Source organism: Parasteatoda tepidariorum, chromosome 8, assembly GCF_982258835.1.
Source record: "Parasteatoda tepidariorum strain Cologne lab strain chromosome 8, Ptep-v5.0, whole genome shotgun sequence".
NCBI classification, from domain to species: domain Eukaryota; kingdom Metazoa; phylum Arthropoda; class Arachnida; order Araneae; family Theridiidae; genus Parasteatoda; species Parasteatoda tepidariorum.
In genome coordinates, this window is record NC_141762.1 from 21,980,747 (window position 1) to 22,052,835 (window position 72,089).

A 72,089-nucleotide genomic window follows, 5' to 3' on the forward strand; every position below is an offset into this window, starting at 1 on the left:
TGTGATGAAAAGCAATGGAATTAACAAATTCAAGCAAAGACTGACATAATTATATTAAATTTGTTCGGTTTAATATGCCTGTCTAGTTTCTTGCTCGTTATTAATATTTGATTCAAACGTTCATAATTGAACATACTTGACATAATATCTGGAGAATTTTCATCTATATGATATTTCAAATGTGTATGATGATGATATAGGATTTTCTTGTGTATGCAGTATTTATTGCTAGATAATAATGGACAACAATGGAGAAGTTAATCAAATAGTATAAGTATCTATTTGAAGTATTGTTTTAGAAAATAAAAAAAAATGCTTTTTCGTCCGACTAATTTTCGAGTTTTTAAAAGGACGCTTCAGGTATAGTTAAGAAAGAAAATAAATCTGGAAAATTTTGATAAAGAGGTGTTCCGAGTAATTCCTTCGATTACATCATAAAAACTGCATCATAGTAAAGATTACATCATGATAACTATAATTTTATTTATTACCAATTTTTTTTCTACATTTGTTTGATTTCAGAATCCTATGAAATCCACCAATAGCTTTTAATAATTTAAGATTTTTGAGGTTAAAAATATCTCTTTTTTGAAACTATTCGCAACATAAAATGCATTCAAATAAAAGGAAGATTCTAACTCATCCGAATTCGAAACCTCCGTCTGATTCTTTAAACAAAAATAGTCTTATTCATTTTACACTATCTTTGATAGGCTATAATAAAAATTGTTTTAATCCCTCTAAGAAGAAAAGCTCCATTTTTTATTATCTTAGAAAACTTTTTACACCCTTTAGCCTATTTTTACATTTTTCATATTTTTACATAGTACACATCCTTATTGTGAGTCAGAAAAGCCAAAACTTAATGAAACTTAACATCATGGGTATAACTTGTGCTACACTTTCTGTTGTTATTTTTCACTCTGTACGTCTACAATCTGATAAGATTACAAGTTTTTTACAGAATTTATCAAGCTTCGAGGAATTCTATAACATAAAAGACACAAAGGTTGTAAAAGCTCTGCTTTTTATTGTTATATTAATACCGTTTTTCTTTGCGTTGCCAATGAATTTCACCTTTACTAAAAGCAAGAACAGAGAATATGTTGGATTCTGGTTTCTTCAAAATAGGAACATCATTTTTGATCCATTTATTGAAGACATTATCGTATTCTTTTGTATGATATATTATTTTTCAGGAAGGTATTTAATTTCTTCTCTTTCTATTTATAGTTTGTCTGTTATTAGTTATAATTTGAGTATAGTACTTCGAGTTCAAGGAAGTGCTGTAGAAGCACATTTTCTGCAACAAGATTTTGATCAAGAAATACAAAAGTATCACTCAATCATTCACTGCTGCAGAATGTTTGAAGATTTTGCAAAGTTCCCAATGTTTTTAGTCTTCGCCAATTTCTTCGGTAGTCTATACACTGGAATAGCGATGATATTTGATGCGTTGGTTGACATTCCAGGTAATGTTGCAACTATTGAGGCTCTACTGACTATTTTTATGTGCGTAAGTCTCTTAATTGTCATGATTGTATTTGCCTCTCGAATACCCCAGGAAATGAAGAGAACGAAAATGAAGTTTCAATTACTTTACCAGGGTTCTCTGATGCAAAATAAGCCAAATGTGCCTATAGATTCACGTCCTATGGTACTTTTAAAAGCATTGAGTGAGATGGAGCCATTTTATTTGTCAGTTTATGATATGCTGTTCATCGACCGAAGTCTAATACTTAGTTCCTTTGGATGTACGTTAAGCTACTGTATACTCTTACTGCAGTTGAAACAGGACGAGAAAAGAATTAATTTGTAGAAAATCTTAATGGCCAATGAAAATTCAATAAGAAGATGGTACGTCACTATTATAAAATTTGCACATGGCAGATAAAACATAATGTGACATTTAACTTAGTAAATAATCTGCACATTCATGCAAAGTCAGTGTCACCTGAAATGCACATGATGGCAAGGAGTTTACTATCATATACTCAATTATAATTTAAACGTTGTTTTAAGCCTATCATAAGCAGAAAGAACGCAAATAGTTAATTGACATCCATTGTTTAACTTTAATCAATGAAGAACTATAGTTTGCAATTCAGTTTGTTGTACTACATTATTAATGCATCAACATTAAATTTTATTGCATTAACATTAATTATATTACATCAACATTAATTAATTAAACTGTGCTAACATTAGTTAATCGGTAATAGTTATTTAAGCTTTATCTGCATTCTCTACACTGTTAGAAATGAAAGAAATGGTTAAATAACGATGTATTTAATTGTTACTTTACTATATTAAAAAATGGTTACATAACAATCTATTTAATTGTTGTTTTATCATATTCAAACAAAAAAGACAAATAACCATAAATAAGATGGTAATAAAATTGTTAAATGTGAGAAAACCGTTTATCAACTGTTTTTTTAAAAACCCTAAAACGGTTAAGTAACCAGAATTTTATCGCAACAACTATAACCAAGCCTACCTATTGAAGCAACTTAGTTCTTTGCAACTGCGTTTATATTATATCCGAGAGAGCAAATGTGTCAATCTCAATGCCCGCAGAACGTGAGTTCGAGTCTCAGTGTTCACACCGCAATATTTTCTCCATTCCCTTTAACAAATGAAGAAATTCCAGTGTCCTGCACTCTCCAATTTTCATTATGCTCAAGCCTAGCTCCTATATCCATAAAAAAAATTTTGCACTTTTGAAACCATGGCAGTTGTTAGTGGTTAGAAAATCGTATAGTTTTGCAGTCGTGGCTTTATAACCATACTAGTTGTTAACGGTTTCATAACCGTAAAATGAAAAATATTTTTTGCCGTAAAATTTACGGTAAACTTTCACCGGTTAGTTTATCATATGTTTAGAATGAAAATTCTAACAGTGTAACACAAAATATGTCAAAGATTTATCAATATAGTATACTTATGGAAGCATTGAGTGAAAAAGAATAATTTTATTGTAAATTTACTGCATGATTAGTTTCGATCGAAGCATAATGCTCGGTTCCTTTAGATAATATTACTATTGCGTACACTGGTTTTTCCACAATACGGCCTATCTTCGCTGTGTAATAACTCTCATGGAGAATTAATAAAACTGTAATAACTCTCACGATTTTTTTCGTTATAGATTTGTTAAAACTTAGAAATCCTCCAAATGTAAAAGGTAATCTTAAATTTTTTTAAAAATGGAAATAAACTGTTCTTCTCCTTTTTTCATCAATTGTGTTTGCTTTCGAAATATTTCAGAAAGAATAACGATTAAAATAAAAATTTCACTTTCCTTATTAGAATTATCTAATTCAAACTAAGTCTAATGATTTGTTGAATTTTTAGCCTCGGGAAATTGGCTGTATAATTAATAACACTATTCTAATGGCACGCATTATTCCAGAAACGCAAGTGGCCAATACACAATAGAGAGGGAAAATTCGAAACCTCTATTGTCCTCATAGTAATATCAGACATCTCTCTTGTCCCCATAGTAGTATCAGATATTTTTCTTGTCCTCATGTAATATCAAACAACCCTCTTCTCCTCATAATATACCAGACACCTCTCTTGGCCTCATAGTAATATCAGATACCTCTCTTACCCTCATAGTAATACCAGGCACCTCTCTTGTTCTCACATTAATACCATACATGCATGTAAAAGTATAAAACTGTACTTTTTATACATACAAGATTTAACATCTTTTGAATTATTTTTCCATCAGTTTCATTTTGATTTCTTTCTATTTAAAACGAACAAAAACATGGTACACAATACCCCACTTGTTTTAATAATAAAGTTAAAATTCCTTTTTTGAACCTCTCTCCATCTCATTAAGTACAATATGGCGGGACTTTGGAGGAAGGGCAAATTTCAGTTATCCTAATTGGGGCCCAAACCTAATTCATAGGTACTAAGCAATAGCAGGTACTAAACAAATTAAAAGACTTAAGAAAGATCCTGAAAAGCAAAACTAATGGAGAAATGGTAATAGTTCGTTAAAGAGAAATGTAAAAATTCGCCATACTATAATTAATGGCAATGATGCTTAATTAATTTAGGTAATGGGTACTACTGGAATAATGGTTATTGGTGCAGTTTTAACTGATAGAAAATATTCTAATATAGATATAAAGATACTCGTGTGTTAGTGCACTTGTTACCTATAAAAACTGAATCAATTTTGTACAGCTTCACAATAAATATTAAAGAAAGAGATTTTTTATGGCCTTTCGACTGTGATAAGTACCGGATAAAATCGGTTGCTCGCAGTAAGTTGACAGCACCAGCATCATGCGAAATGATACAGATAGTTGATATTTATTTTGATGGGATAAACTGACTTAAGGGGAGTTTTGCTCGATTTAATAGTGTAAAACCAAAGAGAAAGGCAACAAACAATATACATAAAAAAGAATTAATCTTTATTAATTGTGTTGATGTCTCTCTTCAGTTCTGTGTATGATGTTTAAATTATGTTAAGATGGCTTTTAATTACTGATTATTGATTAGTTACTTTTTTTCACACCGTACGAAGAGCAGGACTTTAGCTAGTACATTAAAAATGTAGAAATGCAGTTGGTAATTATGAAATCTAAATCAATCATTTGATATCTTTTTTTGCGTCTTTTCCTACAATATTTTTAAGACACTTTGAAATATTTAATACTATGATATGATTCGAAATATTTAATGATATTATAACATTGTTTGTTAAGTTTATTGGATTAAAAAAACAAGTATGTTTTTTGATTCAAAATAAAAAACTTTTCATAAATAATCTTCATATTAAAAGCCAGCCGCATTCTAAGGCCATTTGGTTTGAGTAATTTTCTGATTTTAAATAGGACTGTGTTACATATTTTATGTATAATGCTAACAACATACATAAAAAAACTTTTTTAAATCACAAATTATTTTATATTTTTAATTACATCAACACTTTAATGTATTCCTCAAAACGTTTATTTTCATTTCATATTTCGCATTACGCTTCTTAGTAGATTTTTAAAGTTTAAATTTTAATATAAATAGCCATTATAAAAGCAGTTGCATTTTCACAGAAAAATACTGGATTCTGTTTTAAATCTGAAAATAGAAAGCTTAAATTAGTTTTGAGAGTAAAAGTATTTATATTTAAAAATAAGCTTATTCTTCGTCTTTTATTTTATAAAACTTTATTAAATTTTATTTATAAAAGTATTGCACTTTTGAAAATGAAACTATTAATATTTTCTTTGAACCGAGAATGGAACGAATAGCGAAAATAAGTTTAGTAATTACGAGTTCTTAACTATTGTATTGCGTGCTCTTGAAACAATATAACATTTTGAAGTTTTGAAACTAGGAGAGATGATTATTTATCCACCATGTTTATTTAAATGTCTAAAGGATTTAGAAAATACAAAAACTTGTTACCAGAATTACTAAAGGATCCCATGTTTCAGAATATTTTCTCTAAAGTATTCGATTTCCTATATCTTCTTTTTCAAATTCTAATATATTTTCTTGTTTCTAATGTCTAAGAAAAATTTCAGAATTATATTAAAAAAGACTGTAATGACAGTAAATCTCTTTTTAATATTCCCTTTTTTAATTACTTTTTTTTCAGTTCCGTTCTAACAATTTAGCTTAGTTACTAAAGCTAGACAAATTAACTTCTTACTAACAAAGACTTGTCAAATTTATATTCGGTTAATAAAATATGCATCCATAAACAATAGACTATGACAGCATCACTCCTTTTATTTTTTAAAACTCGAGTAGTAAAGTGCCATTTTTATGCCCACTTTAAGATATTAAGTCTTAAAAATCATTGATTAATGTAATATGTATCGATAAACAACAACCCTTTTAGACTATGACAACATCACTCCTTTTAATTTTTAAAATTCGAGTAGTAAGGTGCCATTTTTATGTCCCACTTTACGATATTAAGTCTTAAAAATCATTGCGTTCAAAATATGTTTTAAATAACAATTTAGAGTCAGAATAATTAAAAGTAGCTTTTTTTTAATGATATAATTTGTATAGTTCATTACTTAAGTTCATACTTAAAACTTATTATGTTAGAAATTTTTAATCATTATTCTGTAGTATAATTTAACTGAAACGAAAAAATGCCTAATATCGGGATTATCAGCTTCAGAATTATTTTAAATTAGTAATTAGTTTTTGTTTTTTGAACTTATGATAAAGGATTTTTATCTTAAGGTATCAGACTAGTTTCGACAACTTTTTTATATAGATTAAAACAAAATTTCAAAAACTGGTTTATTTATTTTAATATGAGTAAAAACCTGTAGAATTAACAAAAAAAAACTATTATTGTTATTTTTTTAATAAATGGATATTAAGTTAAGGCATTGCTTTGCATACACGCTAAAGACTGTAAAAATATTTCTATTGCCTAAAACAAAAATTCTTATGAAGATTATATTTAGAATGCTATCAAATATATTTTGAACTATTAATTCAAAAGCAAAAGCATATACTACTGAGTTAGGGATTAATGCACTTAAAAATGCAAATTTTTAAAATTTTCAGCATTTCTTGTTGCGAAAAAGCATGCATAAGAAAATGAAATTCTACATTTTTCTCTTAGTTTGTAATTTAAGCTATGTGTGCTATAATCATAAACGCTCATGAAAAATTGTAGACAAATATTTTAAAAACAACATGAGATATCGTGGTTAAAATGTTATAAAACTTGAAAAAATCTGATTTTGAGATAAACGCAATTGAACACTTAAAATAATTAGTCTATCCACTGTTATCACCTTTTACTTCGTAAATAATTGGATTAATAATAGTTTATTTGGAAATAATTGTTTTATTAGTCATAGCTTGATTATCAGTAAATAAGTCAAAAATATAAGTTAAAAACTTTATATTTATTGCACTAAAGAAGTTTTGTTAAATTTTTTTTAATATGCATGACTCTAGGTCAAATGCATTGCTTTTTATTATAAACTTTGCATATATTTTATATTTATGTTTCGCTACTTTTCTGCTAGCTGGGAGCGAGCAAAAAGTTGCTTAAATATGTAGATCTCTATTAACTTTTCTTATTTAATTTTTTAAACAGATAGAAATGAAATGAAATAAAAAATAACTATTATAAAGATATTGAAAAAAAAATAGTTGAATTTTCTTGCTCCAGGCAAACCGAAAAGTATCTGTATTTTTTGTTTGTTAGTTTAATATTTATTGCCTGGTTTAATATCCTTTGATCTGAAATATTTGCATTGTATTAACTTAATTCTCTTTTAATGAACCGGGTTTTAAAAAATCCCACAAGTTAAAGACAGTGAAATATAAGGAAATGCCCGTACGAAATCTTTAGAAACAAATATAAAAATCTGTATTGATTAAAAAAATGACGAGTAAAAAAACAATGTACAGTATCTAAAAGATGTCGTGGTTTTATCCTGTGGTTAAATCATTTTTTGAGTTCTTCCATACGCCATCTCAGATCCTTCTAATCATTTATTTTTACGGCTTCGACTATTCAGCTAAAGTGATAAGTAGTATTGATCAAATGGATAAGATTAAGTTTTCACTGTTTTCCAAACTTCTTATCTTCCTTTGTTTCTTTTAGCTGGTGTATATATGGTTTCCATTTATTGATAAGAAATATTAGAACAGAGGTTTCTTTAACTTGTTTAAGGGAATGTATATTTAAGAAGATGAGTATCTTCCTAGAAAAAGTAATACTAATATACTTAGTGTAGTAGTTTATTATATTTCACTTTGTGTATAATCTGTTTTTATTTTTAACTTAATTACCATAGATTTTAAATTACTTAATTTTTTAAAACATTTTTCAGAAGAGCAATTTTAAACACAATAAACTTGTGATTTCAGAAAATTCTAGAAATACTAATTTGGTGACGTGATTCATGTATACTATCACGTTTACTTTACTTACATCCAAATTTCAGGACGAATGGTTTTGGTGTTACAAGAGGGACACACACACAAACTTTTTTTTAAAAATATCGATACATTTTTCAACTATTTATGTATTCATTTATTTAAGAAATTAGAGACTAAAGTTTTGCATAGAATCATTATAAAATTGATATACACTGCAAAAATTCCTGATGTACCGTAAAAAAACTGATATACCGTAAGTTTTACTGTAATAATTACCGTAAAGTCACCACAACCCTCGAACTAAATAAATATTACTGCAAAAAATGGAGTATAACATTTAAGGATGAAAACGGATTTTATTGAACTCAAAGAGCCTGTACTTTATACCGTAATTTGATCTAGAATGTTTCACAGTGTGATGTTAAATTATCAATTATTTTCCTAAAAATAGCTTTTATCGGAAATGATGGTATTAAAACACAGTCAAAACACAGAATATATAACAATTTTTAGATTTTAATTTCAAATAAAACACTAATCACTATAGCATTGTCTTCACAAAGAATTCCTAAATTACACATGTATTTTAACTAAGTAACTCTTCTTCTTTAATAAATCACGAAGTCAAGATTACACTAATTAGTGAACAAGATTCCGAGCTATGAACCATTAGTTATGAGAAGTAAGTAGATATTGAATTTGCGTTGATGACTCGGTGGCTTCAACAACCAAGTCATAAAAGCTTACCTCATTATCCTCACGAATCATTAACGTGCAGCACAGTATATAAATTAAAATATGATAAGATGGCTGGAAGCATGGAAATCAAGTTTAAAACATTACGGGATCGTGATAATCATATATTTCGCAGAATACTCGTTGGAATTATCGGAAAATGCATATCCTCTCACACCACATATTTTTCAACTAAAAAAAAATTTGTTATGTGAAGAGATTTTGTTGTTTCTTAAAATATACTTAGATTTTTAATTTTAGAATTTTTAATGGTGTAAATGTAATAAGCAAAATATACTATATTTAGTATTACAGTACTATCTTCTGGATTTTAATGAATTTATATAAAACACAAATCATCCGTCAAATTATTCACAGTGTAATTCGAAATGTACTTTGAGTAAGTAACTGTTTAGTAAATCGCAAAGTCTTGTTTTTACTGATTAATGATTAAAGTCACAAGCTTTGGACCATTTTTTTTTGAGAAGTACACTGTAAAAAAAATCCTGATCAACTTACGTATCTGCACTCAAATCGCTGGTACACTTTACCGTAAAATCCATTTTTATCGGAACATGTTACGGAATGTTACGTAACTAAAAATCTGATATATCGTAATCTTTACAGAAATAATTTTCGTAATATCACTGAATCACTCAAATGAAAGAAATATTATTGTAAAAATTACGGTAACATTTTTAATGTTAAAAATCGATTTTACGGTAAAACAGATTTTACGGATGTACCCGAAGAGCCGCCACTTTATACAGTAATTTGATCCTGAATTGTTTACAGTGTAAGTTAGATATTGGATTTGCTTTGATGAATCAGTGAATGTAAAACTAAGTCATAACACTCTACCTCATAATATTTAAAAATAAATTACACTCAGTACTGTAAGTAAATTATAATATAATACGATATCTAGAAATATGTTAATAGGGATTGAAACAATACGTGGCTTAAATAATTACTTTGGGAAAAAAGTACGGTCTAAAAGACCAGAATATGGTAAAATTTACCGTGTCTGACTTCATGGAAACAGCAAAAAGTTAGATAGTTTTTATCGAAGCTCTTTTGTAATGACTTTAGTAAGATTAACAATAAAATATGGTTTTATAGTCTGTAATAAAATTTAGTAAATGTGCTTGAATTTGGTTATTTTATCATGATACTTTGGAGCCTGGAACACAAACTATTTATTCGATTAAATTTGCATTTCAGTTTACTAAATGTGAGATAATAAGAACTAGAACTTTGAAAATCAGAATTTTTTGCAAACCGTTACCAAATGAATGGTTGTTTTCTAATATATACAGAGTTTGTAATTTAGAAAAGTAGGTAATTTAGTGCATGATATGGGTATTTAATGTATGCTATGCATTTCATCTTATAGCTTAAATTTTTGCACAATAAAGTTTATTGCATACTCATTGTTTTTGAAATTTAGTTAAATTTCGCATAAAAAATGAGCTAATTATCAAGTAAAAAAAAACAATTTAAATCATATCTAAAACTTTTCTTCTATAATTTCAGTAGAAAAGTAAGTAGTCCAATTTAACGTTTTTTGTTTTTCGTTTTTAAGTATAATGATGATAAAATCTCCAATAAATTACTTTCATATAATTTAATTAGCTGTTACAATAATATTCCATAATAATATTAGTTTAAAAATGCTATTTTTAGTTTAGGAAATTAACTAGTTTTCTAATAATCTTTGAATTTTTTTTTTAAATTTCTTAAAACCATATTATATATATATTTTAAATATTTTAAGTTTTCCTGCTATTTCGTGTGATTTTTTATATAATGATTTTTATACATTTTTGTGTTATTGTGAGCAATATAAACTACTTCATAAAAATTATATTGCGGTGCATTTTCTTTTCCACCAAATAAAATAATTTTTTTACCTACATTAAGAAAAACATGTAAGGTCGAAACTAACAGAATATGGTCTAACTTACAGAGTTTCTAGGTCTATGGGAACATCAAAAGACTGAGTAATTTTATCGAAGTGCTTTAGTAATGACTTTTGGGTAAAATAAACAATAAAATATGGCATTTATTGCTATACTGTTTGGTAGTTAAATAGTTAAAACTCGGTAATTTTAAGTGAAAGTCGGTCATTTTAAAAGTCCTAGTATAATTTGAGATGACGTAAAAATGTTCACTTTGAAAACATTTATTTTACCTAGAAAACACTTGTTAACTTTTTTCTGGTCAGCTATTTGTTTTTTTAATTTCCTATGCAAGCTGTAAGTTAACCAACCAATATTTAAATTTTTAAAAAAAATACGTATTTGTTAATGTACAAATGCCTGGACAATGCTGAACTAAATCAATAGTCTAACTGTTACTAAATAAATAATATATCATTATAAGTAAAATTACTACACAATGGCTGTCCCAACATCCTAAAATGTAAAATGTAAAGAAAGGTAGCGGGTTCAAAACTCACAATAACAGTGGATGCATCTTTTTTCACGTTCATCTCTAACTTGTGTTAACTGTTCTGCAATTTGACAAGGACTTATAAATAAATATTATTTTGTAATGAACACACATGCTTGCATATGTATGTGTAACAATAAATAAAAAAATTTAAAAAAATCTTGGAATAGTAATGACTTTTTTAAAAATTATTCCACCCTCGTGTTTTCACCAAATTATATTTAAAATAGAGGTAGTGAGTTCGAATCAAAGCGGATGTGTAAGAGTCAATAGATAAATTTGGTTCAGATACATTTACAGGGTAGTATGCATGATGCAAATAATTGCTTGTCTCTTGTCAAATATTAAAACAGATAGCATAAAAATGTGTAAAACTGAACAAAGGTAATGAATCCATTACCTCTACACTTCTGATTAGCAGAAGGACAATACCTTGCGCAATGGAGACCTTGACCTTATGGTTGTTTTATTTGAAACTCGTCGTGCAGTATTGCTATTTCGCCAGCATCTCTGAAAGCATATATGTAGTGGGTCGAATCCCGCTATAACATTCGATGAATATTCTTGCTGTCTTTCGTAAAATTATGTTATCTATTTTCCAAACTGAAAAAGGTTTTTAAGCCATTCCTATTATTTACAAAGAAACCCACATATGTGCGTAAATAAATAAATAAATCCCAAACTTCATAAAAGATGGATAAAACCTTCATCATAGTATGATATATCTGAGTTTATTTATCTTTGAAACACTATAACTTGAAGCTATTTTTTTTGTCCTTTTAATCATCGTTATAAATGAGAAATTATATCCGAATTTGAAATAATTAATAGTTATCTAACTTTTTTCAACAATTTAAATAAACTGCCAATTCAAATAAATCGTAGAATAAAACATATTACCACCCTTCCATTTGGTAAGAGGACATAAAGACATCAAATAGTTAAAATGACCAAATAAATGGTAAAATGATTGATAGTTTTGAAGATAATTGTGTTATTTTATTCTGATACTTTAACGCATGGCTTAAAAACAATTTCTTGGTAACATTTACTTTTGAGATTTTTATTTGTATTTAAATATATTGTGTACTTTTCAATATCGCCGGCGCAAGTGAATTCAGATAGTTTTATTTTATTTTTCTCAAAAAATAGCAGTTAAGAAAAACAGTAAAAGATACGTGTGCTCGGTGACTTAGTATTAGTGAGTCTATCCTCTGCCCGGCTAAATGCAAAAGTACCATACATTGTTTTGAAGATTTTAACTTTGAAAAGTAGAATTCTCGGTAAATCGCAACAATTGCGGAAGGTAAAATTACCATATGAATGGATTAAATGGCGTGAATTTTGGTTTAAATCTCGTTTTTTCCCACTAAACTTTTCAACAAGTATGGTGATTTTTCCCGCATTTTTTTTTCTCCGAATAGTACAAAAAAAGGTATTAGAAGAGAAACACTTATTTGTATTCATTTTTTCCTTTCTTAAAATATTTATACTTTTATCTACAATTATACTAGTTATGCTTGTTTGTACACTACATAATATAGGCTAGTTTTTGTCTGCAGAAATAAAAATCATCACGTTGTACTATAAGAATGACCTGACTTTCAAAACTAGTCCGGCGTTTCTTTCTCATTTGTCTTACATATGTACATTAAAAAAATATTTTTAAATGCGTCCTGATACACTTTTATTTCTAAAAAATAAAAAGCAAATCGCCTAGTAAACACAAAAAGAACATTAATTTTGTCTTAGTTTTTCTCTTTGTTTATTAAGATTTATTAAGATATATTTATTAGGAAGAAAAAACTTTGCTTTCTTCTCTATTTCAACGTTTTTCAAAGCTAGTTGAAATGTTTAAGAAAAGTAAAAGAAATATTTCTCTCCTAGCAGTTCTTTAACGTTCGAAGTCTGCTGTAAAAGAAGTAATCGAAGTAAAACAGAAAACTGTCCTCCAAAGGAAAGTAAATTTTCAGCTCAAAGAAAAGGAAAAAAGACAAACTGATTGAAATGACCCTTTAAGCGAGCGCCAAAACAGTGCTCCAAAAATCATTAGATCAACTACACACGTGGAGAAGTAATCTCATAAATTTTCTTTTGGCGCTTTTAACCGGTACCATTTTATTCCATTGATTATTTTCTGACCTCTTTAAAATATTTATGAAGACTTGGCAAGAGTTACCGATGGCGACACTTTTCTTGTAAAAAATGTGGTGAATGTAAATTATTTGTATTTTTTTCATTCTTGTTAGCTCTATATATTTTATAGAGGACTTAGTTAAATGTGAAAATGCGTTCTTGTTTGGAATAGCTTCATCACTATTTTGAATTGTTAAAACTGGCCTTATTTTTTAAAGAAATGTAGCCCTATATATTCTTTTGCTAAAAGTAGCCTTATTATTTATTTTTCGTTGAAATAAGAAATTCTTCCATTTCAGTTCCTTGCGCCGTGATGACTCAGGTTCGTCTTCCAATGAGGCGAACCGGGTTCGAATCCAAGTCGATACTAATTCCTCACGGCTTGCACCGACCACAGTGCTGACGTGAAATATCCTCAGTGGTTGACGGATCATGGGTAAGAGTTCCCTTGCCGTCAGGCTAACCGTGGGAGGTTCTCGTGGTCTTCCCCTCCATGTAACGCAAATGCGGATTAGCACCATTAAAAAGTCCTCCACGAAGGCAAATTTCTCCCAATACCCGATCCAGGAGTTCTCTTGTCTTCTGGGTTCAAAATTACAAGGCTATGAAGTTGAACATTAGTAGTCGTAAGCCCGTAAATTTAATTGTTGCGGCTGTTCAACGATGGTTATAAAATAAAATAAATTTTCACTTAATTTGTGGCTCAGGAGATAGAGAAGTAAATCGGGTTCGAATCACAGCGATGACTGGTCGATATGCACTCCGCACTTAGGTTGACTCGCACCGACCACAGTGCTGACGTAAAAATATCCTCAGTGGTAGACGGATCATGAGTTAGAGTCCTCTTGCCTTGTCAGGCTAACTCGTGGGAGGTTTTCCAGGTTTTCTCTCTCCATATAACACAAATGGGGGTTAGTTACACCACGAATTTCTCCATAAAGACAAATTTCTCCCAATACTTGATCCAGGAGTTTCCTTGTCTTCTGGGTTGGGTTCAAAATTGCAAGACTACGGAGTTAAACATTGGTAGTGGTAAACTTAAAATTGGATCGGCTGTTGAGCGACCGTTATAAAATAAACACAAAAAGCAATACCTTTGATGTTTTTCTGGGGTATGAGCATTCAACATGACTTTAGTTTCTGAAAGTTTATTTGAAGATCTACTCAAATAGTGGCAGCTGATTTATTATTACTATTTCTTCTAGTTCGTTAAGCTTCATTTCCTAGTGGTTCGCTAGACCAGCGGTTGCCAAATGCTGTTCCGCGGAAGGGTTAACGGGATCCAAGACTATTTTTAAATGGTTCTTTTTTAACCTTTTTGAAATCAGTAATTGTATTTAGATCCAATTAATAATTCATTATATTTCAATCACCTTTAAAAATTATTTTAAATAAAATGTCAATAAGAGAGAAATTGTATTTTTTTTTTAAAAATCCGTCTAAAAACTCGTTTTTGATCGCATAGAGCCTCACGTAAGCTAATATTACTGGTATCATTTTATTCATAAAAGAAGAAAAACAAAAACAGAATCCTCTGCAGTTTGATTTGCAACAACTCGTAATGCTTACCCCACGAGAAAGAATCATATCTCAAAAATTCCTACCGAATAAACGACTCAAAATTTTTAAGCCAAACCTATGGTTAAGATTTGAAATTGCTCTTTTTACTTCCGCTCTGAATTTCAGATCCATAACGATTCGCTGGCAAAACAGTTCTCGATTTCAAAGAGTTACAAACAGACACTGAAATTGTTCTTTTAAATATTGTATATTAATGTTAGATGTTGAACATTACTTCATAAAAGACATTGATTGTTACAACTATTTTTTCCCATTCGTTTTTGTGGCTGGAATCTTACAATCCTTAAGACCTCTTTCCAACAAACTAGAGTTCTCAAGTCTCCACTAAAACTCTCTGTTTGTGTTTAAGCTGTTTTCCGACTACTACAAGTATAATTTATGGCTATATTGTCTTCAAAGTGAGTTTATTGTCAACCATAATTTCGAAAATTTTTTGTGATTAAAAGTAACAAGCACAAATTTAAGAAGGAAAAAATAGTAATTGAAAATATAAATTCATTTTCTGTATGCCTGTTTAAAAAAACGTAGTTATTGGTTTTAATTTTTTAATAACAAACAATTTATAGTAATGTGCAATACAAATTCAAAATTTAAAGTCTGAAAAATTGCAGTCTGTCTAAACTTGAATAAAGGTTTTTAATTCCGTAAAATAATATTCAAAAAGCTATGTCTGTGACGTAAGGAAACAAATAAATCAATTTCTGGAAATGGAATATTTCGCAATTAGAATAACGGAGATAAACAAATAAACTAAGAATCTTATCCGTTAATGATGGTTATAGTACAATAATTCCTCATTATCTCCGCTGCAATTCCTAAGTCTCATTGAATGTAAGCTATAAATGAGATTATTAGCCATATTTCGAAATGCATTCCTGAATATTTACAATACAAATGGAAAATCATTGTAGTTAATGGCTTCGCTTCAATATAAGAATGGATAAGAAGTTAATTTTTTCCTCTTTCTGTACATTTTAAGTTTGAATTTCTATGTGCCTTATTTTAGTAGATTAGCGTCACTTTTTTTTAAATATTTTTAATTAAATAACAACATATTTTCGAAAATGTTAAACTATATTAACGGTAACTTCAACCATGATATCGTGCGCTTTTGTCACTACAATAACAAGGTATTGAACAATGTTTTGGTTCAAGTTTAACCGTTGTATAACGTAATCAAGCTGAAGAAGTTTGATAATATGGTAATCTTACACAGTTTAAATTTGTTATGATGTTTGGATCATAGGTTAATAGGTTGTTTTGGCTCAAGCCGAACCGTAGAATCACGTAATTAAGTTGTAAAAGTTTGGTAATATGTTCAATCAGGTACTTCATAAAAGTTTCAGGATAATTACACCATAGATTGATTGGTTATTTTGGTTCAAGTTGAACCGTAATATCACGTAATCATGCTGAAGAAGTTTGATTACGAGATAATCTTACACAATATAAAAATTTAACGATATTTGTATTAAAAATTAATTGGCTGTTTTGGTTCAAGCTGAACCGTATTATCACAGTTGAAGAAGCATGATAATATGTTCAACTTTGAACCTTATAAAAGTTTCAGGATACATTAATTATATTAATTGGATTTTTCGGCTCCAATTTAACCTATTTTCGATCAAATGAACACCCTATGAAAGTTGCATGATATTCTAGCCATAGTATGGCGGTTACCCATGCTACGAAATACTAAATATGTATCTATCCCGAAATAATAGTTAAATCAATAATTAAATCACAGCGTCTGTACAGAAATATAACTTGGAAGACTAAAACTATTGAAACTTTTTCATTTTGATTTTTATTGATTGATTGGTATTTTTCGTCGTTGAACAGCCGACCCAATTTTCGGTTTACAACTTGTAATGTTTAACTCCGTAGCCTTGTAATTTTGAACCCAATCTAGAAGACAAGGGAACTCCTGGATCAAGTATTGGGACAAATTTGCCTTTTTGATGGAACTAACCCGCATTTGCGTTGCATGGAAAGGAAGACCACAAGAACCTCCCATGGTTAGCCTGACGGCGAGGGGACTCTAGCCCATGATATGAGGATATTTCACGTCAGCACTGTGGTCGGTGCAAGCCGGGTGTAGAATTCATACCAGCCATCGCTGGGGTTTTAATCCGGTTCACCTCATTGGAGGGAGAACGCTCAATCCCCTGAGCCAACAATCCCCTGAGCCTATTCAAGCTTTTATCGAAATTTGAATCAAGAAAGCAATCACACACGCACTTGAAAACAATTATATATTATCAGGTTTGATAAATTACTGTACATTTTATTGTAAGCATTTTTTTTTTGAAAAAAAAAAACACTATTATGCTTTTTATAAGAGTAATAAGCCTATTACTATTTTAAATTCTCAACGATCAGCCATCGTTATTATTATATTTATAAAACACAGTTATTATGTTCTGCAGAATATGCAATGCATTCTTAATATTCTCTGTGAAGAGAATGGGTATCGTATAAAATACGTTCTAAAATTATTTACACAGTTTTGAAAGACATCGCAAGAGGTCGCTTTAAGCAGATTGTCTTTGTCTAGTAATGGACAGTTTAATGTCTCCGCGAAGTTTAATGCGCATTTAATGTATTTTCGCACTTAAGATGAGCATCTTCTGAGTTTAAATTTGATTAAGCATTTAAGACGTGTCGTCGCTTAGAAAGTTAAGTGGAGGAGGAGAGTTGAGGAAATCGAAACTGCTCCGGTTTCAGACCACAAGTTTTCAGGGAAAAAGGGAAGAATAAATCGATGCAACATCCACTTTCGATATTGTGAACTCTTTTTTATATGGTTTGCTCCAAGCTTGGAATTCCCGATAAAACAAGAATTTTTTTTCTTACTTAAGTGAAGCGAAAAAGGGAAAACTTAGTCGTAGTAGAAATAGAATCTACGAAGAAATATTGAATCAGAAAATATATTATTTTATGGAGAAAGTATTCTTTGGATTGCCATTTAAACATTTTTGGAAACAATGAAACGATGCGTAAAGAATATGTATTGATTTCTACTTAAATACGATACAAACATAAACATATCTAAATATTAAATATTTTTTATACTGGAATTCATGCAGAAAAGAAGCCTGAATGCAATTAAGGAACATGCATTTAATCAATTATTCGAAACGGAGAAAAAAAAAATCCAAAAATTATCATACTGTAAGGTTACATTTATTGTTAGAAAAACCATAATTATGGTTAAAATATACGATATTTAAGTCATGTATTTGGTGATTTTTCCTTTCATTTGATAACGATTTACCGGAAATTCTGATTTTCAAAATTATAGTTTTTGTTACCACCTATTTAGTAAAAAATACAAAACTTAAAACAAATTTAATGAAAGTAATGTTTTTTATGCCATGCTCCAGAGTAACTGAATGACTGTTCATATAGAAATCACAGGTATTCCTCTCATACAACAACGCCCCCTATAGTTCGTTGCGATCGCGATTTGTTTTTCAAGAAATATTTTAGCATTCTTAATTTAATGTTATTTTCCTGTACTACTATTGTTACGCTTTTAATTCAAGAGTTTAAAACTAGGAGAATTGTTTTTTCTTATTATTATAACATAGTTCTGAGCTACATTTTAAGAAAGTTTTTTAAAAGTTTAATCTTATTAATCATTTCACAATTATTATTTTTTTGTGCAAATAATATTAATATATTGTTATAAATTACCATTATAGAGTTTTGGTAATTAATTTAGAACTTAACGATCAGCTTCATGCATAAAGTGATGCAAGCAAAAATAGTATTTAATATATTCACTCGTTTGGTAAGCGAAAATATTAAATTAGTATTGTGAACTCGCCAATTTTTTTTAAAACAATATAATGTTATTATAACAATATGCATTTTATTTTAAAAAATGATTACTTAGATGATTACTTCCCCTCACCAATTGATCTAATTATTTATTATACTAATGGATAATACTATTTGGACGCAGGAAGTGGAGGCACAAGCGTAAGCAAATAGAATTCTTTTTAGTACATATATGGTAAGTAAATAAATTCAACTTTTGTAAAAAAAACTGTTTTCTGCCTAGAAACGACAATTGGGTACTTGCACTCCTAGGAGAAGAAGATCTTAAGGCCTGGTTTCTTAGGACAGGACGCCGTCAGCTGGAAATCAGCGCTAACCTCTGATTGGTCCATTTGTGAGTTTGATAGTATACGTCATCGAACGCTCATCTTGAACTACAATTGCCGTCCAACTCAACTGCAGTTGGATTACAACGTGACGTTAACTACAGAAGCAATGGCGGACAACATCCAACAGCACATTGAAATCAGCCAAGATTTTGATTTTGACATTAAACATAGCTTCTTCATTAAACATAGCACTCTTCATTTAGCTCAGCTACAATGTGTTTTCTCTTGGACAAAGTCATTATTTGTTCTCTAAAACACTGGTGGACAATAACAAAATCATTACAAATTCAAAATAAATATTTGTTTACGTTATTAACGCATGCGCAATGAGAGATAATGTCTGCGTTGGACCGACTGCTCACGCTGAGCTAGCAAAAAAGTATTTTTTTTGGCGTCAGCTCTACGTCAACTTTCCGCTGACGCCCAGATAAGGCGCTTGTCCTAAGAAACCAGACCTTTAGATACCCATGTATGCAACCTTTGACGTCAGCGTCAGCTGATCATTTCTTAGCAAAATGGCGTGTTTAAGTTGAGCTAGGATTCTCCACATAAGTTAGAATGTTAATTAACGTGAAGTTAATTGAATACAGAGCCGTCTCACGCAACGAAATTGTTGAAATATAATTATTTCTCGTCTACGTTTTTCTACTTAGATTTATTATTTGTTTATGTATTTTATTGTACCTGTGATATATTTTTGTTTTGTGTACCTGGCAACTTCGATGCATAATTAGTTTGTTTGTGTTCTGCATGGCTTCATGCCTGTTATTGTTAAGTAAGAGAATATATAGTGAAAGAACTGAAATCTTTGAATAGGAATACAGAATGCGTCACTTAAAAGAATTGATACTTGATGGGCTTGGCCCTCTCGAAACAGAATGGAAGGAAAGATTGCTAACGTAAGCAAATGCCACGTTTCAACAAATCAGGATCAGGATACGTCACTTGCAGGTATACATTTATTTCGTGTACCTTCGATTGTTTTGTGTACCTGGCAACTTGATGCATAATTAGTTTGTTTGTGTTCTGCATGGCTTCATGCCTGTTATTGTTAAGTAAGAGAATAAATAGTGAAAGAACTGAAATCTTTGAATAGGAATACAGAATGCGTCACTTAAAAGAATTGATACTTGATGGGCTTGGCCCTCTCGAAACAGAATGGAGAGAAAGATTGCTAACGTAAGCAAATGCCAAGTTTCAACAACCAATCAGGATCAGGATACGTCACTTGCAGGTATACAATTATTTCGAGGCAGTCAGCGGGGTTGGTGAGCGGTAGTGAGCAGGAGGTTTAGCCCCCTAGTTAATTCATTAAAAAAAACATGCGATGACATTAATTTTTGATTATTTTGAGCTTAAGCTATCAAATCAGTCATATTAAAAGGATTTATATTATAAGGATTACATTATTATTAAAAAGTTATTCTTATAAGATTTGATAAAATGTTTATAAAATCCTGTTGAGAACTCTTTCTTTGGGATGCAATGCAGAGGAACGCTGTTAGGTCCGCTCTGATTTCGAATGCATATGAATATATATACGAAATTCGGTTTAGATGCGGATAGGTTTAGAATTACGTATTAATATAAGGTGCAGGCATACATAATACACACCTGTATGCATGTATATAAACATTTTGCTTTATTTAGATAGATGATATCAAATCGGACTTGCATTGATTTTTAAACTTCTAATAAAATTAAATAAATTTTATATTGATAGTTTGTTTTGTTTAATTAAGTCAAGTTTGAAAGACACACATAATTTGTCAACTTAAGACCACCCCTCTTTGAATATTGCTGTATAAAACTTTCAATATTTCTTAAAAATATTTTGTCTCTTTTAGAAATTTACACTTCAATTATATTTCACTTTAATCTGAAATGTCCTCTTGTGCACTTTTAACTAGAACAGAATAACTCAAAGCACTTTTTTTGAAATAAAAGAAAAATGTTTTTAAGAGTCACAGAAAGTTTTAAAAGCTATCTAAAGATCATACAGAAATTATAAGCAACGGATAAGTAAAAGACTAAAATAAAAATTTATTTCCGTGATCATAAGAACGCAGCTATATTTTATACCGTATCGCTTTTTTTAATATTTTTAAAACATTAAAAAGCAGGCTTGACATTCTTTACGAAGCAAAATAAAGCTTCAACTAAAACTTGGAATGCCAGTTTTTAAAGCTTTTGAAATATTTTTAATCAGTAATAGAAACACTAAAACTAATGCAGTTGGTGATTCATATTTCTCAACTTAATTTTCAAAAACGTCATGCCTCTTTGCATTTTTTCGTTTGAGAATTCTAAAAGCATGCTTGAAGAATTTTATCAAACGAAAAAAAAAAAAAAAGTAAACGAAGAAAAAGTCAAGCAAAAACATACTTTTTGACATTTTACCTTTCCTTATTTTAATTTTAAATCCAATAAATGTGATTTAATTTTCCAGTCGAACTTACATTTCCTTCCAAGCTTTGACTCAAGATGCGTATTTTTAGAAGCAGAGTAAAGTAAATTGCAATTGATTTCTTTATCGAGTGAACATGAAAACATTCTTGTTTTTATTGTGCGAGCTACATTTTAGTATTCATAAAAAAAGCGAAGAAACCACGAAGGATTCAATCTGCTTTCAGCAAATAAATGTAACCGGCACCATCTCCATCCATTTATTTGATTGGTTGGGATTCTCAATAGAGCGGATTTCTTATTCTCTCAGCACTCATTTCAGCGATATATGCGAGACCAGCACTAGAGATTATTTTTCTTTCACTAGAAATTATTAAAAAAATTGAATTCATAGAATTTCGCAAGATATATTTGGAAGCTTTCCTTTGTTTTCATATTTCAGTGCATTTAATTTTTTTTACATTTTTGAAATTTCTATAGTTTATTAAGTTAGATAAAAATTTTATGAATGATGTTTTTTATATATTTTTGCTATGTATGATGCATGTTTCAATGCATTCATTTTATGATGCATTTTAAAATATGTTAAATTTATAATTTAATGTATTAATTTAATGAATAATGTTTCCACAATATATTCAACTTTTCATGATCCATATATAAATTAAAAGCAATTAAAAATAATGCTTCCAATGGAAAAACGAGGTAAGCAGCTGAGAATCCGAAAGGAATTAAAACAAAAGAAACAATGAAATATGAAAAAAAATTGGATAAATTTGACAACCGAAGCTGACGTCATCAGGGGGTACCAGCTCCGGAAGTCATAAAAGCAGAACCTTTTCTATCGAGAGAGCACGACAAATGTCTAAAATTGCTCTCTCTGAAATGTCTAAAATTGCTTGGACTTTGGCAAAACCTTTGGGGTACAGAGAGAGCAATTTTAGACATTTGTCGTGCTCTCTCGATAGAAAAGGTTCTGCTTTTATGACTTCCGGAGCTGGTACCCCCTGGAGATGTCAGCTTCGATTGTCAAATTTATCCAATTTTTTCATATTTCATTGTTTCTTTTATATACACATATTGTATCGCACACCATTCAATATATTTGCTATACGGATGCAGGCCGGGATAGCTTGGTTGGCAGGACGTTGGGCTCATGTTCGTGAGCACGTTTGTTCGAATCTCCCTATCCAAAGAATCCTCGTTTATTAAATAGTGACTTGTGCACGTTAAATCTGTCGGGGTTACAAAGTCCTCCAAGATCCAATAACAAATCGATACCTCTGGTGGTACTGAATTGGAAATTGATCGCTTCTTGGTTCAAGTCAAAATTACGAATGAATGGAATATGATTAGGTCCTCCTTGTAAGACTGTGACGTGTGTGCGTGAAGTCGTGTTCTCGGCCATATATGGCACAACTGAAAAAGTAAGAAACGCACCATCTGCCTTAAAAATTCGCTTGATTTCAAGCTGGGGCAGCTGGTCTTGGCATAAGTAAGAACAACAACTATATAGATGATGTATTTTAACACAGTTTTTAATCAAATCACTTAATGATTTAATTTCAATGTATTCCCTTTATGTGGGATGCATATTTGCATCATGTTCACTCTGTGCTTGATACATTTTCAAAATATTTACTTTATAGTGTATATTTCAATGAACTTAATGTACTACATTACTTTGAGCAAAAATATCCCAAAGTACTCGGCATAACTTTTGATATAATGATCGTATCTTCACGTACTAGATCTAAATCTTCATGTTTTGAGAGAGCGACCTCAAATATGCTAATATAGTGCAGACTATACTTAAAGTTACTATGGTGAGGGGAGATTGCTTCCCCGTCATTAGCCGTCAAGGGTTGTATAGTGGTTTTACATGAATGTTCATTTTAGGCCAATATTGAATGAATAAAGCAATAACAGTTGAGTTTCCAGGAAAAATGTGCAAATCATTGAATGTAAATTTAGATTTTATTCAGTATAATTTGAATCAGATAGTGGCCACATCTTGAAAATAAGAAATCCCTTAAAGGGATGAAATAATAATACTCTCTATTGAGAGATCATAAAGCCAGAACAACATTTCTGACCGTTATAAAATTAAGACTGGGAGGGCCAAAGGGCTGCCAGCCTCCACAAATTTGAAATTAAAAGTGAATATATTTATTCTCAACGGACAGAGAAAGTATGGGTAGGAGATCCAAAATTAGTGGCGATTTATCACCGTATATCATAGCCAAAAACAAAGCCAACTAGCATATACACATGGGTTTAAAAGAACACCTTGGCGATCACGAGTCGTCAACAAATTTATGTGAATTATTATAATCATGCAACCGAAACATTTAGCCGTTGGATTATTAGAATAAAAAGTTATAAATAGATTTTTGTTTTCGATTAGAGGCGACAGTGAATTTATATGTCTGCATAATAATGAAATAAAAAAAAAGTATCCGTTACATTGATCTGGAAGAGAAGAAATAAATATTTTATGTTCGCTTAAAAAGATTAAGTTTTTGATTTATTTTAAAAGTAATTCTTCCATTAATAAAAATAAGTTTAAGTAATGAAGGATATTTTTAAAAGATAGAAAATAAATATGTGTATGCCAATTCTGGCATCACATATATCCCCGCTGGACACAGAAAAAAATATATATACATATTTTTTTTTTTTTTTAAATTGGATCTCCCCCATGTTACAAAAAAATTTTATGCATTGAAACATAATATATTCAAGGAACAAAATATGAAATATACACTTACGTATAATTAAATATCAAAGTAAAATTATTATTCAAAAAAATTTTAGAACATACAGTTGTAGTTCTAAGATATACTTTTAACACTCAAGTTACTAAATATCATATGTAAATGTTCTGAGCTATACATGAAAAATTTGCTGAGTATTTAAAATGCTACATTTGCTGAGCATTGTCATGACCTGGCCAGGATATTTTTAATTTCTCTCAACTCAGAGAGAAGAGCAAACTTACAATATTATTATTTCTTCTTTTTTTTTTTTTTACAAGTCCTTTTCTTGAGAAAAATAATTTACTTCAGTTTTGTTTGCCTCCATTATTTCAAACTTATATATTTCAGCATGAAAAAAAATCTGAACATTTTATTATGTTCATCTAAAAATTTATACTCAGCATAAAATCTCTTATCTTTATTTTCAACCTTTATTAAATAGTATTAAAATAGCTCAGTTTAAAAAAATTCACAAAAAGTTGCATTAGTATTTCACAGTAAAAAGTATTTAAATCAAAAAGTAGTATTTTGGTGTGTATTACTTGTATTAAATAATCCATTTCTTATGCACAGGAAAGTATAAATATATTATCTTATTTCAATTCACATTTTAAAAAAAATTTAGGACTGAGTAACATGTCCAATATTGTTAATAAAAATTATTGTAGTTACATTATTACAACTTAGAATCCATGTAATCTTTACAGTTGTTCTCAATTTTAAAAAAATTATTACCATTGAATTAATTATTCATATGTTTATTTACATTGTAAGAAAAATTTTTTATCTCAATGTCACTTAATGAATTTAATTACCTGGGCCCTAGTAAAGAAAATCACCATAAATCATTCCGCACAGATGCCTCCATGCAAAACAACAGCAACAATGAGATAGTTTAATCAATATAGATATCAAACTTATTTATAATGTACTATAGTACCTGTTAAATGTGAGCATGTGGTTGAAATTTAATTAAATATATAAATACAAGTATTATTTATGAATTACATATCCTATAAAATACTTCAAAAAAATATTCATTATTTACCAACTAATCCTAGAATGCTTTTTGTTAGCATCCATTGTGCATAAGGGTTAAAGATTGAAATATAAAAATTTGATGAGTTCTTAGAGTAAACGATTTCTTTCATGTAAATATTTATATTGCTTGAATATTTAATCAATTATACAGTTCTTCATATTTAAACTGCACAAAATATCTTTACACCAAAATTTTACTGTGATTGCAACTTATCTAAGTCTTTGTTTTCATTATCACATATGAAAACTAAAAAAAATATATAACTTGAAATGCAAAAATAGTAAATATATAAATTGAAAATACACTTGAAATAAAAATATATTTATATGAATGGAAAAATGTTTTAGTTTATATTTGTAAACAGAATGTTACTGCCTTTACATCAGGAAAGACTCGAAAAAAAATCAGATATCTTTCATTCACAAAATCAAAAAAATTTCTAAACGATTCTATTCCTTAAATTGTAATGAGATCTATAATTATCATTATTCCTAGAGACACTTCCGTTATCATTTAAATGATCCTTTCTTTTATTCATTAATAATAATCTATCAATATGTATTTAAAAAATCCTACCATGATGATTATCTAACATTTGAATTGAATATGTTACATCAGTATGCTTTTTAATAACCTTGTAAGGACCAGAAAACTTTTTGTTATATTTATCCCTTGATTTAATATACACAGTATCATTAGGTTTTAAGCATCTGAGTTTTGATTTTTCATTATTACTTTTGTTTTGTTTACATTGGGCGTCTGCAATATTTTCATAAGTTTTATCATACATTTTATTTAAATCCGAAAGAATTTTATCCAAATAATGACCTTTATCTACTTGTTGTACTTGAATATCGGGATTATAAGTATCAAAGATTAATGACAAATTTCGACCGAAATGTATTACATTAGGTGAATATCCAGTTGTGCTATGCTTAGCACCATTATACAAGTTTTTATGAATTCTTGCTGCATTTTTAAAATTTATGCCATCGTTCATTAAAGAATTTATTGTTGATTTTATGCTGGTATTGATTCGTTCACTAACAGAATTAGCGGCAGGATGTGCATAAGTAGTGTGATTCATTTTAATTCCTAATGATTTTGAAAAATATTCAAATATTTCTGATGTAAATTGAGTACCTAAATCTGTTAAGATCATATCAGGTCTGCCATAAGTGCAAATATATGCAAAAAGACAATCAGTGACAGCTTCGGTAGTAATTTTTGTTAATGTAAAAAGTTCTAAATGTTTGCTGAAATGATCAATAAGAGTATGATCAATAATGATAAAAATTGGTAAGTTTTCTTAATTCCAAAATGTGGAAGATGAATTATTGCAAGAACTTTAGATATTAAGGATTTAGGAACAACAATGACAGGAAATTCTTTATCATTTTCCATGTGCACATACATTAATAATTTAGTGTCAGAATCAATAAAGTAATGTTGATTGGATTTAGTAAATTGTTTGTTTTCAATATTGCTATAAATTTTCTTGATATTTTTATCCAATTTTTGTTCAATTAAGAATGTATGATTTGAAATTTCCAAAAGGGGGTCTTTGTTTACATTGGTATTATTTATATAATTTTGTTCATCATCATTAGAGTTTTCAATAAATGGAAATATCTCATCATTTTCTTGAAGTAACTGAGGATTACTACATATGTCCTGTTGGGGAGATTCTTGTTCTAATCTACTAAAATAATCTGCCAAAACATTTTTAACTCCAGAAATGTGCTTAAAAGTAAAAGAATATTCGCTTAACTGAATTAACCATCTTGTTGTTAAGTCCATGGGAGAAGAAGTTTTCTTATAATGTTTAAGGGGTTTACTATCAGATAAAATAATAAAATGTCTATTATACAGATAATGTTTAAAAGCCAAAACTGATTTTACTATAGCCATTAATTCGATTTTGATGGCAGGGTACTTTCTTTCTGCATTTTTAAGTGTTTTGGAAAAATATGACACAGGAGACAGTTTACCATCAAATTCCTGTAAAAGTACACCAGAAATAGCAAAATTTGAACCATCTGTATTTAAAATAAAATCTTTATCCCATTGTGGGAGTCTAATGAATGGTTTATTGAAAAATATCTCTTGCAGAGAATTAAAAACATTTTGATGTTCTTGAGTCCATTTGAATTTAACTTTAGGGGAGGTCAAATCAATTAGCGGTTGAATTTGCTTAGCATAACATGGTATTAAATTTCTATAATATCCACAAACACCAATGAATTTCTTAAGTTGTCTTTTAGTTTTTGGAATAGGAAAAGATGTAATTTTAATGATGTTTGATTCAATTGGTAAAACTTTTTGTTCTGATATTTTAAATCCTAAATAATCAATTTCTTGAAGGTGAAATTTACATTTACTTGGTGAAAGAGTTATATTATATTTAGTTAAAACAGAAATAAGAACCTTTAGTTTTTCTACCGTTTCCTCAAAAAAATTACTTGCAATAACTATATCATCTTGATACGCGAAAATTCCCTCTAGTCGAGTTTCCTCAATTATTGAATCCATAAGGGCCTGAAAAGTTGCAGAAACTGTTTTTAAGCCAAAAACTAATCTTTTATTTTTAAAAGTTCCCCAAGGGGTTGTAAATGCTAGTTTATCTTGGTATTCTTCAGGGAGGTTCAATTGCCAAAAAGCACTAGGAATATCATATGATGAAAAGAATTTATAATTAGACAAATTTAGAATAATATTTTGAATCTTAGGAAGTGGGTAAGCCGAATGTTTAACAATGCTGTTAATTAATCGTAGGTCTAAAGCTAATCTAAATTTTTGTTTTTGTTTGGGGTCATTAGTATTCTTTTTCTTAACCAAAAGCATTGGGCAAGACCACTGTGTTGCACTCCTTTCGATCAATCCTGCTTCGACCATTTCATGCAATTGCTTAAGTGTCTCTTGTTGAAGAGCTTGAGGCACAGGAAATGGCAAAGTGCGAATAGGATAATCATGAATAAAAGAAATTTCAGGTATTACTTTATCTGTGTGCCCGAGTGTCTTTAAAGATTTTGAAAAGACTTGATAATTTTCTAACAACAAATGTTTTAATTGCTTTTGTTTTGCTTCATCAAGATGACCTAGCTGGAAATCATCTTCTTTCAATTCCCTTTTTCTTAAGTCCACAATATCTTTTGTTGGTACAATTAAATTTAAAAATTCCTGTCTTTTAGTTTGGTCTAGTTCTTGATTATTGGCAATAGAATCATTTAAATTTAATTTTGAATAGTCATAATCTTGGATAGTATCTATAGGATACATTTGACCGATAGCTTGTCCTTTATTTAAATGTAAAGTCTCTTCAGATTTATTTTTAAGAAAAATATTACAAGCATAGTATACTTATTTTTTTTGTTATAGAATCCATGAAAATTTTTAACTTGTTCTAAATTATGTATTGAAGAATAAATTTCAATATTTTTATAGTCTATACTTGGTTCAAAAATTACGTTAGTATTCAAAGGATTCTTAACTATTACTTTAGCATAAATATATTCTTCAGGATTCAACAAAATTTTATGATTTAGTACAGCTTGACCATTTTGTTTCGTGTCCAAATTTTGTTTGTTTACATTTTGTTTATTTACATTATGAATCTCTCCACAAATATCCGACACAATATCTCCATCAAAATCAATGTCTACATTATCCGTACATTGTTTTTGTCCTATTAATGATACTTTTTCGCCATTAATTGTTATAAAATTGCCCTTAGGTGACAATTGAATGTTATGCATTAGCATAAAATCATATCCCAATATCCCTTCAAAAACTGAATTATCTAAATGTGTAACAAAAAGTGTATGTTTGTATAGTTTGTTGTTAATTTTAAATGAGATTTGAATACAACTTAAAAATGAAACCTTAGAGTTTATAGTACTAATTGAAACTGAACGTGAAATATATTTATATTTAATGTTATGTTTAAGTTTATTAAATGTTTCATTAGAAATTATTGAAAGAGAAGAGCCTGAATCAATCAGAAATGGGACAGAATAATCTTTAAGTTGTACATTAATGAGGGGTAGTTTAGGTATTTCATTGTGTACATTTGCAATAATTTCATTAAATTCATTAGTTTGAGTAAAACATTCATTTTGCATTTTTATTTTATTAACTGTTTGGGTAAAATTATCTTTCTTTTCATTAATGCTTGACTTATTATTATTAACTGATGACAAAATATTAGGTGATAGCTCAAATGCATCAGCCTTATTTGAGCTAAAATTTAGTTTAAATTGGGGTTAAAAATGGTGGCATTAGGATTTGGATAAGTTTGTTGTCTATTATCATTATTATAATTAGGATTATTATACGAGTGATCTTTATTATTTTGGTAACTTCTATTGGGTTAAAATCTATTGCTTCTAAAGTTCCTTCGAGTTTGAAAATTTCTATTATGTTGATTAATCTGCACATCCGATTGAGAAATATTCAAAAATTCTCTACAAAATTTCATAATGTGACCATGCTTGCCACAGAAAACACAAAAATTCTGCCGAAAGGTATGTTGGTTATTATGATAAGGGGCTTTACGATAATTACTACTATTCGAATAAGTTTTCGATTTAAAATTTCTATTTTTGTTTTCAAATTGTCTCTTATTTCCATCAGATTTATTTTTATTATCATTATTATTTGAAACAATATTGTTTATCTGCTCTTTAAAAATTTGAAATTTCCGAATTTAGATTTAAGATCTCATCATTCCCTTTAAATTGGTTGTTAATAGCCGAGTCTATATTCTGAAGTTGTTGTGCTCTTTCAACAGCATTCTCATAACTTTTAATATTTTCTTTCAAAATTGTGACCTTAATATCATGAGGAAGAGCTCCCATTAGATGCGTGTACTTTAAAGTATCAATTGCATCTGAATCATTTAAGTTAGGATACACTTTATGGAAAGTTATGTTTATCCTATGAGCTAAGGATCTTATTGTTTCCTGAGGTTTCAACAAAATATTATTCAAAGCAAAAATAGATCAATTATCATCTTGTCTAAAAAAATCCAAAAATTTATGTTTTATTTCAGTTAGTGTTTTCATTTTAACCAATGAAGGTTCTTCGATATAAAATTTTAAAGCATTGCCTGAAATTAAAGATCTAAAAGTTGCAATAGCTTGTTCTTCATCTAAAGAATTAATCTTAACATAATCTTCTAATTGAAGAAAGAAAAACTTTAATGTGGTTGGATCACCAGCAAAGGGTTGAATATGCAAGTTTATATTATTCTTACGTTTAGACATATTTAATAAACAGATAACTTAAAATTATATATTGATATATATATATGAAAAATAGTTATACCAATTAAAATATCAAGTTAAGAAAAATAATAATCATTTAAAAAAAATGAACATATAACAGCAATAATAAATTGTAATCATTAAAATAAATAGAATATAAGATATTCATATCAAATGAAAATTAATTCCAAAAATATTTAATGAGAATAAGAAATAATTGCTTTAAAAAAATGTTATGCATTGAAAATATTAAGTACTGAATCTGTAAAATAATCAGTTAGAAATTGAAAAGCACTTAATAATGCAAGAATCTAATTGTGTTAATTTAAAAAAAAATTTTTACTGCAAAAAAAAAAAAGCACTGCAGTTTGTGTAAAAAAATTTCTCTCCGATTTTGTTGAAAGAGAGAGAGAAAAAATTTCACTGTTGAGAGAGACACACACACAGTTGACTTTCATCTTTTCAAAGTGAGAAACATTTTCTTGAATAACATACTGATGAAACAGGAATTCACACTTTTGAAGAGGTTAAAGAACACCACTGGAATACTTTTTTTTTTTTGTAACAGACCCGAACACTCTTGAACAGGTAAGGAACACCGTAGAAATTGATTTCAATCTTTTGGAAGAATATTATGAGAAGCACAGAAGACTCGTTTTTCTTCTAAAAACATCTACTGCTGGAAAACTCACTGGTAGGCTGCGCTTGACAGTAGTAGATATTCATCAGGATCTTGAAGATTAGAGAACACCGGCAGGAGTTTCAAACAGGATGTAAATAGGAATAGGGATGATACATGGTTGGCAATTTTCTTCAAAGATACGTTTCCCTGTCTTAAGGCACCAGTTTTATGGTGAGGGGAGATTGCTTCCCCGTCATTAGCCGTCAAGGGTTGTATAGTGGTTTTACATGAATGTTCATTTTAGGCCAATATTGAATGAATAAAGCAATAACAGTTGAGTTTCCAGGAAAAATGTGCAAATCATTGAATGTAAATTTAGATTTTATTCAGTATAATTTGAATCAGATAGTGGCCACATCTTGAAAATAAGAAATCCCTTAAAGGGATGAAATAATAATACTCTCTATTGAGAGATCATAAAGCCAGAACAACATTTCTGACCGTTATAAAATTAAGACTGGGAGGGCCAAAGGGCTGCCAGCCTCCACAAATTTGAAATTAAAAGTGAATATATTTATTCTCAACGGACAGAGAAAGTATGGGTAGGAGATCCAAAATTAGTGGCGATTTATCACCGTATATCATAGCCAAAAACAAAGCCAACTAGCATATCCACATGGGTTTAAAAGAACACCTTGGCGATCACGAGTCGCCAACAAATTTATGTGAATTATTATAACCATGCAACCGAAACATTTAGCCGTTGGATTATTAGAATAAAAAGTTATAAATAGATTTTTGTTTTCGATTAGAGGCGACAGTGAATTTATATGTCTGCATAATAATGAAATAAAAAGAAAGTATCCGTTACATTGATCTGGAAGAGAAGAAATAAATATTTTATGTTCGCTTAAAAAGATTAAGTTTTTGATTTATTTTAAAAGTAATTCTTCCATTAATAAAAATAAGTTTAAGTAATGAAGGATATTTTAAAAGATAGAAAATAAATATGTGTATGCCAATTCTATCTTAATTACAATTCTGGCATCACAGTTACGAAATCAGACAAAATAGTACTTTCCCTGACTACTTTTGTTCGACGGATTCGAATTTCTGACCCTCAAAACATGTATAACTGCAAACTGGAAAATATGTCGGAAATGTACACTGCTCAAAAAAATTAGGTGAGCCATGTGCTCCCCTAATTTTTTTGAGCAGTGTATATCTATGCATACATATATGTATATACACTGCTCAAAAAAATTAGGGGAGCACATGGCTCTCCTAATTTTTTTGAGCAGTGTAGTTTGATTAGGAGAGCGGTTCAAAATTTGGACCTCTTAATGTTAATTTCAACTTTTGCAAATTTCGCAGTACGTCGGCAATCTTTGAAGTCAATCAAACAATTTTTTCAGGAATATCAAACTTGCTTATCCAAATAATATTTTTATCTGCATTAATTACAAATTAGTTTTTGCATGTATATAGGAACATATTTACTGGAGTAACAAACTGGAAAATATGTCGCAATAATTTGGTTAGGAGAGCGGTCCAAAAATTGGACCTCTTAATGTTAATGTCAACTTTTGCGAATTTCGCAGTACGTCGCCAAGTTTTTAAGTCAACCAAACAATTTTTTCAGGAATATGAAACTTGCTTTGCTTATCCAAATAATATTTTTATCTGCATTAATTACAAATTAGTTTTTGCATGTATATAGGAACATATTTACTTAAGGAACAAACTGGAAAATATGTCGCAATAATTTGGTTAGGAGAGCGGTCCAAAATTTGGACCTCTTAACGTTAATTTCAACTTTTGCGAATTTCGCAGTACGTCGCCAAGTTTTTAAGTCAATCAAGCAATTTTTTCAGGAATATCAAATTTGCTTATCCAAATAATATTTTTATCTGCATTAATTACAAATTAGTTTTTGCATGTATATAGGAACATATGTACTGGAGGAACAAACTGGAAAATATGTCGCAATAATTTGGTTAGGAGAGCGGTCCGAAATTTGGACCTCTTAATGTTAATTTCAACTTTTGCGAATTTCGCAGTACGTCGCCAAGTTTTTAAGTCAATCAAACAATTTTTTCAGGAATATGAAACTTGCTTATCCAAATAATATTTTTATCTGCCTTAATTACAAAGTAGTTTTTGCATGTAAATAGGAACATATTTAAAAAAAATATTATTACAATTTCATGACTATTATAAAACATAACATATCTTATTGTAATCTGTTTATCTTTAAAATTAGTGCTTAAACAGTTAAATAATGTCTCATTATAAAGTCATAGATTAAAAATTTTTTATAAGATTAAACTTATACAAATATTTTTTCGACATCTTGAGCTTAATTTTCTTATCTTATTATCTGATTTTTTAAGTAACTGTTTGATTTCCTTTAAAGAAATAAGCTCATAAAAAATATCTAAAATAAGATTTTTATAATTATCGCAATCTATGTTTTTTTGGATGCAAGTATCTGTTTTTTTATTAAAAAAAATAGCGAATAAAAAAAAATTCTTTTAATATTAACTCATGTAATAAAAGTTAAAAAAAATAATATTATTTCTACGAAGTTTCTATAAGCAATTTTGTTTAATCTTGTTTTGTAATATATCTTAGTTGAAAAAAGGGAAGAATGAAGTTAAGCTAGATTAATCCCATTAAATTAAACAAAAAATATGTCGTTAAAGTATTTACGAAAAAAGCACAGATCAGATGCTTTTTTCCTTTCTTCTTTTGTTAAAAAATAGTCATGTTTAAAAGTTCTCTGGATTGCGAATGTAGCACTTATTAAAAAGAAAATATTTCCCTAAGGTATTAGTATTTTCTATTTATATTTATTGATGATCTCTGTTTATTGATGAATAATGCAAAAGGCACAGACGTAATTTGATAATTATTAATAAGCGTCCTATATTGTTTATAATGCATTCGTTACTTTATTACTTTATGAATGACCAGTTTTTCTGCAATATTTTGAATTATTACTTAAAATATGTAACGAAATATTCTAAAATAAACTAAACTGAAATCAGGATGAACTCAAATATGTATTATTAAATGTATACGTATAATTTTTTGGCACACGTTTTCATTTTTCAAAAAAAAAAAAGAGGAAAAAATACAGAACAGTTTAGAAATTAATTTTTTTAAATGCAAGGTTTCAATTTATTATGTATTTCAAGCAGTACTTTTTAATATCGACCAAACGTAAAATTTACAGCAAATACTCATGAGCTAAAAAAATTTGCATTTTAATATCATATTTAAAATAGTTTAATCGATTATAGATTTATTTCTCTCGATAATGACAATTAATAAAGCGATAATTAAAAATATCTTCACTTACATTATTGTTTCATTAAAATTAAATCTGTTTCCGTAAATCTGTTAAAAATCTGTTTCCGTCTTGCACCAAATAAAGTAATAAACGTAGATGTTTTTTTTAATGACCCCCAAAAATTTATATACTAATTATCAATTTTTGTTATAAAATAGTAGTTTACATTCACGAAAGTCAATCACAAAATTATAATAACATTTTAAACATTAAAAAAGCAACCTTATATAAATAATCATTTTCTTTAATAGAAACATAGTTACGTGTTCTTTGACTTTGAAAAAGGATTCAATCATAACAATGCAGGTAGCTAACATAATTTCAACGCAAAATAAGAAAACGAGATTTGAGGAAAAATTCGGCAAGTGGCAACCTATTCCGTCATCATTCCTTTTAACAACCCTAACCTGAACAATTTTGAAACTACTTGTTTTGACACGTTTTTTATAAAGAAATTTAAGAGTACTTACAGTTACATACGTACATAGCTATGTGTTTTTAAAATGGAAAAAAACATAGCACGTAGCTAACATAATTTCAACGCAAAAGAAAACGAGATTTGAGGGAAAATTCGGCAAGTGGCAACCTATCCCTCCATCATTCCTTTTAACATCCCTAACCTGAAAAATTTTGAAGCCACTTGTCTTGACACGTTTTTTATACAGAAATTTAAAAGTACTTACAGTTACATACGTACATAGTTGCGTGTTCTTAAAGTGGAAAAAAACATAGCATGTAGCCAACATAGTTTCAACGCAAAGAAAGAAATCGAGATTTGAGGGAAAATTCGGCAAGAGGCAATCTATTCCGCCATCATTCCTTTTAACAACCCTAACCTGAACAATTTTGAAGCTACTTGTCTTGACACGTTTTTTATACAGAAATTTAAGAGTACTTACAGTTACATACGTACATAGTTACGTGTTCTTTAAGTGGAAGAAAAACATAGCATGTAGCTAACATAACTTCTGCGCAAAAAAAAAAAAAAAAAAAAAAGAAAACCGAGATTTGAGGGAAAATTCACCAACAATAAATTTATTCAGCCATCATTTTCTTTTAATATCCTATTTTGAACAAATTTGAAAGGAAAACTATTCTCAGTGGTAGACGGATTATGCGTTAGATTCTCCTTGCCGTCAGGCTAACCTAGAGAGGATTTCGTAATTTTCCTCACCATGTAACGCGAACGCGTTCCATAAAAAAGTCCTCCACGAAGGCAATTTTCTTCCACTGCTTGATCCAGGAGTTTCCTTGTCTTCTGGATTGGGCTCAAAATTACAAGGCTACAGAGTTGAACATTGCTTATCGTAAGCCCTAAATTAGATCGGCTGTTCAACGACGGTTATAAAATGACATTAGCCTTTAATAAATCAGTGTAAAGGCTCTTTACATACAAAAAATAAAAGAAAATAAATGTAGGATTGACCATGCAATGGCAGTTCATTTATGCATTTTTTATTATTCTTATTAATTTAGTTCTATAATATAATACATGCCACGAATAACCCGTACTCAATATTTTGCTGATTCTCTAGTCTATTCCAGGCATATCATACGATTATATGCCCCTCGAGGTACAATCAGGTACAACGTGGTGCAACCAAAAACCTCCCTCCGAAAAAAAGGGGAGTGCAAGATAAGATAAGGAGAAGGGAGATTGATTAAACGTGGTTAAGGAACTACGGGAATATTTAGAACAAGCAAACTAGAGAGGGATTTTCCCACCTCCGAGAAATGAAAGTTTCGTCCACCGTCTAACTTCTTAAGCGGGAATCACTAAACAGGACTAAGTAATAAATAAATAGTAAAAAAATACTGCATTTTTGATTCCTGAAGGAGATAATTTCAATATGCATTTTCATTCCTTCAGTGCAATAATGTCTTACTCTTTTAAATATTAAGCTGAATATTAAAATCGAATATAATGTAAGATATAATTTAAATTTAGGCGTTAAAAAAAGTCCATTCCCTAATTGCATTCCACTTTGTTTTGGGACCGACAGCGCAATTCAATTAAGATCAAATCAACTTGCAAGAAAATAATAATAAAATTGTATTTGTAATTTATTCAATAATTTCTCTGAAACTGTAAAACGGATTGAAAGTTATTTTAAAGCTTTAAAGTAATTTGAATAAGTTCTGTTCTTGCGATTTCAATTCGAAATAATTTGAAAATGCAAATGATGGGAGCTAGATGTTCATTTCATCTAGATTTTCTCTAGGAGGGTGAACTTCCAGAGAACATCTAGATGAAAGAAAAGTTTAACATTCTTATCCACGCTCTAACGAAATTGAATTTCTTTTCCTTCATTAAAGATAATTAGTTATTTTCGAACATTCTATTTAAAGCCGCGTGATTTTCAGAAATAGCTAATTTATGCTTTACGGTGAAAGCCAAAGTTCAATCGTTTTGAGAAAAAATTTTGTTTAGCTTAAATAAATTTACCAAGTTTATTTTTTTTTGGTGGGATTTGTAATGACATAAACACCATTTAATTCTAACATTTTGACTTTAAAATAACTCCGATGCAGAAAATTTATAATACAAATTACATGTTTTTTACACGATTCTTAGCTACGCTATTTCCTAGAATAGCTAATTTATGGTTCACGGAAGTTAAAGTTGAAAAAAAAAACGTTTTGAAGAAAAAATTTCTTCTTTTGGCATGGAAAATTTTTTAGAAAGTATTTTTTGGTATTAAAATGAAATAAATAATATTTTAATTCTTATATTTTGAATCTAAAATCACTTCATTGCAGAAAACGTGCAGAAACGTAATAAAAATTACATGTTTTTTACACTATTCCAAGCTACGCAATTTCAATTTATGGTTCCTTGAATGTCAAAGTTGAAAGAAATCGTTTTGTTGAAAAAATTGCTTTTTTCGGTGTTTTTGAAAAGTATTTTTTGGAATTATAATGAAATAATAATATTTTAATTCGAACATTTTGAATCTAAAACAACTTCAATACAAGCAACATGCCATAAAAGTTAAATTATATAATTTTCGATCACTAAGTTCATATCGGGAGCTATAATAAATACACGTTTTAAAAAAATGCGACATGTAGAAATTTGTAATCAAAAATAGAATAATAATTATCAAAACATTTATGAAATGAATCAAAAGGAAAATTGCTCGTTCCAGTTTATGGTGCGTAATGTCCTTATTCGAAAGTTAATAAACGTTATTTAACTAAAAAGCCATTTTTAATCTAAAAAAAATAATTAACGCATTTAAATCAAAAAATTTAAATTTATTCTAACTAAGAAATTTTGTAATAAAAAATAAAACGAAACCTAATTTTGAATCATTATATCCGTATCAGTAGCTTGTATATAAATTTAAAAGTAAACACAACATCCTAATATATACTGACTAAAAGAAAAAGAAAGTATGAAATTCAAACATGTATGCAATAAAATAAAAATTAAACTTCCCCTCTGAATCGATGGTCTTTCAATTGAGAGACGAAGAAAAAAAAAGGTGTGTTTATTCAGATAAAGTAAGTTTTTGTAACTTAAAACATTGTCTGGATTAATTAATTATCGTCTGAAATAATTAATAGCTTTAAATACCGTCTGAATTACTGCTTAATCGTCTGCATTAATTAATCAGAATATTTAAAGTTATCTTCTACTCCATTAAGATTGAGCACATGAGGATCCGATCAATCGATCAAAAGTTATTTCTGGTGACTCGGTTACTATTTTTTTTAACTGCACATGAAAAAAAAAATCCTTTGCAGGAAAAGTTAGCGGTTGTGTAAATACTTGGAATGATTATCCTTTATTTCATTTGCAGAAAAATATGTGTAAAAAGTTTTTTGAAAATATCAGGTTTGCCCGAATTATTATGCTTATATTCATAAGGTTATACGTAGTTGTCACAGTGGACGGAATTAATTTTTGATGGATATTCAGGATAATGAAAGAAAGTAATTCTTTTTATTACACTTAAATGGAATTTGTTTCGCATTATTTAATTTTATCCCTAAGCCTATAGGACGTAAGTGAAGATTATTACTAACTATTTGAAGAATTTTTTTTTTTCTTTTGATTTTTGAGATTGAAGGTCGTAAAACTGGAGGAGAAGAAAAGCTATGGCTGCTCATCCAAGACTTTTTTTTATTGTTTTCTGGTTACTTAAATTACATTACAAATTTAATGAATCTAACACACATTTTACACTATCTATCTACATGTATTTCTCTTACACGGCGACAAAAAAGAGCCTCATTACAACTCCCCGAATGGCAACGCTAGAAAATCGACCAATGATTGCTGCTAAAAATGTCACATGCCAAATCTAGCTGAGATGGCTCAACATATAGCGCTTTTAAAAATGGAAACTAAAATAACCAGAGAGAGCATTCTCACCACGTGTGATCTGATGATGACAACCTAAACAATATGGAAATGAATGGGGGAAAACTGGATCCTACCACGTGATTTTCCGGTCAATAAAAATGCGCCGACAACAATGGAAAACGGTGTCAGACCATTATGATTTTATGTTATATATAGAGAAACGTTTTCCTATAATACTAATTTTTTTATTTTTAAAAAAAGTTGTTATATGGATTTGAATGATTGTTGTGAATTCTTAGAATTTTGTGCATTTGCAATGGACCTAAGTTAGTGGCGAGCGAAGCGAGCTTGGTTTGCGAAGCAAACCATATAAGATTGCGTAGCAATTTTCGGGGGTTGGCGAGCGTCAGCGAGCAGGGGGGGAAGCCCACTAGTTTTTAAATATTAACCTCTACATTACTTTGGTCCACTTGAATGGACCTTCACTTCTTAGCTTTTAAAAACACGCTATAAGAAAATTTATAGTTTTACCATCACTTAAACATTCATAGATATTTAAAGTTTCTGGGGATTCCACAATAGATGCAGAACATGTCAGTTACTTGGGTAGAAATCCACATAATCAGAAGTGATTTCCGAAAAATGACGCTAAATTCACTTACTCGAAAATGTAACTAATATTTTAAACATTATACAATTCAGTTAGACAGAAAATAATTTTTTCTATTTACTAAGTGGTTTTTTGATCTATAAGAAGCTTTTAAATTGATACTTACTTAATATTTGAAAATAATACAGTCAAGAGTATGCAGGTCGACATACGTGTACCTTGGTACGCAAAGCGAAATGCATGACAGCGTAGTAGTCAGGTAAAGTCTCATAGTATTATGAGTATTCCATTCTATATCTATTTAGTAATATTTATTTTTATTGATTGTTTTATACTAAGGTACATACATACATTTAATAACTTTAACTGTTTGTGTTTTTTCCATAAATTTGAAATTTTACTCTAAAGAATTATATATAATTTTTTATCTAGTTAATGTTAGATTCATTTAAATAACTATTTATTTTGCATCGTTTAAGTAATTAAAATAGTAATGGATCTGAGATCTCATGTTATAATGCATTGCATTTAGTATTGCATCTCATTGTAAAAAAAAACTTTGAATTAATTAAAATTGATTTTTTTTCTAAATAATTATTTAATCTGTTCATCATTATATTTATATAGATCATAATATTCATTATGCATCTTATTTTTCCTACTTTAGGTGTTATTTAACATTCGAAAATATATTAATTTATTTAGTTAAAACCTGAGGTTCACGTATGTGGACCTAAAATTATTAGCCCCCTGACAGTATAGGTCATATTTTGTTTTCTTATTATGACTTATGTTAGTAAAATCGAAAGGCGGAACTATAAAATATATTTTGCTATATTCATTTATACTTCAGAAGTGAATAGGTGGTCAATATAAAGTATAAATTAGTTAAACAATTCATTTTTGAAAAAATCAAAACACCCGGAAAAATATTTACGTGGTCTTTCGGCCACCGATTATTTCCAATCTTTCTATTCTTATGGTACTTTAGTAAGATTCTGCAACAATTTGATTAAGAACAATTCAAATAGTTAGCTATATATTGTTGATTTTGATTTTGTTGATTAAGTCAATAACTCGTAGTCTTATAAGGTTTTATTATAGGTTATTACAGGTTTCAGAATATCACTCGAACGTTCCATTTCGAAACGAATTGCAAGCATAAAATACAAAAAAAAAATCTTTCTGAAATAATCGTTTGAAATAAATTTAGAATTCTGATCAGCTAGTAAAATTATTATTATAATAATGGGATACCTGCGAGTGACGTAGTGTGGGTATCTCGATCCTGATTGGTTATTGAAACGTGGTATTTGTTTACGTTAGCAACTGTTCGATTTTATTTCGAGTAAACCAATTCCAAGTATCAATTATCTTTAAAGACACATTCAATATAATTTCACAAAAATTCTTCTATGAAGATTTCAATTCTTTTACTATATATTTCTCACTTAGCACAATAACAGGCATGAAGCCATGCAGAATATAAACAAACTAATTATGCATCGGAGTTGTCAGGTACACAAAACAAAAATATATTACGGTAACAATATAATAGATAAACAAGTAATAAATCTAAGTTCAGTAAAAAACGCAGACGAGAAAGAATTATATTTCAACTAATTCGATGTGTGAAGTTCGGCGCTGTATTTAATTAATTCCATGTTAGTTAACATTCCAACTTATGTGAAGAAATTTGGAACAACTTCAACACTCCAGTGTGCTATTTTGCTCAGAAACTGTCAGGTGTGTAGCGCTGATCTCATAGGACCCATGTGTGGGTATCGATAGTCTGCTTCTTCAAGTGCAAGTATCCAATTAATATAAGTTAGTAAAATTATTAAAAACAAATTCAATCGTAACATATTCTAATAATTTGAACACATTAAATTGAATATTTTAATATTTTCAGATTTAGCAACAATTCTCTTAATTACAGTCCTTTTTTTAAAAAATTGGGAAACTTTTATGCTAGTGTCGTAGTTTAATTAAAATTGAATTCCTAAAAAAATCTAGCATTAATTGCATAATGATTTAATTGCATAATGCATTTATTTTCATCGGTTGAGAATGGATTATTATTATATTTTGAAAATTTTTTTCTTCTTGTATTCTGATATTATATTTGCCATATATAATGCAATATTAGTAGTAATAAAAATACTTATATATATATATATATATATATATATATATATATATATATATATATATATATATATATATATATATATATATATATATATATATATATATATATATATATATATATATATATATATATATATATATATATATATATATATATATATATATATATATATATATATATATATATATATATATATATATATATATATAAAATAGTAAATAAAATAAATTTATTTCATATTATATCTGAGAAAAAAAACTTGAAATATGAGCAGGGAAAATCTCTTAAAAACTATTAAATCCCTGAAAGCTTCTTTTTTACGAAGAGTTTCAGCAAAGCTATATTATTATATCACATAGTTTAGAGTACTGTATGCTTTAAATATAGAGCAAGATTTAAGAGATGAGAACCTATTCAACTGAGAATCCAAACCAATCAAGTAAATGTTATAAAATGATACTTTGCTATCTTCTTCGCTTTTTACGTAGAGACTATACAGTATTCAAGTGGATTTTTCTTCTTTGTCTTCAAAAAATAGAAATTTTAAATTAAAATTTGAACTGCAACAGACATAAATATCTAAATAGAAATTCTTATCCAATGAAAGTGAAATCATGGAGAAATAAAACTTTAATAGTAGTTTTCTTTCTCTTAAAGAATTTTAATAACTTCAAAAAAAGGTTTTTCACATATTTAATATATTTCTGGATTTATATAGAGAGAATTTTAACGGTTATATAAATGTTTTTTCGATAAAGTTCTAAAATATGTATTAAATATAAGAAATACTATTACGAACTACACAGTCAAAAATTCCGGATCAAAGTACGGTATAAAATCTCGGTACTTTGGGTGCATCATCCGTAAACATTTATTAGTAAAATCTATTTACCGTAATTTGTACAGTAATATTAATTTAATTAAAGTAATTCCATGAATTTTAGGAAAATTATTGCTGTAAAAATTACGGTATAACAGGCATTTTGTTCCACGGCATGTTTCGGTAAAAATTCATGGTTAAAAATAGCAACACCATGAGTGCCCGAATTTTTTACCGAAATTTTATCCAAATTTTTTACAGTGTACTGAAGTGAATTTTAAGTTTTGAATACAAAAATAGACGAAAATTTTCCTCAACGAATCATGGACAAGAATCTACATGGCCCTATCTTTTAATAGCAATGCCATGTATTTTTGAAGCTGATCAAAAGTCGAAGATAGCGCCTGAGCTGGTACCCCTCTTTCCAAACTTCCATATCACAGCCAACAGGAAGACTTTCAGACACGCACCTTGCTGAGCACAAACACCTGTTGTCCAGTCGATTTCGAGGATCGAACTCAGGACCTACAGCTCAGCACCAGTGGTATGAGTGACAACTTCACCAGAGTGCTTCGGCAATTTAATATTAAAAAAATGAAATTGATGTAATTTAGATAAATTATTTAAACTTATAATATAAAAATGTATGCATAAAAATATTAATTTATGATGCTGCATAAAAAGTTTCACAAAAATTGACCTTGACACAGTGAATTATTACAGAAATTACTTGTAAACTTTCTGAATCAGTTACGATAATATTTGCGCAGTTAATAATTCTAAATATAATATTAAGATAATAATGGAGTATGATATAATAATAATATTATGATACCAGTATATATACCCAACGACGAACCGAAATCCAATTAGGGAATTTGAATTCTTGTCAGTTCTTCTCCTACATCAATATTCTAAATACCTAAGAGATGATTTCAGAATTCTATTCCGAATGTATAATTTTGTTCTAATAATGTTAAAGATAACATTCTCATCACTTCCGAGTATTGGTGAACTTCGTGGTAATTGAATCTAAGATTTTGATGCAAATGCTATCTACGCTAGAAACAAACTAAATACTTGCAATAATATATTTGATAAGGTAAAAATGCTTTCAATATTTATATTTTTTCTTTGTGTGAAAAACAATGCTTTTTAAAAAATGTTAGATGAAGTAATTATCGCCAGACAGCAATTGAATGTAATTGTTTTGCATGGCATAAAATGAACAAAATTATTTTAATTGGTGCCTTGAATTTAAGATATAAATGATATAAGGATAATCGATGTCTTATAAGCACTTAAAATAACCTAAATTAAATAATATGTTGCCGATGTGTTCAACATTTTTATACAAATTTATTGAAATCTAGAAAATAATTCAATATACTTAATTTTCATCAGTTAATAATTTCTTCCTGAATTAGTATTAGTTTGATTTCAAATTTTTGATTATGTGTGTCTTCTTTTATATTGGTGACAGAAAACACTGCAAGATAAATCAGAACATTTATAAACCTCGTCATTACACAAGCTTTAAGTTTTCAGTAGCTTTCAGTTAAAACGATTTTATTTAATTTTAGAGGTACCCATTTTACAAAATTGCAAAATATACTCAGTTGATTTACATAACGTTATTTAATAAAGTGATTAAATACCTTCATTTGCATTTGAGGAAGCAACAGATAAAAAAAGAAGTTATATTGAAACTGAAAAACCCACCCGAAAATTATTAATTAGCACTACTGCAGTATTTTAAATACAAGATGAGTGCTTGTTTATAAACATTGCTCATGAAGGTTGCTCAAGAGCAGTAAACACGAATAGAGCCAGAACCATACCAGCAATCGAAGTACTACTCTTTTCAGTCTACAGTACATCTGCTAACTTGCACTCTAGTCTACTTGTACTGTAGTCTACAAGTACAACTGCTAACTTGTACTGTAAATTACACAACCGATTAACCAGTTTATATGAAAGCATTTAAAGAGAATGTAAAGTCAAGAAAGATGCGTTTAGAATTGAACAATGCGCAATAACATGATTTATAGTGGCAGAAGATTGGCGAAATGTTTGTAACATCGAATGTTTGCTATTTACGATTAGCACTGTCAAGGATATGAGACAAAAAAAGCAAATCTTGTGTGAAGAATTCGAGAAGGATGCGCTTGTACGTCAGATCTAAAAATAGGGTAGCAAATGTCATGTTTTCCCTTGAATCCAGTGCCATCGTTCGTGAACTGATTAGAAGTAATAGAAGGGTTACGGCTTTTTACATCTATATGTAGCTTTTTGCTTCATATGAGTAGATGAATGCCTTATGCTACTATTTATGTTCTGGTCGCATCCTTCTTGGCTGAACTTTATATTCATTTTAAATTCTCTCATTGGAAGTGATATACAAGTTACATGCAACTTGCGGTTAAGATATTCTACCTTAATTCAAAGTCTAGATGGGTGATGGTGATATCTAGCCAACCCTTTTTGAAAAATCTCATTTGAAAAATTCTTTTTACAGCGTAAGCTTCAAAATACACGAAAAACTGAATTAGTTTAGAACATAATTATTATTGATTATTTTCTTTTGAAAATGCAAATTTAAAGAAAAAAAATTAAACTATACTCAGTTACTCAGCAGTGAGTGCAAAGGCGTACTGTGCTCATCTCGAATTTTTTGACTTCGTGGGAAAAAGAAAAAATAAACAGATGAAAATTTTAAAAAAAACATTGATTTTTAAATATAGATTTTTTTAAAAAAAATTATGTATGTTTTAAAAAAAATTATGCTTCAATATAAATGCTTCCCAATATAAAGTGAAAAATATGATTTGTTTTCCCTAATATAAATAAAGAAATAGTAGAAAGTTATTAAATTTTTTACTTGCCAAATAGCAATTTTGCCTACCAAAACTTGAAATAATACTGCATCCAATGGTATAAAATAAATAAATAATTTTCTTCCATCCATATCAAAAGGAATAAAAGATGGAACAGAATACTGAATGCAACAAATCGGTTTTTAATATGAGAAAAACACAGGTGTTGATGTCCTTTATTTTTCGGTAAAGAGAATTGATGAGTTATATCAAATTACAGTCATTGAACAACACATTATTTCCTCCGATTCACATACAATCCAAATACTTTATTGTGTAATGTGCGGGGAAAAATATGCCGATTATCTCCTTTAGATATTATCTGGTACAATCATTAATCTACGACATTGCTGTAAATTGTAAAACTTTTATTGTAGTAACCAAATATTTTGTAAAATTAATGATTGTTTCTAAAGAGGAAATAATTCTGACTAAACTAAAAAATATAGCCTATGCACGATGTTAAAGATTTTTAATTTTAGTCATTTTACTACTATGCATTATGCATTAATATTTTGAATCCTTCATTAATATATTTTTGTTTGATGTGTTGTGCTGTTTGTTTGAAGTTTAATAATATTCATAGATTACAAAAATTTTATAATAAATATAATATTTTGATATGTGGTGTTTGTGATTTTTAATGAAAATTTTAATGAACGTATAAGATAAAAAATGATAAAATTTTAAGTAACTAGTAAAAATGGATGTTCCACATGCACTGTATGAAATTTTGAACCTTTCCATCTCAGTATCGTTCAAATTTATTGCTACTTACAGTGCCAAGCTGAATCTTATTATCTTGCAAATTAACCACCTTAAACTTGATAACAAAATACTATGGTTCAAGGGGCCGAGATAGCCTGGTTGGTAGGACATTGGGTACGTGTTCATGAGAACGTGAGCTCGAATCTACCATGCCAAAGATTCCCCGTGCATTAAATGGTGATTGGTGCACGTTAAATTTGTCGTTATTACAAAGTCCTCCAAGGCTCCCTAAGAAATCAATACCTCTGGGAGTAGGTACTGAATAGGAGATTGATTGTTCTCTGGTTCAGAGCAAAATTACGATCTGTGGATAAATGAATGGAGTATTATTGGGCCCTCTTTGTAAAACTGGCTGGGACGTGTGTGTGGCTCAAGTCGTATTCTCGGTTACAGGTGGGGCCCACTGAAAAATAAGCAAGAAACGCACCCACTGCCTTAAAAATTTGCTTGATTTCAAGCCGTCTTGCTGATATTGGCAAGTGTCATAAGTAACAAGAACAGCAACAATGGTTCAAGTTGGACGGAATCACAATTCAATTTAAGTTTGAATCGTGTTGAATCACAAATGGACTATTCAATACTGAGGTTCAAGTTGAACAGAACCATGGTTGAATATAATTTTGAATTGTGTTGAATCACGAGAAAATCCAAATTTATTGCAAATTTTACCTTTTTCTTATGGTTGGTGCAATAAGTGAACCTGAATAGTTTCATCATGCTAAGTGCCGTAAGAAAAAGGTTGAAACATATAGTCATAATCATATAGTACCCGGTTGAATCATATTATCATGCTAATAAAATTATCTTAAGTTTGTTTAGAAGATACTATGGTTCAAGTTAACAAAATAAAGGTTAAATTTATAGCCTTTTAAGATTGCAGAAAACTTCCCCGTGTTATAGATCAAGTTGCTAACATTATGGCTTGCAGTTGACCTAATTTTTATTAAAATGTAGTTAGTCTGTACAGATCATTAAAAGTACCATAAATTTTGTAAAATGCATAATATGTAATAATTTAATTATCATTAATCTAATTATCATTAATTTAATTATTATTAATTATGTTAATTACATTTTTAAAATATTTTTTGTTTTGCCCTTTTTTATTATGAAAGCCACGAGGAAAAAATGGAGGAAAAAATGGAGGAAAAAATTCTGTTAAAATTACCGAATTGTATGGTAATAACATCCCTTGTAAAAAAATCATAATTCTAGTAACAAAATATACTGTACTTAAACCATTGATTTGGTAATTTTTCCGCGTATAAGGTAATGGTATTTTAGAAATTATATCTTTCAAAATTATAGTTCTTATTACCACACATTTAGTCGTAAATACAAAACGTAAAAGTAATTGTAACCAAATAAATAGCTTTTTATGCTATTTTCTAAGGTATTATAATAGAATTCCAAGTTGGAATTCCAATTTACGACATTTACCAATTTTTATTCACTTATTATAAAATTATATTTTACTGTTAATTTCACCAGAGCGCTTTAGTAAAAGCTGTCGAGATTTTTGTGTTTTCATAGAGCCAAAAGCACGGTTAATTTTACCACATGGTAGTTTTGACCACACTTTCCCAAGTCAAAATTTCTGATGGTTTTCCATTGATAAACCTACATAATCTTGATGGTAACTATCAATAATTCCATCCTGAACCATTATATCTTTGATTGTAACCAACATAAGTAACCATCATCTTAATGTAGGAATTCGGATTGATTTGTGATGGGCCGATATGAAAAAACAAATTGTTTTGGAGAACCTAACAAGAATTCCCATTAAACCATCAAGGAAATGTTTAACTGGGACCATCAGGAATCATCATGGATTGTTGGTCCTCGACAATCAAGCTTCTCTTGATTTTTAACCATCATAGTATTAAAGTAGAATTTTCAATCATGGAGTGATGGAAGTTTGCTGGCATATAAAAAAATCATGAAAGCATAATGTAAAAGGCTGGATGGTGGTGACCATCAAATAATGTTGGACCATCATGAATCGCACTGAAAAGTACATGAACCATCAAAATTATTTGTTGGCAGTATCAAGAATTTTGACTTGCGTTTTATTTTCAGTGTGATAAGGATAAACAGTGTTCTTCATTATCTTTAAAGTTGTTGCATAATAATATGTCTAACGTGAAAAAAAATTATTTATAATTAAATATTTGAATTCCATTTTTATTTTTGATTTATGAATTAGTTTTTCATTTTGCAAAAATGCTAATAAAAAGCGTTAAAACAAATTGTATGATATTTTTTATAAGACATGAAATACTTGTTTTATTAAAATAAAGTTTTTGCAGCAGAAGAAACTCCATATTTTTGAAAGTATTGCGAGCAATAGAATTAATAACTTTTGCAATTCTAGACTCTTTACAAAATTGTTTACATAGTTTCATCATTTTTATTAAATTTATTTTTACAAACTGGAATAATGTAAGGTTGAATCATGAAATGTTCGAAAATTATGCGAAAAAGTTAATTATCTTCGAGAAAATATTGTCACATCGCTGAACCAGCCAAAACAATTTTGTTTCTCATAATTGTAGATTGTTTATCACAATTTTATACGTTCTGAAATGTTTTCATAAATATTTCAAAGCGATAAAATTTTTATCTAGAACAGAGGCAAATTATGTCACAGAATAATGACATCGAAAACCTATTATTTCTTTTTTACGTTGTCTACTTTTGTTCAGAGAAACTTTAAAAAAAATATAGTTGCTAGTTGAATATAATTTATTCATATTGAGATGACTGTTATTTGTAATGTCAGTAGCATATGCATTAATTGAAGCAAGCACAGATTTTGAAGGATAGCAGTTTAATTGAAATGTTAGAACATTTTGCCTTTGATTCTTGTTATGGAATATGCCCTCCCTTAAACTTCAGAATCAATTTCAATCGTTTGGCATAATTTTACAAAGTCTTGATTGCTTTCAACCAATCCCTTCAATACCATATTTGAATCCCCAATAGATTAGGTTATTTTATATTTTATGTGCACTGCTTTTTTCTGATACTACGAATACGTTTATGCTACGAAATGTAACGCTTCATCATTTCAGAATAAATAGTAGTAATATTGTTTATAATTTTAAAAAAAAAGAAGGCAACAAACCATTATAATTTCTATTGATAAGGGAAAATAATAGTAAAACTGAAGAATTTAATATAAACTACTTTGAAATTCCTTAAACGTACTACATTTTGAAAAAACTTAACAAAGCATGCTGTTAAAAAGTCAATGAAAAAATACCGTGGCTTACTTATTGCACTGAGAAAAGAATAAGGTCAAAAATACCGGAATACGGTAAACTTTACCGTGTTTCTGGCCTTAAAGGAATGAAGCGCTTTGGTAAGATTAATAAAGTATGGCTTCATAACATCTGATAAAATCTGTTAACTTTTTTTTATTATTCAGAAACAAATTTTTCATCATCAGAAATGTTATTATCATGAAATACGATAATTTTTCCCGAATTTTTTTCTCCGTGTTGCAAGTGTTACTTCCGGACATTTTTTTGTAATTCTCTAATGAATTTCAAATTTATAATTCTAAAATTCAAATTCAAAATAATAAATTTTAAATTTCAAATTGAGTAAATTCCATTATTTGCCTAAACTATATTTCTGTCTTTTTATTCATTAAAAATACAAGAGAAATATTTATTGAAAACGACAGGAATTCTTATCAAAACTAACTCATTCATAAATATTCAATTTTATTTTTGCAAATTTATGTATCTTCAATTTCTTTTTCATTCACAAAAAGAGTAATAATAAGAATATTTTATTATTATTGTTTTTTAATTATTGTTTATCCGTATTGTTTTATTGTTGTTGTTTTATGCATTGTATATATTTACACAGCACAATTGTCAGCATTCGTTATTGATTAAAACTTTTCCTTCTTAATGCTTAAAACTTTATAATAAGCATCCTTTGCCTATTTTATTCTTACCATTTTTTAGAATTAAGTTTACTGAATAGTATTGCCACACTTTTATCTTTTTTCAATTAACGGTTATGCTACGGATAGTGATCGTAGCATAGGCTCTTAGGCAAAAACTTACTTCCCGAGTATAGGAAAAACCTATAAAAAATTCAGCTTAACAGAGTAAATGTCACTAGTAAATATTGACTTAAATATCACTATTATTTAGTAAAATTGTTACGATTTAATTAAGTACAAAGCTAATAGAATATAAATTATTTTTAATTTTAAAAAAGTTGCTAATTCTAGAGATAAATAGTTTAAATTGGCAGAACCATTAAAAATGATGTAAACAAATTTAAAAGTCAACTTTGCCTCGAATATAATAAAATATTAATTATATGGAAAATCTTGAAAATTATTTTATTTGCTTCCGCCTTTGTCATTTAATTTAATTTCGTAAATGTCACATAGTTTAACTAGATTTGAATCATTACACAATCATGTTTAGTTAGTCAAAGTCATTCAGTCGGAAACATAACCTGATGTGATATATTGCCAGTCATAATGAGCTTCGTATTCGATTATATTTTAAAGTGAAATATTACTTTAGTGGAAACAATATATAGTTTGAAAACTTAAGATTGCAGGAAAACATCCTTTGAAATCTTCCTTTGAATCATCCTTTAAATCTAAAAATCATATCTTGCTTTGTTTGGGGATTAAATATTCGATATAAAATGGAGACAGGGGATAAAAAAATATGATTATTATAAAAAGCGTCCAAATAGGCAAGTTTCTCTTATCTCGGAATCCAGAAAATAGTTTTATATTATTTTTGTTTATTTCTAGCTCGAACTTTTTTTCTCTCAATATTTTATCAAATCATTAACATTTTATTGTTTTTTATAGGTTGACTTCTTAAACTTCAATGAGCAATTCCGAATATATTATTTGACATGTTTTTTTTTCTCTCATTCAGATTTTTTTCTTCTCATAAAATCAGCCAACTAACAATTAAAAAATAAAAACAAAATCAGTTAAAAAAACGGTCGAATGCCAGATTATTTATGAATTGTCATTTTTTTAAATTTCAAAATCCCTGAATGGTGAAAAAACAATAAATTTTGATATTATTAATAAATAAAATATCTTAAAATATATTTTAAAAAATTACATCAGTTCCAGCTGGCTCTCTGGATGAGGACAGTTATTATAAAGTTACACAAATGTCTTCAACGTCAAAATCTCAAAATATTTAACTTAATTTTATTTAATTTTTTATACATGTAACGATTGCGTGCTAAAACATTATAGCGCGAGAGAAAAAATTCAAATTGTGGGACAAGAAATATTGTCAAAACTGTCAAAAATTTTTTAATATTTTTATTTTACAGAATATAAATTGACACAAAGAATTATTTTTCATAGTTTGTGAAATATGATCTTAAATTCTAGACTATGTATTAAACATAATAACTGTTTTTAAATAATTCACGGCTAGTATCACAACCATTTGGCTAAAAAAATTTCAAAGATACAATTTATTTTTTAAAAATCAGTTAGTGTTAGTAAGTTTTATCAGTTAGTGTTTAGTCTATTTCATAGATGTAGAGAATATTTATTCGAAATTTTAAGTAAATGGTAAAACAAACAGTTAGCTTTCAGGATTTCACGTTCTAAGCTAGAGGAAAGGACGAGAAAATATATTTTGAGACATAAGGATAAAAAATATACGTCATGGTAAGGCAGAAGAAAACCATTTTTTCTTTATAAATCAATTTTAAAAAATATTTTTTAAAAATTATTAAATCTTTTGCTCTAATTAAGAACGAAATAAAATTCAAATTGTTTTAGAATGATAAAAACGAAATATTTTATTTAAAAAATATAAAATTTGAAATACATAATTGGCATAAAAGGGTATTGAAATACATTAAAAACTACTACTTAGTGTTATTTTTAAAAATATTTAAATTTTCATAAATTTTATTATTTTTTTAAAAATTTTGTTATTTATTTGCATAGTTTTATTGAATGAAAGACTAAATGATTCAAATGAAGAGAAATGAAATAAATACTCTAAAATATAGATATTTTCCCCCCCAAATTACTGTAAAATACAAACAGTGGAAGAACTGGTAACTCGACAGATAAAGAACAGGTAACAGGTAAAAATAGTGGAAGAACAGAAATCGAATCTACTCATAATGATGCAACACATTCGTGCATTAGTTAAATCTTTTTTTCGATTTGTTACGCATTTTTGTAGCAATTTATTAAATTAAAAAAACGATCCTAATGAGTGCTAAATGCTATCAAATTTAAAGTTCAAAATACTGGAATTTTTCTGTTTTGAAATTATTTTATTAATGAAACTACGCAAAGAAAGAACTTCTGACCCCTTTTTAAAAACATACGGGTTTTTTACTGGGAGATAACAAAAACGTTTGAAATAAGAAAGTGTCAAGTAAACGTGAATTAAATTTGGTCAGCAGCTTTAGTTTTTCTAATTTCAATTTAAAATATATTTATCACATTTATTCCTAATTTTCTGGGAATCATTTTACTTTTTTCAAAATTCTAAAAAAAATTGTGGTTAATAAATTATTTAGTAATTTCTTTTTTCCATTCGTTTGGAAGTTTACCTTCTTTCAATTTGTGTGCCCTAAAACATCTGAAATGTTCTGGATATTTGTGTTTTCATCTTTTTTTAGTGTTTCACATTGAAGAGGGCTTTAAATTATAGAATTGAATCAATATTATATCTGGTTATTTGGCCTTATTAGAAAACATATTGGTAGTTTTATTGAGCATGATGATACTTTTTTAATAAATTACTCAAACAAAAGCACTTGTATAAATGTATAATTCATACAAATACTTTTGCCTACGTACAATGTAAATAATGTAAAAATTATTTGTATAATGTCAATATTACAGTCACTGGCCAAATTATTAGATGCACTGTAAGATTCTAAGTAAAATCTTTATTATCAGGTGCTACTATACAACTTTATTGTTTTTACGAGACCGAAACAGGTTTGAACTTGTTCTCGTTCGTGTATCAATTGGTTAAATTAGACGATATATAATACAAATTTGACGATTGGATAAATTGGACGATATATTATATAAATATAGAATATTTATTATATCAGGTATTACAGTATTATATTATAATAATCAGATCGAATTATTAGACGCACTATAAGATTTTATGCAAAATCTTAATTATCAAGTGATACTAAACAGCTTTATTGTTTTTGTGTGACTGAAACAGGTTTGCACTTGTTTACGTTCATGTATCAATTCGTTAAATTAGACGATATATTATATAAATATCGATTATTTATTATATCAAGGATTATATTAGTATATTATAATAATTAGACCAAATTATTAGACGCACTGTAATTTTTCAATTATTACATGTTTTGCACGAGTTTGTATGCAATACTTTTACATTTAAACATGCATGTAATGGATTTTTCTTCAGGAGAGTTTTTTTTATATGCTTCATATTTGTATTTATTTTTAACATATTACATTTCAATGTTAACCAATTGATACAGGAAGGTAAATGCAAACCGGTTTCAGATGCATAAAAACAATAAAGCTGTTTAGTATCCCCTGATAATTAAGATTTTACTTAGAATTTTAAAGTGCGTCGATAATTTGGCCAGGTACTGTATACAAATATTTATTTGTATAATGTTTACAATATACAAACATTATACAAATATTTATACATGTAACAATACAAATATTTATGCGTGCTACATTATACAAATATTTATTCGCATAATTATTTGTATAATGTGAAATTTATCTAAATAATGTAAGGAAAATTTTTATTACGAATTTTAGTTTATTGGTGTAATAGTTTCAGAAAAAATACACCTTTTTTTGCTGTTATGAGGAAAAGTTGTTGCAAGGAATTTATTTATGAATGACACAAATAGTTCTTGAAAAAAAGTAATGATTATTTTTATAAGAATCTCTAATACTTGTTTAAAATGCAAATTTTATTTTATCATTGTTTTTAAATATACAAATTTTTTTTTTAAAATGGGAAAAAAGTAATAACCGAATTATACTTTTCTCACTTTAAGTGTATTGTTTTCAATAGTAGTGTAAAAATATCATACGTTCAAGAATTATTTCATAAAGTGCTTCAAGTACATTGCTTTGCAATTTAAAAACAAAAAAAAAGTTTATTAAATGGATTAAAATGATTCTTGCAATACTGACTCTTCGTTTATTATTATAATAACGTATGCTCATTAAACTAAACATTTACAATTAGCAGAACATAAATTTTTATCAGTGGCTTATAATTATTTATTATTATGAGGTTTGAATAGCATAATATTTCTCAGAATAAGTTAGAAAGTAAGCATTTTAGTTAAAAATATTATTCTATTCGCAATAGATGGCAGCATTGGAAGTCGAAGACAGACAGAAGTTCAAACGATTTTAAAGTTTATTCCTAATCTCTTATGATTTTCCTCTAAAACATTAAAGAACGATTTAAAATTAACCTTTTTCTTTAAGTTTAAATAACGATAGCGATTCTTTCTTAAATATTTTTACCATCTGGGGTTGTCGTTACTTTTGAATCGAACTTTAAAAAATAGCTTGGTGAAGTTTGATGTTTGTTGTAAAATTCGAATCTAACTTGGTGTGGAAAATTTATTGAATATTTTCAGTAGACAATTTGAGGAAAAGGATTCCCTTGAAAATTTATGTACGGAAATTTTCTAAAGCCGCGATTCGATTAAATGTAGTCACTGTGAGCACATATTTACCAAAATTTTTTTTAGTCAAATTAAAAAATATTCAGGGCCCAGATATGAGCTTAGGTTTTCGCTTTATTGGGATAAAAATCTTGGATTGAAAATGAAAACACGTGTATTTGTTAATGAACATAAAGTTTTCCATGTATATTCCGAAATGCATAAATGATAAATTACATTTAGAACTTTTTACTGTTCTTTTAAATTCTTCATTTTTGAACTCGAAAATCTGAAATTTGTTTTATGTGTATGCATATAATGAATTTGTAATAATCTTATGTTTAGAAAGAGAAGTGTGTATTAAAAAGATGTCGAACCAAAATAATAATGATGAATCAAACGAAATGCATTAACCAATTATTCATTGAAGAATGCACTAGCAAATCTGATTAATTTTCAATTATAAATTCAATGTAACTGGACAACGTCGAAAGCAAAAGGGGGAGCCCCGAAACAGTCTGACCTCTGGAACTTGTAGTGTTTCCTATCTCACTTCTTTAAAACTCTCTTTTCAATCTATCTCACTTCTTAATGATACCTAAGAGGAAAAAGAATTGAAAAAATGAGCGTATTAACATTTCTGGTAAAACAATCCATAATTCTGGTTAATAAAACCAAAATATACAGTATTCAAACCTTTCATTTGGTAATTTTTCAGTTCACTTGGTAACGATTTACCTGAATTTCGGGTTTTAAAAATTATTGTTCCTGTTATCACACATTTAGTAAAAAATACAAAACAGGAAACTAAATTGAACCGAATAAATGATTTTAATGCCATGCTCTAAGGTATCATAGTAAAATTACCAAATTTTACTTTAGTCACCAAATTTTATCATATATTCTAAGACTGTACTTAATTGTAAATTTTACCAAAATCATTGGGGCTAGTGTAGCCTGGTTGGTATGGCGCTGAACTAACGTTCGTGAGAATAGGAGTTTGAATCCAGCCGACTGAAGACAGTAAATGGTGACTGTTGCATGTTAAATCTGTCGGTTTACAAACTCCTCCTTGTTCCCATTACAAATTATACCTCTGGGGGTACTGGATTGGAGATTGAAAGCTCTCTTGTTCAGGTCGAAATTGTGATCTGTGGACGAATGAATGAATATATGAATGGGTCCACCCTGTAAGCGGGTGTGACGTATGGGTGTGGCAGAAGTTCAATTATTGGCCATAGATGATTCCACTAGAAAGCAAGAACAATTGTCTTAATGGCTAACGAAAGCAAACAAAGTCCAAAGCATTTCGATGAAAACTTTTAAATCTTTTTGGTGTCCCCAAAGAGCCAGAAACACGATAAATTTTACCTTATTCTGTAAGTTTCAGCAATAGATTTTTCTCAGTGTGGATTCCTTTTAGTTAAGTGATAAATGTTCTAAAAATTTTTCATTCAGTATCTTTAATTATTTTTTTTTGTCTTAAATATATGACAAAATTACACCAACAAGAGAAAGCTGTGTAATGACCACTAGCTGCTGGGACTGTTTTATGACGGTCCCTTTCAACATTGTCCACTTCCCTTAGTGTGGCACATTGCATCGCGATAAAATTAGACTCTTTTTCGAACTATTGCTCTTATGCTGCATGACATAACTCTTTTTCTCGAATCATATCGAATTTTCTTAACTTCTTTAAATTTGCAACGGCTTATTTATGACCGTTAGGTAGAATGACCAGATTTCCTACCCATGACTTGAGAACAAATCAAGTAAAGCGCCTTTAAAGCATTTTATGATTCAAAGACGTTCCTATATTTATGAAAAATATTAATTTCTATGAGCAACAAAGCTTTTTTTTCAAAAACTAATTATTCATATCAAAAGTAGAACCATCTGCTTCAAACTTGATATCATTACCAAGCAGTTCTGATACATAATGTGTTTGTTTAATATTTGTAAAATAAAGAAGTTCTTGACTATTAAACCCTCTACTCTAATTCCGAAAATAGCACGAAATGTTGCTATGAATAAAAGTCTCAGTTTTGTGAAAATAAAAAAATCAAACAGTATCAATAGAAAATCAAGGGTTAAAATTAGAAATATCTCACTAAATCAGCTTTTTATTATTTAAAAAAGGAGTTAGACATATTTGTTTTCTTTCGTTTTAAGGCCCAGATAGTTTTTACTGCCAGATGGTATACATAGTTTAAAATTTTAGTTTTACCTCAAATGTAAGGCACTTAGTGTGTTGCAAAAGCTTTGAAAGACACTGTCAAGTTTGAAACTTAAGGACATTCATTTTTGGAAAAAGATGTATTTTTACTGCTTTTTATTTCTCAATTAGCGAATGTATTCTATTCACTTCCTCAATGTTATTTATTATGAAGGCTTATGATAATTATTTTGGCAATAAAGAATAAAAATGGTAGTTTTTAGAGTAAATCTACTGGAATACTACGAAAAGAGAGGCGCATTAAGTTAATCAGAGCGTAAGCTTAAGTCAAGTTAACATAAATTGAAATTGATTTGACTTATTTTATGGAGAAAACAAACTAAAACAAAGAATTGCACAAACATCTTATTTTTGAACTTCCTGGTTATACGCTTGTCTTACTTTAGGCTGATACAGCATGTGTACTTTTGTTTTTTAAGGCTTTTTCTTAAAGTAAAAAAGTATCATTGTATCAAATTGAATATTCTGAAAATAGAATTCCATTAATTTTTATTAGAATCTGAATATTTATAAGGGGAAATTATTCTTTTTCTCAACTGAAAGGATAATGCTTCCATTTGAAAATCAATATTCCTTTCATAGTAGAAAACATATGATTTTTAGTGGAATGTTACTCGTTTTAAGGAAGAAAATTATCATTCTATAGAGAAATGTAATCGTTTTAAGGTTACAAGTAACCATGTTAAAGTTGAGATAATCATTGAATTTTGTTCAAAAAATTGCTTTTTTTTAAAAGTGATTTTAGGTAATACATTAATCAATCTATTTTATTTAAATATTTATTTTTATTTTGAATTAATTTAGATACCAGTTTTTTCCCTTCCTTTTATGAAGTAGTCATGAGGCTTATTTTTTATATTACATTTCTACTACCTAATTTTTAAAAATTTTTTTTGACCCCTCAACCCTAAATAATCAGTCATTCTCAGATGGAACCCCGACTTTATGAATAAAGTTTATTAAGGTAATTTTGAACGTTGCAACCTGTATTTTTTTATTTGATATTTCATTACCGTCGTTGAACTGAAGACCCAATTTTAGGTTTTCTAACGTAACCTCCGTAACCTTGTAATTTTGAACCCAATCCAGATGACAAAGGAACTCCTGGATCAAGTACTGGAAGAGATTTGCCTTCGTTGAGCACTTTTTGATGGAACTAACCCGCATTTGCGTTACATGGAGGGGAAAACTATGAAAACCTCCCACGGTTAGCCTGACGTCAAGGGGACTCCTATCCATGATCTGTTTACCACTGAGGATATTTCACGTCAGCACTGTTGTCGGTGCGAGCTGGATGCGGAATTTTTATCTATCCCCCCTTTGCTGGGATTGGAACCCGGTTCACCTTATTGGAAGGCGAATGCTCTATCCCCTGAGCCACCACGGCTGTATAACCTATAAAACACTATTTTTGAGTATTTATTATTAGAGGTACATAGATTTTTGATTATTTTATTACTAATAATCTTAAATTGTGTTTTACGTTTACCAATTAAATTTGCAGTCATTGTGCTATATCTAGTCCAGTTATGAATTTGTTTTTGTTGCATAAACATAAGTTTAAGATAAATTAAGATAAATTAGAATTTACATGGAGATGGAAACTTAAAAGAACTGCTATAATGAATATATATCGCTATAATTGAAAGTGGTTATAAAATATTGTATTTCTTTATTTAAGATATTAGTTATCTTATTTTGATTTGAAAATGGTAATGGGAAATACGAATGAAATATTTCATGCTCTTTTCATAATTTGCTCAATATATTCCTTTTAGAAATGTTGTAACTTCTTAAAAAATATAATTTATACTTTTTTTTTGGCATTTTACTTGAAATAATTTCATAGAGGCAACCGAAAGATTAAATAAAGAATTTTATTAGATCTTAATATAATCTGAGGTCTCAAAACTCGTCACTGATTTTAAGAATTACTAACTCGTGGAACCACCTTTATGTCTTTCGCGGAACCATAGGGCTCTACAGAACGCTATTTGGGAACCAATAATGTACAATAAAATGAAAATAAATTGTTTTTTTTTTTCAATTTATAATCCTATTAACTTTGTACTAAAGCTACACGTATATAAGTTTTATAGTGAGACCAACTCTTTTAATAACACGAAGAGGAAAGCATCAGTTTTTGAATAGAAAATATACTCAATCTGGAAGAGAAAATCTCCAATTTATAATGAAATTCTCCTTTTTCCTGCGAACAAGATAAAATAAGAAATAATGGAACAATATTTTCGGAAACTAAATAGATATAATTAGATATTGATTCATTTTACGTAATAGTAATCAGAGCTTTACAATTTGAAATTTTGTTTGAAGTGAAAAAAAAATTACTCCCAAAATTTCTTGCTTTTAAAAATATAATTTTTTATTCAAAATTCTTCTTCCTTTACAGCAATTATGAAACTTTAATCAAATGATAGAAATAAGTTTTTCCTGTAATTACGTGCTTTTAAACCATTTCTGTTAAAAGGAAATAAAAAAAGCAGACATTTTTTAATTGAGAACATAAAACAAAGATCATAAAAATAAGGAATTTAATTTTATTTTATCTTCTCTTGTTGCATACAGTACTTGAAAAAGCTGGTAAAATGGAGAAGAGGTTCGTGCAGACGATTCCTTAAATAGATTCAAAATTAAAAAGAAAGAGAACGAGAAAAAAGGCTTAGCAGAAAATGCGTTCGTTTGATTCTACTGTTTACCTATAAGGGCAATTTTTGAGAGAATGGAGAAAAAAAAAAGCTTGAAACTTAAGGAAGTGTAGAGCCTTTTGTTCGAGAAGAAAAATGAGGTAAAGTTTTCTTACGAGAATAAAAAGGTTTCTTTTTTAAAAGGAAGATTAGAATTTTAAGTACGGAGAACGAAAAAAAAGAACACTTTTAAGAAGGGAAAGAACTGTATATTAATCACTTGTATTCACCAGGTAGCAACGAAAGTTTTGTCACTTTAGCAGATTTCTATGATGTTCTTTTTTGTTTCTTAACTCAGTCACACTTTTGGACAAAGTCAACATATGTTAAGGCATGCTTTGATTTCCTTGTAACAAGTTTTATAAAGTAACAGTGGATTATATTTGATAAAAATATTTTGGGATCAACTTAAATGAATTTTAGCACGTTTTTATTAATTCCCTGTTATGTTTGTGAGAGTAGAATCTTGTAATTAAAATTTGGAACATTTTTCTGACTAGCTAGAGCACTCATATCTCTACTAGAATTACACGCCCTTTGAAAGGCAAGTTTTAATCGTTTTTTGATCACTAAACGCGGAATTTATCACCCTTTTACATCCAAATACTACGAGTTATCAATCAAAATTCCAACCACTTTCTACCATTGTGCTTAAATTTTAAATGGAGAAGATAATTGTTTGACGAAACAAGTTTACATTTCTTACAACCACTAAAAGCAGAATTCAGCATAAATATTTCGAAAAATACTAATTTTATCGATCAAAATTCGGATTATTTTTTGATTATTGTGTTTAAATTTTTAATGAAGATAGTTGTTGCATGGCTAGACAAGTTTACCTTTTTTTCACATCAACAACAAGCAGAATTTAGCATACATTTATAGTCAATTAATGAATGTCATAGATCAAAATTCCACACCTTTTTTAACAATTGTGCTTAAATTTTAAATGGAAATAGATATTTTGTGATTAGACACATTTACTTTTTTCACAACCATGATAATCAGAATGTGGTATCAATTTATCCTCAAATTCCAAACACTTTCTAAATATTGTGCTTTAGTTTTTAATGAAGAAAAATGTTGCATGGCGAGACGAGTTTACATTCTTTTTGCAATTATTAAACGCAGAATTTATCGTTGTAATAATGACACAAATGTTTACCATCAATCCAAATTCTGACTTGTTAGATTAAAGGTCCTCAATCCTATGATGGTGGATGCCACGGCATCTGCTTCAGATCATTATTTTAATTGTACCTGTCGCTGTGTTACGATAAGAAATATTTTAGTTTTCAAAAAAATGCCATGCAAAATTATGAATTTCTATAAACTTAGATAAAGAAAGGTTAGTTACAGTGTCTTAAACTAATAAGGAAACTTGTGCTGGTTAATAATATAAATTCTAACTGTGTCTTTATCGAAACAAGAAATATTTGCTTCAACATTTTCACTCTACCACAATTTATCATTACGATAAATTCTGGCCATTTTTCGTCTAGCTCAAGTTTCAACTGGAGCTGTATAACTGATGCCAATGCAAGCACTAAAAAGCAATTTGCACTAAACAAGCAATTTGCACTAAATGGTGTAAGCACAATTTATGTCTACGTTTATCATACCGTTTTTATCGCCGATATATCAACTAATTCCAGCTGGATAAAAGCAGACTGAAAACTAAAAATAATAAAACGGAACAAAAATTTAAAAAAATTTAACCTCTGTTTTGAAACATTCAAGTTTTAACTATTTTACATTGACTAACGAAATAGTTTAAAAAGGCTTTTAAATTTGTTTTTTCAGGATTTTTTTCATTATCAAGTCAGATTGTGGGTGAATTATAGTAGAGACAAATTTAAATTTTCTATACCCATGTTAATTAAAAATTTTCAATCGGGAATTCTATGAATTTCACTAGTTTTTCTCCCTATTTAAAGGGTATTGCATCGCTTTATTTTTTTCATCCGTACTTTCGAGAGAAAGAAATGTGAAACTATTTTAATTTGATAAGCGTTTATAGAACTTTAAATAAAATAAAAATGCAAGGTGGTGATGATGTAAAATTATCAATTTATATCTTTTTTTCTTGTACAATTAAATACACCGACTCTTACAACACACATAAAGGACAACATTAATTAGAAATATTTTTGTTCAAATTTATTTCTCTATAAATGCTGTCGAACAAGAAATTATTTGTATCGTTAAAATTAATTGCACCTGCGTTTCTATCTCTTTATTAATACGAAAAAGAAATGAAATAAGAAATTGCACCTGATCTTTCTTAGATTAATTCCCTACTTTCTCAATTATTGTCTCAAGAAAATGTGACCATTATTATTTTCGACAGCACCACAACTTAAATTATCTTCTTAATTTTTTAGTTTCAAAAGCGTTTATTTTACTCAAAATCTAATTTAACATTTTGAGAAAATACATATTTTTAATGATTTATTCTTTTTTGTCGTAGCGTTGTAGGAAAGAGTATGTACAGTGTGCAGAAAAAAAGGCGTACTACTCTGGATAACTTTTGATTTAATGATCGGATCTTCACCTTCTGGACTCAATCTTAATGATTCGGGGACGTGATCTCAAATACTCTGATTAATACGTGCTGCAGCATTTTAAGTTACGTAAGCAGACAAAGAAAAATACATTCTCTGGATAAACGCAAGCATTTTTTTCCACGAAAATGCCTTTTTTTCAGCGTGTGTGTGGTTCAAATTACATTCTTGGCCATATATAACACCACTAAAATCCAAGAAACGCACCCGTTGCCTTAAATTCGCAAGAAGCAGGCTTGCTGGTATTGGCAAGTGGCATTAGAAACAGCAGCAACAATATTTAACTACACCCCTTGAAGTGTTTAAGAATGCTCAATTCAACTTAAAATAATACTTAATTTTTAGAGTTTTATTTTCATCACCAAATTATAGGATAGGTATTACTCGACAGTTTGTACAGCTTGCATAAAAATGTGTGCTGTCTGTAAATAACTAAACAGAAATTGAATAAATTAATAAATAAAATTGTAACGGTGAAATTAAATAAAAATGTGACTGTTTCTCAACAGCAAAAAAGGTGGCAACTACAAACTAACATTTTTCAATGTGTAGATTTTGAAAATATTCTGCTTACTTAGAAACACGAACCATATCTTTTTAATTTTTTTAAAAAAATAATATATTTAAAAAGTAGGCTGTACTATTTTTAGAAATTGCTGATAAAACTTTTTACTAGTTCATTTAAAAAGAAATATATATATATATATATTTATTTTAAGAGTCTTATGTTTTTCTTTTGTTTTTTTAATGAGCTCTAGATCATACTTTTAGTTTTTTCTAAAAATTACGTGCATTGTTTAGAATTTTTCCCTGCTGTTTTTAAAAACAATACGTAAAAAAATTACAAATAATTAATAAAATAATTTTTAAAAATATAATTTACAAATATTGAAAATTATTTTTCTAAGTTAAAATAAAACGCAAAGTAAGATTGACGTGTGTTTTAAAAATAAGAAAAATGTGTTTTGATTTATTTTGACTAAAAAGAAATATAATTTAATTTCTTTGTTCACTGTTAGAAAAACCGTTTGTTAACTGCTTTCACCTAATAAGGTCTAAATACCAGAATTTTATCGCCCTAACTAAATCTACCTGAGGGAGCCACTCAGTTCCTTGCAGATATGTACATATTACAGCCGAGGGGGCTAATCTGTCAATCTCAAGATCGACAAAACGGGAGTTCCAGTCTCATCATTGTCACCACAACTAACAAACTGACCCAGAATCTAACTCCAACGCCCATTACTTAACGAAAAGCTTATCTCCAAAGTCAAATTTTTTCTACTGTTTAGAATGGTTAAAAAACTGTATAGTTTTGTATTCATGGATTTTTAATCATACTAGAAGTAAATTGCTTCAAAACCGTAAAGGTAAGAATTGTATTTTACCGTAAACTTTACGGTTAATTGGATGGACGGATAGCTCCCCCAGTTATTTTACCATAATTTTAGAATGAAGATTCTAGAAGTGTATATTACGTTTTGAGTTTTTGAGATATAAAAGTTATAATTACTTTAAAATATGGTAATGAAAAAAAACTGTAATTAAAAATAATTAAATAGCAATGGAGAAAAATACCCTTCTTATTTTAGGAACCTCTGAAAAGATAATAAAATGAATAACAAAAGGATAATTGTAAGATAATAAAACAATTTTGCCATTTGAAAGAGTGTTAATAAAATATTTCTTTAAAATAATAACGAATTACAAAATTTCTGTAAGTCTAGAATCTTATTAAATAAGAATTATGAAACTAATAATTTAAAAAAAAAAACAACACGTATATAATAGAAAATTTTGTTCGACTTTAGCAAAACCTATTTCTCTTTTAATGCTCTCTTTAAAATCATTTAAAATTATTTTAATGCAAAATCTTAAGATTTGAGTTAAAGAGTTAAGTCATATGAATATTTTTCATTGTTACTGAATAATATCTTCATCGAGAAATGTAATTCCATTGGAGCATTTGAAAATCCCAAAATATTCCGAATTCAGTCATCCAATAAATATTCTTAAATGGAATTTAAGATTGAATGCAAACTTTGCTCATGTTTGGTATGAAGTTAGTTAAACGTGTTTGATCTTGTAGAACAATGTAATAAATATTCATGTAAGCTTTATTCCTAACTTCAAAATTCCTCTTCAGTTAGTTTTGTTGCACCAAATATTTTCAGCAACATGAACTATAAAATTTAAATGATATTTTTTGACTTCTTAGCATTCTGAAGGTAAGTCATATTTTGCTTCAAATCTATTAAAATAGTGTTTGTTATGGGGATATTTAATATTTGCATTTTAAAAAGAATTAATTTTAATTTCGTGACACTAAATTTAAGAGATTAATTCATTAAATTCATTTTTATTTGCCTTAATATGTGATTTGTTCATTAAAAGGTATGAAAATCATATATATTTATAAATAAAATAATTTACTTAATAAATAGACTGGTTAAAAACTATTTTTCCTTGCTTAAGAATTTTACACAAACATTCTAATTTTATTTTATTCTTATTTAAAATTGTTAATGAGAAAATACGAAAAACCATACGTATTTATGACAGCAATAAATGATTATTTAATAAATTGTCTGGAGATAAATGGTTATTCCTTTTCTTATATTTAAGTTTTCAAACTTTTACTTAAAAAAGGAAAATAAAAAAAACAATCTGATTGCTGAAATGCCACGATTTTTTCGACAAACAACTAAACAAAACTCTCTTAGGATTTTTAAACAATGAAGATTGAAAAACTTTGTAAAAAGTGACTATAAAATGTTTTCGTCTATTTCTAAACATGTTATTTTATATTATTTTTTATAACCAGAGTCTGACAGTTGACCCACTACAGAGTTTACGACTATAAATGTTCAACTCCTCAGCCTTATAATTTTGAAACAAACGTAGAACTCTTGAATCAAGCATTGGGTTAAACCAGGGCTAAAGAGAATAGAAGGGCTGGTTCACTCCTTTGAAGTAGCTCTCGCAGCGCCAATCCTCCGATTTTCTCTAGTGACGTCACTTTGGCGCAAAGCTCGCACTTTTACTTCAAGAACGGAGCTTTCGGTCTTACTAGCTCTAACTAATATTGTATCATTTCTTTTTGCGACATATTCAAAGACATTTGTTATTTTCTATAATGACTTTCTTCAGCTTTTTCAGCGAATTTAAAAGAATTTAAAACTATTATTGAAATGCCAGTTTGCGCGATTGCAACTTGAAAAAATTTTGATAGGAAAACAAAAGGAAAAAATATAATTTTCCGCGTGTTCTCTAAAGTTAATGAACAACTATGTACAGAATGGATTCCGAAATGACACAGTTAATATAAAACAGCAATACGTTTATCCTGTCGTTAAGAACTTTTATAAAAATTCATTATCTAAATAGAAACCGCCTCGTTACTTCAAAAAGAAAGGCAGGTGAAAAAAATGGATAAAGTCAAAGAAAATTAAAATGTAAGTAAAAAGTATAAATAAAATATATGGTATATAGTTGGAATTCTCCTAATTTCATAACATATTTTTTAATGCAGTTATTCTTAATATTTATGATTTTTTTAAAAATTATACTCTTAAATTTAAATATCTATAAATTATACCATCGTAAATTTAAATATCTATAAACAATTGTAAAATTTCTAATGTCATTATGAACCTAAATTATTATTTTGTTTCAGTAATTATCGTTTAAGGTAGATGTTTCCTAATGATAAGGTATGAACAAATTGCTATTAACGGCATATTTTAAAATCGGGGATTCTAAATTTAACTCAACTTATTGTTATAAAAGAATATGTAGATAAAAAAGTGTCGATATATACTCTCATTTTTCTTAATAATTAAAGTTAAAACTGAACTTTTTAAAATAAAGTATTTATAGTGTCATTTTCGCCAACTAGTAAAATAATTTTATAAGTTTAAAATGGTATTTTTTTAATATACTGGCCAAGAAAGTTTTTTTAAACTATGTTTATGAATGGAAATAATGTGTTAATTACGTAAAGTTTGAAAGCTAATAACCAGAAAAAGTCTAACTTATTTTTACAAAGAGAAAGATGCAAAGTCATAATATCCTTGCGAGCGATCTTCCGAGATCTGTGGACACAGTGACGTCATGAGGAGGGAAATCGTAGCTTCAGTTCTAAGAGCGGAGTGAACTAGCCCTTCTATTCTCTTTAGCCCTGGGGTCAAACAAGAAAATTCAGAATTCCAATATTCAGAATTCAAGAAAACTCTCAAGCCAAAGCAAAATGTTTAAATTTATGTTTAAAATAATCATTATAAGCATTAATATTGATAACTATTATTTTAGATAATTATAAATACTTTAGATTGCGTATATTCAATGTATTTTAAGAAAAAATTACAAGAATAAAAATACTTTCTTCGATATATTTGCTTAATAAAACGATCATATTAATCGCTGGAGAATAATTTTATGGTAAACTGATATTTATTATAATAGGAAACAAAATTTTCTGACAGCTTTAATGTACCGTAATCACTTATCCCTAAAGTAGGTAACTTGCTTTCTTTGGTGTTTCATTTGAGAATGTTTTAAGAATATGCATTGAATTTAATATTCAATAAAATTACACGAAGTATAAATTTGTAACATTTATTTTTTTATGATATAATGAAAGTGTTTTATCTGCTGAGAATTATGTATTTTTATATATTTCAGAGACGTATGTTTGTTCATCTGAGATAACATAAAGGAGTAATTTGTACTAAGTAATTCACACATTAAAACTTCGAAAACTAAGCTTATACTTCATTAGAAAAAAAATAATATTTGGAAAAGCTAGTTGTGTTTATTTTTGCTATTTGAAAGCATACATTGTTTGATGATTTTATGTTGGTTTCATCTGATAACTAAGAGTTTATGAGAAATATGACTGAGGAAATGTGCGATTTTGCAAAATGTGTGTTTTATAAACTTGCTACTTGAAATTAATAGTTTGCTAGACTATTTCATATTAAACAATGAGTATTTACATAAAAATCTATATATTATTTACATAAATATACATGTGATATTTTTCTCTTCGGTTTTTAATCTTGGGTTAAGTTTTCATATGTTAGGTCAAGTGCATATTAGAATCTTTTAAGTGATCACAAAAACAGTTGAGCATAAGTCATCGATGATACACTCTAAAACATGTTCGAAAAATTCTGAGACTAGGTTGCTTATTTATATGAATAGCTCCCCTCGTTGTGAAAACAGGCCAGTACACCAGTAACTGTAACGAACTTCATGAAAAATTAGAAGAGTTAAGCTTTAATTTACGCTTTTATTATATAAAGTTTTTTTTAAAAACTCAATTCGGGAGTATACACTTTTTTCTATTGTGATGGTTTTAGCAACAAACTACGGACACTAGAGTATCGGCTTAAAACTCAGTCGGTGCCAAACAACATCCCTCTTACACTCACTCCCCCTACGTTGCTGGACTCGGACAATTGACACGCAACTCCTTCACTAAGTAGTACTATAAAATATCTTACCAGGTTTCACGATTTCCCTTAATTCGATAAAAATTCACGTTAGTCTCATACACTGTAAAAAATAACGGCAAAAAATACCGGCACTTGGAGTGCTGGATACTTTTCCCTGTGAAATCCATTTTCACCGGAATGTGTAACGGCACAATGCATTTGATACTGATATATGACATTTTTTACAGTACTAAACTACCGTAAATCACTTAATACTTTACTTGAAAATATCACTGTAGAAATTGCGGTACAATATTTCGCAGTAAAAATGGATTTTACGGGTAAACAAGATTTTACGGCTGATGCACCCAAATGCATGTTTATACTGTAATTTGATCTGGAATTTTCACACTGTTCAACGTTAAAGCCCGAACTAAATATAACTTTTAACAGTATAACACTGATTTAAGATCAGTGGTCATTGGTTTTAACTAGAAAAAATTATGGTCAGACCTGTTAATAATAGCTTTTCGGGCATACTTTTGTTTTCCCAATAAGTGACCGAGACTCTTGTTGCCAGTCACTGTCCGTAATTTAGTGCATTTTATGATGCAATTTCAATACGAATTTGAGTTTAACCATAATAACTGTTCGATTGTGAATTAATTTTATTAAGGACGCAAGTTGAAGTGTAATATTGCTCAAATTTGCTTCAATTTTAATTAGTACATAATTTGGACCCTAATATTCTTCAAATTTGTTTCAGTTTTAATAAGTAAACAAGTTGAACTAGAATATCGTTCGAATTTTTTTCTCTTCTAACAATTGTACAAGATCAACCTTAATATTATCAAAATTTGCTTCAATTTGGACAAGTTTGCAAATTGAACTATAATATCAGTCAATTTCAATTTAATATTAGAAAAATACACAAGTTGAATCATAATAGCAGTCTGTTGGGCAGTTTTTATTTTAAGTCATCTATAAAGCATTCTGTATTTCCACAAGTTCCTTAATGTCCCATTATTTTAATCTTATTAAACAGATTTAACACACTGGTAATTCTAAATTTGGTTGAAGGAGAAATTTGCTCTACGTAAAATTTGGTAAATTTGTCATGGTACTTTAAAGCAAGGCATAAAAACCGCCATATAATGGGTTAAATTTCCTCTGCAGTCTTGTATATTCTACTAGATGAGGGATTAAAAGAACTAAAATTTTGAAAACTAAAACTTCCGCTATCATACAAACTCAAAATTTGCAAATAAATAGTTTAAATACCCTATATTTGGGTTGTATTAACCAGATTTTTTTTCACAAAATGTCATTACCATACAGTACGGTAATTTTAGTAGATTTTTTTATTCGTGGAAAAACTACAAAATTCTTCTTAAGTCTAAAACTTTGCTTTCACTTATGATTTTTCAATTTCAAGTAAGTAAATAAAAGAAATGAAAGGAAGGGGAACTAAATGTCATTTTATGCCCAATATATCAATTTTCTGTAGCTTTGCAGAGAAAATATTTTTTCTCCACTTTCTTACTTCAGAGCTTTTATAATAAAGAAAGTTTAAAATTTGAAAATGAAATAAAGCCAATGAAGTTTTCGCAACTTAAACTGGGAGCTTCTCAATTGATGAAATAAAGTGATTCAAAATTTATTGAAGAAAATGCATTTTCAATTCTCATTGGTTCAAAGGATTTTGAGATTTTCTTGGACTGAAATAAAATATTCCTGTTCTTTTACTAGTAATATAGAGAGTTTTCAATTGAAGTCAAAACAACCTCGAAGGAAAATGTATTTCAGAAATCCAATAAATAAATCAATTTATGAATAAAAACCAATTTTCAAAGGTTTTTCTAGGATTATATAGTCTTTTTATATTTTGTATTGCTATATATTTGCTATGATATGTTACGCTGAAACTATGTATTTTTACCTTAAAATATTACTAAGCTAGTACGTATTATTGAAAATTTAGTTTCACTGCATAATCTAATTAGTACAATATTATAAGTATACAAATATGGCATAAAATACGTAATATGAGCTTATAAATATATAGGATGAATAAACAAATTTAAAGAAGAGAAATTATACAAGCACGTGAACTTCTTTTACTATTATACTTGTATATACTATAAATTTATTTTAAAATCACTTTTTTATTACAATTCTTCATCACGAATTGCTTTTAAAAGAAAAAAACAGTAACATGATATATTATACGATAAGAAAATTGTGAAATATTTATATGCAAATTTAAATTTGCAAATTATTAATTGTACTAAAAATATTTTTTGTTGAAAAAAGTTCAAAATTGTTTTAATTTATTTCAAAATGCATAGCACTTCCATTTGTATGTAAGTTCGATTAAATATCCGCCGTATTTTATAGATTTCTTAAAGCCAACGGATAGGTTTAATGCAACATAGCGTACCAATTATGACGCCATCTGCATTTTAAAGAACAAACTAATTAGTTATTTAATTAGAGTATAAAAGCCGAATTCGAGCTCTGCTACTCCAAGATCGTAGGTCCTGTTAATAACAAATGAGTTAGAAATCCAAACTTAACTGACTGATGCCGAAACATATTACACAGTTATTTTACATGATTGATCATGTTTCAAACTAACAGTCCTCTGAAAAGCTGTGAATCATTTAGATTACGGGTCTTAAGCCTTTTATGATCGGAGACCATATTGACGAATTCAGGTCTAACATGTGCATATCGCTTAAAATTAACTTGCATTGAGCTAAATTATTGATCAAACACGAATCCTCATCAAGGATTGCATTTTTTTAAGTGCTACGATACAAGTTAATATCTTTATTTCTGTGATATTTTGTAAAATCAAAACAAAAGTAACTGTTGAATTTATTGCTCCATCCATTGGTAAATAATCCATTGGTAAATAATCCAATAATCCATAATCCAAACGCGAGATTCTTACATATAACTTTGATTGTATGCAATACGTCTGTAGTCAGACTATCCACATAATTAACTTCTTTAAAATTAAATTTCTCAGAAACTATAAAGCCAATTTCGATTAAATTTAGTATTTTGCCATATAAAATTATATTCGTAAAAATGATGTGAAAATTTGTATACTTTATAGAACAAAATCTTTTTGGCTATTTATATTTTTTATAATTGTGTTGCACAATTCTCCTTAAAGATCTCGAAACCTGGCAAAATACGCCAAAAAATAGATTAAAAAAATAGCCATTGGGGTCCAAACTTTCGTCCATTCTCCAGACCGAACTATTGAGACTTTGTTTTTCAAGACCGTCAAGAATCAAAATGAAATAAAGAAAAAGGTATGCTTGCTCAGAGAAAGTACGTTTTTAGGGTCTGATTTTGTAACTTAAAATATAGCCTGAATTAATTTGCATATTTGAGACCCGGTGAACCACTAAAATTGAGTCTTGTGGGGTGAGTGTTGTCGACAATGTCAACCTTCATCAATAAAAAGGTACCCCAACATAGAATCGAGTTAACATGCCTTGAATATTAGTGAATTAAAATTGTTAAATGTAGAGATACAGACGTGACAGTACTCCTCGACCAGAATTTAATCTGCGGAAGAATTCGATGAATGGAGATCACTAGTTGATTCATTGCTGTTTTGCGAGAAGCCGGGAGAGCTGTATTAAGTTCACGGTCGTGGTCGCTCTTGTGTTGCCACTAGCAGTCGACTCTGTACAGGCTGATGTTGCGTAAGATTGCGACTGCGTAGCAAAGTGATGAGGAAAATGTAGCAGTCACAAGTAGCAAGTTAGTTGTTCAATATGGGCAATCTATCGAAAGTAGGCGTGTTCAAATGGAAGTGAGCGTTTCTATCAAGGTAGGCATGTTCAGATCACGTCGGCATGTCACCAATGTGGAGCGGGTGTTATCGACAATGTCAACCTTAATCCATAAAAAAGCACTCCAGCATAAGATGTCGTACATACTACTAAATTGGAATTGGATAATTGTAGTGGTAAGGGCCGGGATAGCCTGGTCGGTAGGGCGCTGGGCCCATATCCAAGAGGTCGTGGGTTCGATCCTCGCCGGCCGAAGACTCCCCGTGTAGTAAATGGTGACTGATGCACGTTAAATCTGTCGAGTCTCAAAGTCCTCCATGTTCCCACAACAAATCAATACCTCTGGGGGTACTGATCCAGGAGTTTCCTTGTCTTCTGGATTGGTTCAAAATTACAAGGCTACGGAGTTGAGCGTAAGTAGTCGTAAACCCATGAAATTGGGTCGGCTGTTCAACGACGGTTATAAAATAAAATTGTAGTGGTAGGGGCCGGGATAGCCTGGTCGGTAGGGCGCTGGGCCCATATCCAAGAGGTTGTGGGTTCGATCCTCGCCGGCCGAAGACTCCCCGTGTAGTAAATGGTGACTGATGCACGTTAAATCTGTCGAGTCTCAAAGTCCTCCATGTTCCCACAACAAATCAATACCTCTGGGGGTACTGATCCAGGAGTTTCCTTGTCTTCTGGAT